This window comes from Embiotoca jacksoni, unplaced genomic scaffold, assembly GCF_022577435.1.
Source record: "Embiotoca jacksoni isolate LCO1_2020_lvr unplaced genomic scaffold, fEmbJac1.0.p SCAF_11, whole genome shotgun sequence".
Classification (NCBI taxonomy): domain Eukaryota; kingdom Metazoa; phylum Chordata; class Actinopteri; family Embiotocidae; genus Embiotoca; species Embiotoca jacksoni.
This window is the reverse complement of record NW_027185241.1, coordinates 14,669,384-14,739,899: the sequence shown is the minus strand read 5'-3', so window position 1 is coordinate 14,739,899 and position 70,516 is coordinate 14,669,384. Positions and strand designations below refer to the sequence as shown.

The window sequence follows — 70,516 nt, the reverse complement described above, 5'->3', positions numbered from 1 at the left end:
AATAGAAAGCCTGCGCTCAGGGCAAAGCTGTCTCTCCATAGGCTGAAGCTGCAGGATGAGTGGTGACATCAGGAGGATTCTGCGATTTGATTGGCTTATACCGAAGCTGTGTTTGTTTCATGAAGATGTGAATTTTGTATCAGATGGATCACAAAATGAATTGAGACTTACTTCTTTTCCATGTGTTCTCCAGTGAGGCAGCACAAAGGGTTAGATTAAGTAGTACAGTTTTATAATGAATGAATAACAGTGACATTATCTTGATAGTTTATTGTGTGGCCACAACTTTATCATTTTATTTTTGTATACAAGTTAATTACAAGAAGTTAAAACATAATTGTATCACTTTTTTTTCTAATTTTGAAAAATAAATTGAAATTTGAACTGTAAAATCTGAATTGTTGTGTGAATGAGCTGAGGTCCACACTCTGCAATTATGACTGCATTGTGTTGACTTTTAAGCATCATTTATTTTGACATCAATAAATGTCTTTGGATTGTTTTATCTCGCTGTCTTGATCAGTCAGACCATAAAGTGCGAACATTTTGTTGTGACTGATGAGCTGTATTTAAGAATTGATGTTGTTTTTACAAGCTTAGTCACAGATTGTCTGAGATCGATGCTCTTGGGGAATAATTCTCTTTATAATCACTTATTCAGAGAATTCACATTTCAGGCATTGTGTCAGCTAACCAGTTGATTATATTGGCTCCTGAATAGATCAATAAAGCACGAGAGAAAATATTTCAGTTGATAGTTTTTTTCTGGTTTTGGATGTCTTTTCAGTTCATTTTTGTGTATTGATGATCACTCAAGATTTCCTCATGTTTAGGTCTGTTTTCCTTCAGTGAATTATTTGCTGGCCATAACAAAATGTCGGAACTGTCAAGATGAGGAAAACTTGCTGTTTTTAGTCGTGCAATTAGTTTGACTATTACATCCACAAAAATGTAGCTCCATGAGTTGTACCATTTAAGGATGAATAACAAAACTTCCCACTCTTTTCCCACACTCCTACTGTTACACTTGACAGAGACGCACAGGATTCCTGAGCAGAGCGACTGAGGCAGACAAAGAACAACCTGAACATACCTGAATAGCTGGGTCTCCGGGGAGGGAGGCATTGAAAGCAAGTGAAGGCGAGCCTTAAGAAAAGACCGACAAAGAGACGTGAGAAAATTAGGTTTAGTGTAAAACAAAAGTGATCGGTGAGTGCAAAGTGTGAGACGAGGAACAAAGACAGGAGCTGAAGGATAAAATACAACACAAAGTCAAATGTGAGAGAAGTAGTTTCATGTATTAGTGGTGAAGATGAGAACGAGAGGAAGCTACAGTTGTTTATTTCCACAACGCTAAAATTATACAATTTTTACCATGTTTCTCCAAAAATACTAGAAAATAGTGTAAAATAAAAATGATTTTATTAATTTATATTCCACTCTACCTGCACAGATTTACATCACCTGACAGATCAAGTAGCAACAGCACTTATAAAGAATCAATTATTTGAACCAAATTTCTATGAAAAGCCTTCGATACAGTGAATCATGACGTCCTTTCGCAGGAGGTAAACTATAGAAATAGTTATGTGGTTAAAACAGATGTTTGTAACGGAACTGTTTATGATGTTAGGTTGTCACTAATAGAGCCGTCAGAGTGTGATGGGCCCTACGGCTCCGTTCTCAGCCTGCTCTCATTCATTCCTCATTCATATAACTCGCTTACTAAAGTGTCTCCAGTCTAATCTGTCCTACAATGTTTGCAGAGGACACATTTGTTCTGCCACACCCTAATTTTAGTCACATTAAACTCACAATGTTCTAAAATGCACAAACTTTGTAAATGTTACAAAGATGAATTTAAGCATTTTAAAAAAAAATTAAAACACTGAAAACTCCGCAAAGATATCAATTTAAATAATGATGTGGCTCAATTCATTGAAATAATAGCTGACAAGATCCAGAGCATCAGAGAATATTTTATGTCAGTGTAAGTAAGTCTATTAATGTACATTAATTAGAAAGTTAACATTTTTCTCTTCATACTCTTTATTATTCTTTAACCGTCTCAACACATTTCATATTGCAGTGTAAATTAAGCAAGTACCTTTTCTAGACTGTTTTCCAAACCTTTCAAAGACTTTGTCAGAATGGAAAGCTGTTCAAATCTTTGTTCACCATCTGCTCCTCTATTTCAGGAAACTCAACTTCTCACAATTTATGATATAAACATATCCCAAATATGCAATTTAATATGCAACAAGTTTTGCTCCAAACAGAGGAACACTTTCAGAAAGACAATGCACCATTTCAGCAGTTTTATTTACTAAAGAACTGCTAGCTCTTTAGTCATTGTTGGCATTATGCTAGTAAAAATATCCTATGGAAATGAAAAGGCCACCAAGGAACCAGACAGAGAGAGATAAGATTTAATGTTATAACGTAGGATCTTTATGCCAGAGAAAACGAGAAAGTACCAAAAGAAATGGATCAGGCAATTGAAATATCAGATTTGTTTGTCCCGGGTTTCTCCTCAGCTGATTTATTCCCCCTTCCCTTCAAACAGCACACTTTCCCTGTAGTTACCCCTTATGTTTCTCCCCGTCACCCCCTTTTCTGCAACTTTAACTCACCCTGCATGCATTTTTTTCTGCCTCTTTCACCCTCTCAGCTGGGGCCTCTGGACTCCAACAAAGCTCTCATTATTGGAACGACACAATGGACTTTACTGTTACCTAACACACACACACACACACACACACACACACACACACACACACACACACACACACACACACACACACACACACACACACACACACACACACACACACACACACACACACTCTGTTTATACACTGTTGCTTGTATGTGTTTGCTGAGAAACGGCATGCATGCTATCGTGCGACAGTGACATTAGTTTGACATTGTGGATTCCAGTGAAAATTGGAGTGTGACTCTTGAGATCTGGGTTGTACCAACTCTGCTCCATGCAGGATATTTCACTGTTAATAGTGTCATAATTGAATGTAAAATAGTGGACTAGTTCCTACTTAGAACCATCATCATAGTCCAGGAACAAATTCACCTACAAAAACCGCATTTTTTTGTGTTCAAAAAGCACCCTTTTAGTGCTGGTAACATCTGTTTTGATGTTAAGCGTTATCCAGTTAATTCACATATAGCCTCTGTCTGCAGCCTTACACTATTTATGTCTGAGTTTTACTAAATAGGACCCAAAGATATCACTTAAACATAGGCTTGTGTGGCACATGTGCATTTGTGCAAACTGACCCTCCAAACCTGGTCAACAGGTCTTGGGTTCAACCCCTGAATTAGAAAACACCTGATGATTTGCAGTACAGAGCTGCCATTCAGAAAAATATTTATACTAGGGGAAAAAAAAAGTGGTCCAGCCTTGCCAGGCAGTGGCAAATAAAGAGGAGCTTGGGGAGGAAAAGGAGGACTATATGTAACAGGAGAAAGGCTACCTCCAACACAGAGAGGTAGGAGCAACGTGTCGGCTACCACACCAACAGGCTACCAGTTCACCGAGAAAACAGTCCTGATGTCCTCCCACGAATACATTCACTACCACGGCCTCCTCCTGCCCCATGCGGCCCACAGCACGGAGAGCTTGGAGTATGCCCAAAACTTCTCCGTGGAAGACACTGATGTGTTTGCGGTGACTTACCCCAAGTCAGGTACCAACTTTCTTTATTTCTTCTCATATCTGCCGTCTCTCTTCAGCTGTTCCACTCTGGTGTGTCCAAGTTTAACTTTTGTTCATCATTTTCAGCTTTTTAATACACAGGCTACAGGAAGTATAGTTTATTGTATGGAAGTTCATTTACAAGGATGTCATTTTGAAGCCTGCTCTGGAGCACCAGATGTTTGGACAATAAACCAGATGTTTTAGAGCACCAAAAACATGCAGAAACAAAAAATGTTAGATCAGCATCATTGCTGCTGAGGGAAGAGGAGTGATGTGCACGTTTTGATACTGTGATGCTTTTATTTTGTGTGGCTTATGTTTATAGATTGGTATCGATAGATTTTACACCTTTACTTTTGAAAGCGAATTGCTTCCAGTTGTCTCTAGTTGCTGTTGTTTCTTTGGCTGCTTTGCTTTTTCATGTAATTAATTCTTTATTGGTCATTTATCATGTTTAAATGGGGGCGGAGACATAAAATGATACAAGATGGATAGGGATGATGAACATGATCTCAAATGTCAAACTGATAAGTGGTCAAACAAAAAGTAAATCCTCCATCATCCCTGGTTTCTCACTCCTTCCACCCAACCAGGACCTTTTGACAATTATATTAAGCATTTTGTTTTATTAATTGCTTGTTTCCAGTGTGAAATATTTTCTGTTTTTGCCTGGTGTATGTTGGCAGTGTTCCATGCTGGTCTTTTGCTTTGTGTGACTTGTGTTTATGGATGCGTATCAACATATTTACATCTTTACTTTTGCAGGCAAAGTGCTTCCACTTGTCTTTTGTTGTTGTTGTTTCTACCACTGTATTTACATGTCAGTTGTGCATCTCTACAGTCTGCTCATGAGTTAACAATGCCTTCCTGAGTGGAAACGGGTTAGACAGTCAGCACAGGCAGCCAAAAATCTCCAACCACTCGGCTAATTATTACTATTATTATTATTATTGTTATTATTATTATTATTATTATTATTATTATTATTATTATTATTAAATGGGATAGTCTTTGGGTTTACTTATTGTGTATTGCTCATTGGAAAAAAACTAAAAAACAGAAACTATGTGTGTCCTTAATGTAAAAGGAAATGGAGGTCATGGATCCCCTCTGTTGGTGTCAAGTGATGGTTTAATGGACTTGGCACAAGTTACAGGTTCTCAGCACTGACCAGGAAGTAGCCTAATTGAAAAGTTATTTTTGTGTAAAAATGGCTGTTGTACAGTCAGTGGGTTTTGCTCCGATGTTATAATGTTGTAATAATCAAATTCATGTGTGAGGTGATTCGGGAAAGTCAAGACTGGGACTCACAAAGATCCAGTATTTTTAGTCTTTAATGAAAGTATATATACTTGTCAACATGTAGGTTCATTAATAACCACAATTTTTTTTAATTTGTATTTATGTTATGACACAATATAAACAACTGTTTATGATAGAAACACTGCTGTTTAACAGTTTAACACACATCAGTGGTGCAGCGCTACTAAAACAACGCATTCTACAATTAATAAGTGGACCTACTTATGGATTTTTGTAAGTTAATGCGTATTGTTGTTGCTGCCAACAGATTTTACAAAAGACAATGGAAACTGTTCAGTCCAACTCTACTTAGATTTGCTGATGTGTTTGGGTGTTTTAAATTGAACACCGGGCAGCCTGCGCAGAGAGCCACTGCGCGCACGCCCCTTGTGTTGCAAGACAAAACCTGTGGGATGTTTCAAGTTATGTCTCGGGGCCATATGATCGCGGGAGTTTACCTTTATTAACAACAAAGAGGGAGGGCGCAAGGAGATGGCCTTTAAAACATCAGAGAAACACGGATAAAACGTCAGTGTGACGCTTTAGGTGCGCTTATTGTTTCGGTGACGATTCTTCCTGATTGAATGCAACAGCTGTGAGCTTCCTCCTGTGTTTTAGCGGTGCTTTTATTTTTATACTCGCACCATAATGTCTTCTGATGATATGTATTTTCTGCATCACGGACTCCTGTTTCCCAGAGAGACTCACTCCTCAGAGAGTTTGAAGTTTGCGCATGAATTCAAGTTTAAGGACGATGACGTGGTGGCTGTTACGTACCCAAAGTCAGGTCAGTGAGTCTGAAAGCTTTACAGAGAAAAGTGATTATTTATGACTTGTACTTTGTGGTTTACAGTTAACTGTGGGGTCTATGGGGCCGAGCACCACCTACAGGGAAACACTTGAGCAGAGCTCACAGGAACGGTAGAGGGAACTTATCACCTTATTGTTTTATGAAAAATATATGCTCATTTTGAGTAACACGTTTAAAAAATTTGGGACAGAGGCAACAAAAGACTGGAAAAGTTGTGTAATGCTGAAAAACCACCTGGTCGAACATCTCAACTAATTAGATTACCTGGTAACAGATCAGTAACATTATTGGGTATAAAGAGTGTCTCAGCAGTGAAGATGGGGAGAAGTTCATCACTGACATACTGCATGGGAAATTAGTACAACAATTTAAGAAGAATGTTCTTTAATGTAAAATTGCTAAGTATTTGGGGATTTCATCATCTACAATACTTAAAAAACTATTCAGAGAATCTGGAGAAATTTCTAAACGCAATGGAGGCAGAGAATCAATATTGGATGGCTGTGATCTTCAAGACCTCAGGCAGAACAGACACAAATCTGTAATGGAAATCAGTGCATGGGCTCAGAGACATTTCTGAAAACCATTGTTTTTTTAACACAGTTCTTCGCTGTGTCCACAAATGCTGGTTAAAACTCTCCCATCCAAAGGAAACATATATGAACATGTTCTTATAACGCCGCAACCTTCCTGAACTCATTTAAGTTGGACTGAGGTGAAGTGGAGAACTGAACCGTTGGTCCACTTGGATCCTTGGGCCCGTGGCCTTGTCAACAGTAGGCACATTGAGTAAGCCAGTCACAATGTACTTTGCTGCATCTGTCTATGCAGTACACTTATATATCACTGGAGCGAGGGGAAAAATTAAACCACCAGAAGTCATCAAGTTGACGTTACTCATAAGCATCTCCTTCCCCTGTCCAACATGAGGTCATGCTCAGCTTCTGCCATCATTCCCCATTCCCTGGAAAAATGATGTTCATTTTGTGCTCATACAGACAGTGAAGACAGGCTGTGACTCTGTGACAGATAAATAGAATTTCAGCCATCATTTATTTTATAATTCAAACCCGTGAGTGCTTTTTCCAGTCTGGCATGTCAAAACATCTTCTGCAAAGGCCTATGGTGTAACTCGAGTCTATTTAAATCTTCTCAGAAGGGTCCTCCCTGTTGAATTAGTTGGGTGTTGGGTGCTCTAATCTTCTTTTACCCCTTTTACTATAAATATACTGCAGAAACTATACACCTGCATATCGAGGAGTTTTCCATTCAAAACTGACCCTCGCACATTGCGTGGTTCTAAGTAAACCTTTAAACTTGGTCTTCATATCGATGGTTTCAGCATCTAAAAAAATTTAATATGAAAACCCTAAAAAACAAGAGTTGTAGAAGAGGTAAAGTTGGTGTCTTGAAGAGCCTGATCTGAGGGAATATTTGTGATGTAATCACTGTCGTTAATCCTGGGTCTCATTAAAAGTGTGTTGCCTTTAAAAACAACATACATGATAAAACATTCAAAATTTTAGAAATGAATAAAATGATCTAAATATGTCATTCTTCATAATAAACTTCACAAAGTTAAACCTCAGTTAAAGTGGGTTTAGAGTAAACCGCAGATGCAGTTTAAACTGTAGCTTCTGGAGACACATGAACAGGGTTTAACTGGAGCTTTGATCCAGACAGGTTTGATGTACCTGTTTATTTTCAGGATGACTTACTGTGTTTGTGTTACCTATTACCTTTTAAATACAGTATATATTTACAGATTTTGCACAGTGGTTATGATGGAGGAAGTACATGGTAAACAGTTACAGTGTCTGAGGTGTGTGTATGTATCATTCTTCAGTCTATCAGACAAACAGATGTGTGACAGAAGCTGTTCTTGAGCCTTCGGGTTCGAGTCGGGAGGCTCTTGTACCTCTTTCCAGAGGGGGGGCAAGGTGAATGAGAAGTCCGAAAGGATATTACGTGCCTTTCTAGACAGCACTTACTGTCCATGTCCAGGATGTATTGGAGCTGGGTATCTTGGGTAGTTCTCACCGCCAGGCCTCTTCCTCGCCTGGTGTCCATGATGAGCTCCTTGGTCTTGGACCAGGGCCAAACTGATATCTGCCCATAAAGCAGGCTGTTGGACCTCTCACTGTTCTCATTGATCAGGGCACCACTGATGTTCAGTCTATGCACAGGGATGATGTTGTAGGTGAGTAGAGAAGAGGCCTCAGGACAAAGTCTTATTGGACCCCAGTGCTTAGTGAAAAGGTGGAGGTGTTGCTGTCTAACCCATTGACTGTATATAAAAGTGGACGTAGCGTCCGGGTCTGGAAAATGAGGCCGATGCGGAAGTGCCTTTAACTGCAATAGCATCAAGTGCCGCTTAGGGTTGGCTCCAAAAAGCCTCCTGCTTCATAGACTCCCTTTCAACTTTTCTCATAAAATTCGAAGTCAATAAAATTTCACCATGAGTTATTTAGGTTTTGTTAGCTATAGTCCCTCCATCTCATTAGTTTTCTGGCACTCCATCTGAGAATAACCCCAACATTAATTAGAAATTAAGCTTCAAAAAGTCATGCTTTGGCCTATTTGATTGACAGGGCTGTGGTGCAGTGAGGTTTCTGCTATCGGTGGGCGGGGTGTAGTGACCTCAGGCTTCCAATCAGATCGAGTCAGATCCCCCTCTCTCTCCCGCCCAGCTCGTCCAAATATGGTCACTTCCGGCTCCAAACCACTCGGAACTAGCGAGATCGCGCTGGCCAAAATCAAAACTCAAGGCTTTATAACGGCCGTTCACAAACCAGTGGGTGAAGTCACTGTTGTTTGCCGCTTGGTCCAACCCAACAGACTGAAGTCTGTAAGTCAAGAAAGTCCAGAATCCAGTTGCAAAAAGAAGTGCTGAAGCCCAGGTAGGATGGGATGACTGTGTTGAATGCAGCTGTGAGATCCACAAACAGCATCCAGACATAGGTGTTGTTCTTGTGCAGGTGTAAAAGGGCCGAATGTGAGGTGGAGGAGACGGTGTCCAGTGTGGGTGAAAGCCTTCAGCTGGGTTATTACCAGTTTCTTCAGGCAATTTGTGATAATGGGGTTAGACACCACGGGTTGAATGTTATTCAGGCTATTTGCAGCAGAATGCTTTGGCATGGTCATGATGGTTGTAGTTTTGAGACGTCCCGTACTTTCATGATGTGAACAGTAAGCAGTCACTTTGCTGCTGAATAAATTACCACAAAACACTGCAAGTCTTATTTGTTTGTGAGAGTCATCGGCGACCAACTATGATACTAATTCCAGATTTGTCAAGGTTATTTTTTTTTTAAATAAATAATTATCAATAATTACATGTAGTTCTACTTACTTTCACCTTTGGTTTATCTTGTATGTTTGCACAGAGCAGAGACTTCAATGTATTTCAATCAGCTCAGAGACAGAAAGCACAAAAACTGAACAAGCTGAACACTGAGAGTTGTTTTCAAGGGACATAACTTCATTAACACAACACCGGGGTACATTGTATGAGGCTGGTGAGTGGGATGTCTACTCAAAATGGAATTTACATACCTCCTGATTTCTACTCAGGATCATGGGACCCTGGGTTGAGAACTATATAGCCTTAGTGTTCAAGAACAAATCCACCCTGCTGTTACAAATTTTTTATAGCAAGGCTTTTTACTGATGCTTCTAGATGGTCATGAGGGCATCAGACTTGAATTTATGGCTCTTAGGGAGACACTTTTTGGATGTGTGTGTGTGTGGTTTCATGGAAGTTTTTCATTTGAGATAAAAAAAATAAATAAATAAAGTTTTCCAATGATCAAGAAATGACTTCTTAAATCAATTGCTGACTGTATTTTCCAGTTAGAAATTTTTCAAATGGTGAGATATGCTTCTGCTCAATGCAGTATCACACCAAAGCGGACAGTGTCACACTTTGTCTTGTATTTAAAGCAAGGTGCTCTAGGTTTAGCCAATAAAAAATATGTTAGTGTAGGTTTAGGACAAATCTACTTGCTCAGACATAGGAAACACTTTTTTAAAAATAATTCTACGTCACTTTCTCAGAGACATGGGTGAAAGTCCTGGATTTAATCCATCTAACTTCCCCCCCAACCTATCCATCCTCTCTCTGACTTTATCACTTTTATTCTTCATCAAACGACTTCTGTCACATGACTTTTTTCGGCCCTGGTCGTACGTGGATGCCATTTTCACATATAGGCGAGGCAAATTGTGACATGGTATCCTCGAGTGGACTGACGGGCGTATTACACAAGTTGGCGTGATACCAGGCTGCCCTGCTATGAAGTTCTTGATTCAACAATATTCAATAACTACTCCTTAACAATGAATATTGCTAAAATGCAACAGTTATTGGAAAGCTATGGTTGTCCGTATATCCATGCTGACACTGCAACCAGGAACTGTGAATATGTCATAATCAGTTATCTCTATTCTGTCTTGGTCTATGCTTCACACCATATCATGTAGCTACATCACTCTCTCGGTGTCTTTTCCTTCCAGCAGATGTGAGCACTTTCCTGCAGCCCTGTGGAATTGTTTGCTTCACTCTTTGTTTCTGCAGGTACAATCTGGATGCAGGAGATCCTCCCACTGGTGCTGAATGGGGGTGATCTGACCCCAGTCCACACCATTCCTAACTGGGACCGGGTGCCTTGGCTGGAGGAGAAGAGACTGATGGAGGTAGTGGATAAATTGGTGTCTCCACGGGCGCTGGTCACACATTTTCCCTTCAACCTCATGCCCCCTTCTTTCTGCACCTCCAAAGCCAAGGTAAATGGGTGAAGACTCTGAGTGATACCTACATGTCTATCTCATCCAATGTTTAATCCAAGCACCCAACATGTTTTTGCCTTTTGTCACTTGCTGTAGGTGATCAATGTCATGAGGAACCCAAAGGACCTCATGGTGTCTTCATACTACTTCCACCAGATGGCCTCCTTCCTTGAGGATCCAGGAACTTTTGATGAGTTCATGGACAAATTTCTGGAGGGCAAAGGTCAGAGGTCACACCACATATAAAGACTTTACTCTGAGAAGTGCAGCCTGTACATTTTCCCAAGTACCGGGCATAAAGAAAAGTAAAATGCAGAAGTTTAGTTTATTACCATGTGAAGAGATTTTGGATGATGTCATGTGAGAGAGAGCAGAGCAGAGGTTGATTGCATACATAAGATGGTCCAATATCTGTGTTGTCTGCAGTGCTGTTTGGAAAATGGACAGACCATGTGAAGAGTTGGAAACACTCAGAGCTGGGAGACAGAATAACATACATCACATATGAGGAAATGGTTCAGGTAAAACACTTCCCAGAGTTTTTGTGTACATCGTATTTCATTGTTTTCACCTGAAGGTCAGAGTTGCTGTTCAAAACATTAAATGTCTTTTTGACCAGTCAGAAATTGATATTAAACCCCCCAGGCTATAAAATGGTGTCACTGTGAGCATGGATTATAGAAATGACATTGAAATATCAATCTGAGAATTTCTAAATGAATGCAAATACCCACAGATTCAAATAAATGAAAAAGAATTGTGTCTCCCAGGACCTGCCTGCAGCGCTCAGGCATATTTCAGATTTCCTTGGTCGTAATCTGAGTGAAGAGGTCATTCAGAAGATAGCGGAGCATTGCTCTTTTAAGACCATGAAGGCCAACAACATGTCTAACTTCAGCCTGGTCCCAAAGGTGTACATGGACAACGACAAGTCTCATTTCTTCAGGAAAGGTGAGGGTCCGTGTGTCCATCATGACACATGCCTGAGTGAAGACGATACTTCAACACAAGGTAGATTTTAATTAATTTGGTTGACATGTTTCAATCTTGGTGTCTGTTTTTGTGTCAGGTATTACCGGGGACTGGAAAAACCACTTCAGCACAGAGCAATTGGCCCGATTCACATCGGTCATTCGCAAAGAGCTGGAGGGGGAGAGCTTCCCTCTGCCGTGGAGCCTGGACTGACCAACAGCTGGAGCAAAGACACAGATAAAGAAAGCTTTGAGAATAAAATCAAGACCGGTACATATCTGTTACTTCAGATTAGGAAATTAGTGCTACAAGGAAGAAAATGATCTGTACTTTTGGTTTTAATGTTAGGCATTAATAGACCAATCATTTTATTGATCTATCATTCATCTACACCAGGATTCAGCAGAACCTGTTCAAGTTCTCAGGACTGACATGCACACACAATAGTTTCGGCATGGGAATGTCTAATGTACAATTTGTGTAGTTTGGATCCCTCAACTATCAGTGAGTTTAATGCACCTTCATGCTGCAGGAGCATTTTTGTTTCTGTCACTTAACATAATTAAAACATGATTTTGTGCAAATTTCTAAGTAATTGCCTTGTAAGTACTTTTTAATTTTTGTCTCTAATAATAAGTGTAATTCTACTGACCATTAATTACTGTGGACAACAAATATGACTTCCTATTTAAAGGGACAAACTAAGTCATTGCATGATTGCAGTTATATACAACATTACAAATTTAAAAAAATTGTTGATTTTTGCAGTGAAAAGAAGTGAATTCATCCACTGCAGTAAACAGAAAATGAGCCTTTCTTTAAATGTTAATGCTCGGTTACAAAATACTGAAAAACGAAACAATAATTGTGAAGCATATATCACAACTTCCTTTTAGTAGCTCGCTAAGTCTTTCTACACTTTAGGAATTTCTACCAACTCTTCCTTCCTGATCACTTCAAGTTTTGAGTTATTTGAGGTTGTCTTGCCTTGTCTTCCAGCGTGCATTTCTTGGGCTAGACTACGTTGCTTTTTGAGGTATGCGTTGGCTCATTCTTCTCTTGTAGAAGCAGCCTCTTTCTTGACTGACTGGAAGACATTTGTATCCAGAATTTGTTGACATTTAGTTGAATTCTGACGGTTATCTGTGCAGTGTTTTCTCTGCCATTGGTTGTAGCGACAGCAGACAACTCTAGCCAGATTTAATCTTTTTATAGCCGTACCCGGCTTCATAGGCATCAGTTACCTTCATTTTCAGATCGTAAGTCAGATGCTTAGAGGAAGCTTTGGTTGTCAAGTGTTACCACAATGTTTAAAGAGTCAAAAAAAAATCTGTCAGCTCTGGAATTGTAACCTGTCCTAAAGACACAGTTAAGGCCTAACATGTTAATGAAGTTTTTAGACTTAACGAGTAGAGCCCAAACGTGTGCAAATGGTACAGTAACTGTTTTTGTTCTGTTTCTTAAATTCGTGCAATAAGTAACACAGAAGAAACTTTTTGCAACAAGTCTACAGTATGTTTGCTGCAGCTTCGGTTACTTCCTGTCACTTCAAAAATCAACAAAATATGCAATTCATCCACTAGTGCCTGGAATTTTTGCATAAAACTAGTAAATGCTTAATTATGACATATGCTAATTAGTGTTTTTTTTTTTTTTTTAAATCATAAAATACAGGTTAATACTTATTTGTGCATGAGTGGGGTCAATTACTACCTCACAAATCAAGAGAAATAATGCTCAACATAAGAACCCTGATGTAATGTCACAACAGCAGCCGTCCTATCATTTGGATTGCATTGAGGGTGTTTTACTGGATTATTATTATGGTGTTTCAACTTTTAATTATTACTGGATTTATCTACATTTTTACTACTTATTGCATGCCTGCTTTGGTCTCAATTAAAATATGTACCAAAGTAAAAATAACAGGTTTTTATTTGTTGTTGTTGCTCTGCCGATTCAGGAAGTAACATTCAGCAAGAAGCACAAACTTGCAGCCGCAACAGAAGCTGATTTACAAAAATGTTGTGGAGATAGAGAGGATACCTTTGAAAGTCAGCCAACATGGTACAGGATATGTGAGGAAGGAAGGTATGTTGAGGGTATGTCGACAGCTGCTGACAGAGTGATGAAATCTTTGTATTGTTCAAGGTAACTGGGATATTGTTTTTAAAAAGACAAATTGCTGTTGGAATTTTTTTTTTAAATAAGACCCATAAATTACATTCTGTTTACCTCCTTTATTTGGGTTGCAGCAAAAACCTGAACGAAATGTATCTTAAAACTGGGCAACAAAAAAAAGGCCCAAACTATCTGCCAATAAGACAAGTCAAATTGTTTTTGTTACCCAATGATCTAAGCTAATGTTCTTACTCGACTCTCAGCTTTCAGCATCTTAAGCAACATTTTCCGACATGCAAATACTGTCTGGTCGAGTCTGAGTGCCTTTGTCACCGCTCCCATACTGACCATGGATGACTGTTCACAGCAGACAAGCTCAGACAAGTCTTTGTGCATGTGCACTACCAACCAGGCATGAAGTCACAAAGAGCAGATCAAAGAAAAGGTCAGGCAAGCTAGAAACAAAAATGTTTTACCTAGTTGATGGAGGAAATCAGAGCTAAAAACGCAATAAACACAACTCAGTGTCATGTTCTTCTTCGTCTGCTTTGTGTGTAAAGAGGCAGATGTTGGTATTTAGCAGGTTTTTCGACACTATACAGACACTTTAAAAAGTGCTTTTACAAACAGTAACAATTCAAAGCAACTGTTAGCCCTAGTCTTTAGCCTCCTCTTTTCACAGTGGCCACAGAGACATAAAGCAGTTGCCTACATGTTTTAGTGTGCTTGCCAAAAAAAAAAAATCAAACCATGGAGACAAACATGTCCAAACAGGTTTCTCCTTCCACTGTGCTGCAGCCAACAACTGAGCCCAGAGGAGAGACTTTTTACTCCTCTGTTGCATTTCACACACACACACACACACACACACACACACACACACACACACACACACACACACACACACACACACACACACACACACACACACACACACACACACACACACACACACACAGGTTGGTAGGATCTGTCTTAAAATGTTTTTAATCAAACCAGTAGATGGCAGCCAACCATCTTCACTGTGTCTGCAGACACAGTTCATTCTTAGTAACCAGTTCAAACAAAATACAAACACAGCCACTCATAAACTGGAGATGCCAAAGACACTGTGGCAGCTCCAAATGTCCAGATTCATAGAAACGCACACAAAAATCATTATAATCCAACTTTATTTACAGTGATCTCAGCACGTTGACAGAAACTGTCTGTTGTTCTGTTTTATTGGCATATTCGAAAACTGTACTTTAAGGCACAGGACATTTTGTCAGTTATCACATTTTGCAGTCATGATACTTTGTTTTCTTTTAGCCTGGAAGGTAATGTAAGAGATGTTAAACCTGTTGATGAGCCAAAAGTAGTAAAAACAAATATTCAGTTGATTTATTGCTGAAAGTCTACCTACGTGTTGAACTGAATATTTTACAAAAGAGGCCTTAGAGTCTTAAAAAAATCTGCAAATTAATAGTATGGAATTTATATAAATGAATAATCCCACTACTGCAGTGGGATTATAACTATAACAGCTCAACAATGCCTCTATTATTTTGGTCTCGACGCATGACAAATTTGAAAAGCCCTCAGAATAATAAGAAACCGGTTTCAAAAGCCATTCTTGTTTCCATTTAGTTAATTCTTCAGCTTTATTTGTTGTAATTATTTTTAAAAGTTTGATGGCATAACAAAATGCATGTTTAATAAAATACCCACAGATTATTATTTTTTTTTTATAAAGTATAGGTACGTTTATAGATAATACCATATCCCACATGTTACTGTAATGATACCATGTATGTACAAGTACTTATGTTACAGAAAAGATTCAAACAAGACTGATTATTCACAAAGCTCTAATTTAAATTTAAGTCTAACTCAAACATATGTGTTTTATTAGAAATGTATTTCTTTTTCCTATATGTGCAAAATATCGATCGGATTCTGATCCCTATATTCGGTACAACAGCTTCTTTAACAACTGTCCTATCCCGGCTGCAAGCTCTTCACTGTCATCTCTACATGCGCACACAGAAAATCCATCACAACAGTCTGCTTTACCCTGACTGAGTAAACCTAAATAATATTGACAAAACATTGTGATTTGTTCATCCATATTTACAACACATAGTGTATAATTACATCTTTACAGTTTCAGGTTCACTTTGTTTTTCTGTTGACATAAAACCTTTAAATGAGTCACAGAGTTTTGGATCAATGAGGACAGAGTTAACTGAAAAACAAAGAAATTCTGAATCTGTAGTGACAAACATGTCGTATCTTATTCATGTGAGACAAGCTGTTCCTCCTGTGGCACTGTATGCAAATAAAAAAGCATCACAGGAAGTTTTGAATCCCGTCACGATCTATTTTAATAATCATAATTTGGACCAAATCGGTAAGGCCACTTGTTGAGCTTGTTTCTCTCTGTTCATTGTTTTTGTCTTTATTAGTTTTATTTTTTTCATAACATTATACATACATAGAATACACTTTGTGTGTGTGTGTGTGTGTGTGTGTGTGTGTGTGTGTGTGTGTGTGTGTGTGTGTGTGTGTGTGTGTGTGTGTGTGTGTGTGTGTGTGTGTGTGTGTGTGTCCCCGTGTCCCCTTTTCCCCTGAGTTCTGACACTACTTCAATTACACGGTGGCCCTTTGAGCCCGGGGGAGGGTTTGGGCGTGTGTGTGTGTGTGTGTGACAGAGTGTGAGTGCGTGAGTGTGTCCCTGAGGTCAGACGATGTGCTGCAGGACACCCACCTCGCTGCCGCCTTGTGCCCACTGGTCCTGCCCTGGGCTGCCCACAGGATGCCAGCCTGCTTTGATGCCGTCATCTCATCAACATCATAGACACACACGCACACACACACGTACGAGATAGCCAATAAGTTCTCAGAAGGCCCTGTAATCTTGTTAAAGTTTGTAACAAACAGTCAGTCAAGTCTTCTTAAGTCTGCTGACTTCCACCGCCCAGAGCAATGCTCACGTTTATCCGATGACGCTTCAGTCAAGACCAACAAAGTGTTTTTGATCAGCTGCAATGTCTTGTCAGACAAAAGGTTATGAAATTTACTCGATGGATATCTGCCACAGGTGTCCCTGAAACTTTTTCTGACTGAGCCTCTTCATTGACCTGCATAAATGGTTTGGAGGAAGTGGCTTTGACATGGATGCAGACGGTTTCCATTTCCAGTAACCACACAGCTTGGATAGGTGTGAATGCTACAAGCTAAGGGTTTTTTCTGGCTCAAGGTTTTGTGGATGTAACATACAATAGCCTACTGATATTTCTGTATCCTCCTCTTGGTTTAAAAGAATAGTTCGACATTTTGCAAATGCACTTGTTCACTTTCTGGTGGCGAGTAAAATAAGAAGATGGATACTGCCCCCATGTCTGTACATCAAGCACAAAGACAGGAAACAAAAGTTATAAAATACCAGCACCTCTAAAAGTCACCAATTACTTCATTATATCTTGTTTAATCTGTGCCAAACATCAAACATGAGGGGGAAAGGTTTGCTGTTTAGTGAACAGTTACATGACGTCTTATTGCAACAATCTTACAAACAGTTTGTGAACTGTTTGACACACAACACCTTGTAAAATGCCACATTGTTGCATTAATACTGCGGTTTTTGTATAGATTAAGCAAAAGAGATATAAGAAATATAGTTTATCAGGGTTTCCTCGTTCTAAATGTAGTGGTGAAAGGATTCTGCTAAAGGTAATATGCGAGCTGCTTCCTCCTCTTTCCAGTCCTTTGTCTAGGCTAAACTAACCGTCTCTGGCAACAGTTTGTTTACTTTCTACACTATCTCAAGAGAGATATTTGTTCTAACCTAACTCTTAACAAGACATGGAATAAATAAATAAATAGCTATTTCCCAAAATATAGACCACTCCATTTTGTTTAATTTTAGAAGCAAATGAATCTGGTTTTCCATTCAGTAGCTACAGACTACACACCACCGTGAAGGCCTGAAAATCAAACCCTAAAACTTGTGAATAGAAACGACTTCGAATTACCTTCATTGAACCTACATTCCCTGAAGCAGACTATTTTATCTGTTATGCTTTCGTATGATTTTCATGGGTAATCTTTCCCTGGTGTCCCTGTGAGATACTTAGAGCCTGCTGCCGGCCCTCCCCAGGGTCATATAACCTACTGTGGACATCAGCGATAACATACAGTGCAACATCTAAACATCCTCGCCTCCCTTTCTGTATGACACAGGAAAGCGATAGACCATCAAAGCTGTATGCCTCCCTCTTGGTATATGTATAGCCAACAGTGTGGCGGTATCGTGAGTCTGTGTTTTCTCCATCTTTTGAAGGAGCAAAGTGACGCACACAGTTGCAGCACTTATCGTGCGATGCTCCAGGGATGGGATTAGTTTACTTTTCATGATTTTTTTTTTTTTTATCACTTAATTGATGATGCTTTTGAGTTTCCCTGTGACGTTTTTTTTTTTAGACTGTACACACTCTCATCTTTCGCTGAATAGAACTGCTTTTCTTTAGTCTAAGTTACGTCTGCAAGCACAGCCAACATATGCATCCTGTCTGGCTACAAACCTTCTCTACTGTATACCCTTCTGTTGACCTCATCCTCCTCATCCTCTTTCGTGTTTTCTACCAAAGCACCAACAATACTGAAACAGAACATCATCCTCAGGACCGATGAATGTGTGCAGAGTGAAATACAGATAGGTAGCACTTGCAGATACGGTGAATAACTTTTTTCTAACGCACACACAGACACACGTACCCTTCAGTCACGCCCCACCCAGGGTGTCTGCACAGTTCCGGGCCGTGGGGCAATTAGCAGTAATGGCAGGAAGCTAGTTAGTGTTATCTGCTGCCACGGCGGCCTCGACTGGCCCTGACAGACCCTGGACGGTCACGTAGAGATACAGACAGTCAGACAGGGAGCCTGGAAAGCAGGACGAGGACGAGGAGGAGGAGGACCCCTCTGAAAGCCCTCAGGCAAATGGCCTTCGAGGACATTGGTATAATTCACTTGTTGTGCTCCATCTTAAATTAGAAATGTGGCTTAAGGAAACCAGATACTACCCCATAGAGTCTGTTGAGAATAATTAACTACATTTTAGAGATTTACACATTTAATAAGATATTAATCACCAATTAAACCAGGACAAATGATTCCTCAGACTTTTGTTTTAGGTATTTTAGATAACAAAAATGTTGTGCCACTGCTTTGTCTACAGCTCGACTCCTGGCTGCAGTTAAGATGCCTCTCTATTGTTTCAGCAGCATGTCTCTCTTCCTGTACGCATGATACGATAGCTGCACATGTCTAGCAGAGGGTGGGTGTCTTTTTTTTTTTTTTTTTCAGGGAGGGGTGGGGGGATGGGGGGCAACAGGGGTGACGGTAGGCGTAGCACTAAAAAAAGCATAAAAGGATGTAAGGCAGGCCCAAAAAAGACTAAAGAAAATAAACAGCAGAAATCCCTGAATGATGTTCAGACACAACAACAGTCACGTAGGTTTTTAGCAGCTCCAGGTCACATCGTCAGACTGGCAGGTGCACATGGATGGCAAATTTTAGGGTTCACTGTGATTTTTCTTATGCATTATTCATATCAACATCCAAAAGGGTTGTTGTCATACAGCTGGTGAAATATAATATAGTATAGCATAATATAGTGATGCTATGGGATTGTACTGAAGCTCTGAGGGTATAAATAACTTCATATTGCATAGTAAATTAAGCTGGTTACCATCCCATTTCATGTTTAAATCATAAATTATTTTATTTTTATAACAGTTAATACTTTAAAAAACACTTAAATATTTGTTTTTTTATATTATATTATTTATGGATATGTGCTTGAACATTGGAAAAAAATGTCCTGTATTCATAGCCTTATAGTCACTTGTATAGCCAATACAGAGAGAAAGAGTAGTTACAATGACCAAACACTCTTTTAATATTACATATGGACATGAATATTGTTTAAAGATTTTCAGGATTTGATTTTTTTTTTTTTTTTATTAAACCCATCCTTTAATACTTATCTGGCAATGTATGTTTTATATATATATATATATATACATATATACTACAAGGCTAGAGATAGCACAAATTGGTTGAGTGAAGTGGATTCCATTATGCATCTGTCTTAATCTGATAGGATGTTCAGTGTGTGAAAGGGGGATGAAGAAAATGGGTTTACCGTACGTGTTTATGAGCGAATCTTGTCTTTTCCCTTCATTATCTCCCCAAAGCAGCAGTTCAACAAAAGAAAAGGCTGCAGTCAACACCAGAGGCCGAGATAAGACGCTGAAAATACCCAAACAAACAACTTGCAGTAATTCTGCATGGAGAGCTGACGTGCCAGTTCCCAACAATGTTGCTGTCTTCACTATGATTGACTTCTTACAATAATCCATGTATAACAACAGTATATGAAACATAATAATGTACAGTATCTGTTTTGATTTCTTTTTACTACAGTAATTTAAATAAGGGTAGCTTTCAAACCAAAAGCTCCACAGTCAGTCACAGTTCAGTTCTCGTGTTGTGTTGTTGTTTGCCTGTTACCATGACTTTGCTGCCCTTTGTGTTGTGTTTTGTTGTTTTGCCAATAAATAGATTTAGGACTCTGCCTTTCCCAAACCCTTCTGTGTTGTCTTCTCCTGCCTGGGTTTAATTTTCTTTTGATTTTCCTTGGTAAAGTTGCTTCTTTCTCGTCTACAGCCTGACTCCTGTGTCGAGCATTTGGTTCCTCTTCTTGTGAAACTGTCCGTGAACCCTGAACTCACATGTTTGGTTATTCTTAAAAACTTTGCTTCTCCTCAGTCTTTTTTTACTGACGCTAAATGAGAGGTTGGATGTGTTTGGAAGAAAACATCCTTAACGGAAATTCTAGTAAAATATCAGCTGCTGGCAAAACGCTTGCAGCCTGTCGCAGTGTTTGGACTTGAATTCATTCACTCGTGATGGCATGCAAAATAAACTATAAGTCAAATAAACAGAGCTCTATTCTGGTGAACTATTGTATTTGTGTTGCTCAGCCGGGCTGCGATCAACAACTTCCCCTTCAGTTCAGCATGTCAGTGAAAACAATAACTGAAGTGCCCCATTGTAACAGAAGTGTGTTTTTATGTCATTTAAAAGTAAATAAACTGACTCGAAATAGAAGACAAGTTTAAGTTAAATCATGTCAGAGCAGAAGTATACCGTAGGTCTAAATTAATCTCAGCCACATGCAAAGAAGCAGGTTGTAGCTTTGTTTGTCTACAAAAAGTAGATGATTAGTCGAGGCACATATTTAACCCTCCTGTTGTCTTTGGGTCTATTTTATTTTCATATTTTTGGGGATCATTGGTAACAAGGAGGCTGTGAGGGTTTCTTTAAAGAATGATGACCAATGATCCCAAAAAATATAAAAAAAATATAGAAATAAAATAGAACTTGGTTGAACACAGCTCCGGGTCATTTTGACCCGAGGACAACACGAGGGTTAAAGATAGTTAGTTCTAGATGAGCCGATTGAACAGCAGCCGACCATCTGTCTTCCTTCTATTGTTGTTGCTGATTGTATTTATAATTTTAGTGACATAACACTGAACTCTGCCAGCTACAGTCTAACTGAATCACACAGAGCGGCTTCAGATGACAGACTTATGTGGGACTGAATGAGTGAAGGAGATTACTTTCTTCACTAAAATTAGCCCATTTCTATAAGAAAGCAGGCCTGAAATACTGACATCCGTAAATCCTGGGATAAAGATCTGACAATGACATTTTAGCAGAAAACAGCTCCATTTTTAAGTTTTTCCCATTTTGTCAAATGACTTACATTCATCAGCAGCAGATGACCACCATTTATTTGACTTGATGTGGAGTGATGTCATTTAAAAAGTGTTTTGCAGTGCTCTGTTCTCACTCTGATACTGCGAGCTGTATTTGAATCACAGCCATACCACGTCAACAGCTCATCTGCAGTTGGATCTGCATCAGTGGGTTCGGATGTTCTCCATGTCCAGATGAAAGATGAGAGACTTAATGGCGACATTCAGGATTGTTTAGACTATGCTGCTGTTTGATGAGGAATGTGGCTTTGGCTGAAAAGTAATCTCTTTCTAATTCTCCCACTCATCGTTCTGTGATCTTGTGGCCCCTGACCAAGGCTGACCAGATACTAGAAAAACAAATGTGGGGCAAAGAGTACGTTTGTGTTGAGCCACATTACCAATGCTTGAGAGGTAGTCTGAAATTTAGATTTGTCTATCCAATTTAGAATAAAAACACAAATTATACATATGCCGGTTAAATGTTTTTAACCTTAACCATGTGATGGACTTAACAAATTTATTTGATTTGATTTTGATCTCGTGGTGCTGCCTTAATACCACACTCTGCTGACCTGTATGATTAGAAGTGCTGCACAGTTTGATAAACACAAGTTATTTTAACCACTGTTTCCTTATCTTGTAGCTGTATTTCTAGATTTTAGAAAAGCGTCTGTACTGCAGTGTGGACTTTGAAAACTAGAGCCAATCAAAATGTGAGACATTGTCTCAATATGTAACCCGGTATCATTGCAAAGCGTAAAATAGACACGCCCATCCACTACAGCAAACCGTGAGATGGCCACGCTTAGGGCTGTCTAGACATGAAGGTTACACGTTTTGTAAGCGTGAAACTTACACGTCACATGACGAAGGATCATGCCAACAAGGTTTCACTTTCACTTTTCTCCACTACAGGAAAATGTGTAACTTCCCTGCCTGGACAGACCAAAGCGTGCCCATGTCACATTTTGCTGTAGTTGATGGGACCTGTTTATTTCCCGCTTTGCCGTGATATCAGGTTGCAACATGTAGGCTGGAAAATAAAATATAAAATAAAAATGTTGTGCAGTGCCACATAAAGCGGGACACCTGGTTACCCTACCCTAGTTCTGTTGTTTAATTGACATGAAATCACAGATGAAACCAGAGAAAACCAAGCAAACAGATATTACAAGGCTACGTCTTTCACCTATCTCTGTCCTCTGTATGTCACAGCAGGTTAGGGAGAGAGGAGCACTGAGCAGGAAATAGAGTCCCTCCCATTATTGACTGAACAAATGTGGGGGTGCACACAAATGTGCTGTACGTGGGGATAACACACTGCAGTGTTTGTTTATTAGTTATTTATATGACAACAATGGCTGGCTTAAACAGGCTCCCATGACCTCGGAGCGTCACTCTTACTTTCCTTTCTGTAAATAAATATAAGCAGGACAAGTATAGCATCACAGTCACTTTGACAATGATAACAATAGACAGAATATAGGTGAAGGGAAATACTCCTTTTGTTAAGAGCCCGGTCTGTCATTATTTTAGTAACAGTGATTATGTTGCATACGTGCGCTTACCGCGGCTCTGTAGGCGAGCAAAAAGCAGAACTTTGCTTACGATGCTGGTAAATAATTGTAGCTGCACTGATACGCCATTGAATTTATATTACTTAATAAACCATAATGCTGGTAGCGTGCTATTATTCATAAAACTCCTAATCAGGTAATTGCAGAATATTAAAATATGTTTTTTCTTTTGCAATATGCTATGTGAACATTCAGTAGGCTATATTTCAGCTGAGGCAATAGGAGTAAGAAAAAGAAGACTACGTGGTTGCATTGTAAAACAATTGTATCACGTCATTAAATGTTTACTTAAGACAGTGTACAATTACTTGCCTCATAAATGTATCTTATTTATCAGATAGCTACCACATTACCAGAGTTAAGGGAATAAAAACAACTATAAATAAATGTGAGTTTAATATTGTCCTTGTCACTGACATTTCAAATTGGTTTTGAAGTGAAAATAAAAACAGCATTTAAATCTATTCTAACCTATAAGTCAGTGTGGTCGCTCTGCTTTTTGCATTATGTCAGCGGTTACACACAAACATGTATACAAAGCATTTTAGTTTCACATAAGGATGACCAGTTAAGCACTGATCATTATCTCTGAGTGCAAGCATGAACTACGTCCTGCATCTTGATACTATACAGTGACTGACAGCATGTATGGGGACAATGACATGATTTCTCCTCATTTTGACTTATTTCCTATTATATATTAATATATATCATATATTTCTGTCTGTGACTTTGTCTTGAAACATTTTCTGTCCTTTTTTATTAAAGTTGTTATAAATGAGAGACGTACCGTGATAAACCCTATGAAAACCCAGAGCCAAGCTTATTGGTGTAGTAAAGCTACTTGAGGACAAGCACGCACACACACACACACACACACACACACACACACACACACACACACACACACACACACACACACACACACACACACACACACACACACACACACACACGCAGGTCTGGATAGTTCAAACAAAGTGGAGAGTGAGGGTGTGTCTTCTCAAGTCACGAGAGTCTATCTCTGTCTCTAATTCCTTCCTGCCTGTCTCGTCCTCATGTCTTCAGCTGTCGTATTGTTGTTTCAGTCAGTCTCTTTGTATGTGTTTGTGTATACATTTTTATGTCATCAGACACAAGGATGCATTATGTAATGTGTTATGTTATTATTATAAACTTATGAATACATTCAATATGTGAGTTCCCCGGCTGAAGTTAACTGCACTTTAATTGATTAATTTACAGTCATCTGTTGAGTTGTGCAATTGTACAACTAGCTGACTTGTGGTAAGTTATATAAAGTTGAGAAAACAAATTCAATAAACCTATGATATTAAGTTGAACTGGCTGTTTAGTTAAGTGGACAATGGTTAAGGACGGACTTACTTTCCTTTTAAAAAATTTTTAGATTAAAGAGTTTGTTCTTTATATAACACGGACAACTTTACTGTCCAGCTGTAGCTGCTGAAGTCATTTTCAACTGAAGTAGCAACTGGATACATTATAAGTCTACAGGCAGATATTGAATTCACTACTAACGTTTGGCTGGGTTACAAATATCTTCACTACTATAAAAACAAACATCGTGATTCAATTCAAGTTTTAAATAATGTCTTTTTAGTCAAACTACAAAAATAGGAGTCTGGAGTTTTAACTTTCCAGCAATGTGGACTCAGAAGTGTATTTATAGTTTTGTTTCTAAGGAACTTAATTTAATGAGTCCAGTGAACTTTCTGCTGTCCATTGAACTCATAATTTTATGTTAAAGCAGCTCAAATTAAACGATATCTTGCTTCTAAGTTATAAAATGGTGTGAAAATTAAAACAGACATTTTAATTTGTATTAACTGGAATTTTAAAAACAACTAACAAACTAAAAAAAAGATGAGTTGATTTGACCAAGATCCTGTTTTATGTTTTACTGTAATTACAATGTATTTTTTGTGTATTTGTTGACAAAATTGAAAACATCAGTACACAATCGTATGCATTTTGTGTGTCAGCTTTGACAAACACACTACGATATTCACACATTATGCCAGTAAAGACCTCATGACTTCATACAGTTAGTGTCCCCTTTTTTCCCCCTGCCCGAAGAATAATTTAGCTCAAATGATCCCCCTTCTACTTCAACAAAAACAAACTCAGCAGTATCAAACACATCACCTCCAACATCGTCAGCCTTCCTTCACCTGACCTCTCACACTTGAGTCTACTGTAACAAGCACTTTGCTTAGCTGTTGACACAGATCAACCCAATTCAAAATCTAATATTGTCCAAAGACAAACAATTTGACTTTCGGGTTAATGTATTTCTTTTCGTCAAATCATTGAAATGGACTGCCTACCTTGGGGCATTTCTGTGTGTATGAGAGTTTATTGTTACTAAGCATGACATAAAGGGCTCTACACCAACAGCTCCGCTAGTTTATAACATTTTGTTCATTTATTGACCACAAACACAAAGAAAGGGACACCAAGCACTCTGTGTTGTAGTGTTGTTTGTCTATATATTTGTGTGTTTGTGTGTTCTGTATCTTCATATAAGAAGGCTGTATTAGGTTAATAAATACAATACAGGCAACATATAGAGTCACTGGCTAATGTTATTAACAAATGAGCGCAGAGTGATATGATGTTAAAATTTGTCTGGAGCTACTTCCTTTTATTTTATTTCCCCACAATATGACATTTGAAAATGGATAACGGACCAAAAATGCCAGATTTTTATCTTTAAAGTCATGTTCACGCCTCTGAACCCAACATGACAGTCAGCTTGTATGTCAAATTTAAAGCTGTAATACTCAGTTTCTTTGGCCACTTGAGGCCTGACAAAATCCTTAACAAGTGGACACCAGCGCTGACACAGCACTTATTTGGAAGTGTGCTCCTTGGCCACCTGACAAAAGTAATGAATCTCATAATATTCACTCACTATTTGGTTTCTCTTGGCTTAAATTATAAATCAGGAGCAGTTATAAAGATTATAATCCTCAAATTGGAAAAAGCATTGTGATAATTAGCATTAGCTAACCAGCTAGCTAATGTTATAGAGTCTCTGGCCTGAGCTGACCCACTGCTAACGGCAACATTGATATTCTCAGTATTCAATGGTTATTCTCAGTTTCATGGGAGCAGCTATCAGCATGTGCCCACCCTCGTTAATGGCCTCATTATGAGCACACTCCGCTCTAATGAGCCATAATAACACCTCCTGATAATCAACCGGATAGGTGGCCCCTTTGGACTCTCCAAGCTTTGATTGGCTGCCTGGACGTTGGTTTGGAGACACCGATAGGCTATCAAGGGGAAGGTGGGAGGGGCAGGCTGGCCGTTGGCCAATAGAAGTGATAGGACCCAAAGGGACAAAACCTCACTGGCAATGGGCACCAACACCATGTAGATGAAAGGGAGGTGACGTAAACTGTGTGTACGTGTGTGTGTGTGTGTTTGGGTGTTTCAGTCATGCAAGGTCATTTAGTTGACCCTTATATCCGAGGCACGTTTCAGTATGAAGCATTGATCTTCATGAATTTGGGTGATGATCGAAATGGACATAAGGAGTTTTGTGATTATACTTGTTTGATTTTTACGGAGATTTTTGTGAGAATGTCCCTGTGATGTTTTTCAGAGCAGATGTTTTGACATATTACAGTATGAAAATCAGAGGTGTATATAATAACATGAATGACTGGATTCCATTTTGCTGCTTCAGTTACATCATCCCGGTATTGCACACAAACAGCCTGTCGCAGCCTTTTTTTCTTTTTTTAGATCACGGATGTTTTTACATTTTGAAACATTCACATTTTTACCCTTTGCGAATCTTTTAGAAGAAGATTTGCTCCAGTCTGTATTGCTCAGTTTGTTCAGGGATCTCATCTGATGCTATGCTATCAAAACATCTGTGTGTGTGTGTGTGTGTGTGTGTGTGTGTGTGTGTGTGTGTGTGTGTGTTACATTGCTGCTGACAACAAGCAATTCAGTGAGTGTAGGGTGTTCACCATCAAAGCCCTGAACTGTGGTCTGATCATGGGTTTATTGAGAGATGACAGATTAGATCAAACTACTGTACGATGTCTGTGTGTGTCCACCTGTGTGCGTTTGTGTTTGAGAAAGAGAATTTCTTGAGAGGAAGATAATTTAAAGGTCGCAAATAAAAGTCATGTCATCATGTCAAATACAGCTGTAACATTATTGAAGGCTGCGTTTCATTTCATTTCTGTGGTTGTTGTTTTTTTCTGAGCAGACATTTGGACACATCACAGTATAAATCACAGATGATGCTAATAACATCAACGTGTGAGAAAGAGCAAGAATGCTAAATACAATTCCCATAAAACAGAGCAACTAAATGGAATTCAGCCAACATTAAAGTTAATATTTAAATCTATACTTGTTTACAGTGACATGTAAAAGGTCTGCTGCGACAAAGGCCTGTGGGACATGCTTGTTCTGTCATTGTGTCATATTGTGACAATTAATAAAGACATTTTACTGTGAAAACACCTCATTCTTACCAAACAAGTTGAAATTATAAATTTGGACTTGTTGCTTTGTACAAAGTTTTACTTTAATTAAAGTCTTTGAATTATATTTTGATTATACTCAACCAACCTTGTGTTTGAATTAGATGATAAAATGTACTTCGCCAACAATTAACACCATCAAACTCTTTTTCTTTGGCAGTGTATTAGCTGTTTTGCAAAGTTAAGAAAATGTTTTCCTTGGGGTAGCATTGAAGGTTGTTGATTTACAGCATCCTACAGGATGTATGTTTTCACCAGTTGTGAATGGTGGCATTGTAGTGATTTTGGCCTACGACACAGTTTGGTGCAGTTTGGTGCATGTGCTTGAGAAGAAATGTGACCCCCTTTTTAAATGGAAGAGGAAAAAAAGATGGAGTGATAAAAAATATCTTTCTCCATCTCATCTTTCCCTGGAGGTCTGCCTCCCCCGGCTTTCATCCGGTAGCCGGGGGGAGAGACAGGGTGCAGGGAGGAGAGAGAGAGAGGGAGAGAGAGAGGAGGAAAAGGAGCGGAGGCAAATAGAAAACACAAAGAGGTAAAAATATAGAAAGATAGAGATAATGGATGGGTCAACTGTGAGTGAACAAAACGAGAGATTTAGGAGAGGAACGAGGTATCATTCAATCAATTACTTCCCATCTCTCTTCATGAATGATCCGCAGTCACTGGTAGGGTTTAAGGAGGGATGCGGCTCTCTCTGTTTCCCTCACCCCTCCTCATTTCCTCTCATTCCATGTGCACTTGTGCCCCTATATAACCTCTGACACAGACACCGTCTCTGTCATAGCTGTGTTAGGTGGATAGGAAGCAACAGATGTCTGTGACTCTGTGTTACTTGTATTTCATTTGTTATATGGCAGATTTTGTTTTAGATAATTTTGTGCATTTTATTAGATAGGCATTAAAGTATTGTGTTCAGTTGGGTTTGTCAGCAGAGTTCTGATTTGAGGTGTGACCGGAGCACAGGTAAAAATGATGAACCAATCAACCCTCGTCCTGAGAGCGGCCTCGCTGCTGCTGCTGCTGGCGTACAGCACAGGTAAGATCTGTGGACATTATCAGTGGTTTTAGCCAGAGATGCAGTGTTTTGATGATATACTTTGATACACACCATTTTTCTGAAAGACTGAGACTGTGAACAAATGTAAGCTGGTCAGTGTAAGCAGGAAATAATTCATGAGATAACTTTTATTGGATTGTTGTTCTTAAGAGTCCGTGTCTGTATAAACAGGAAAAACACAAGTTTTAGCTGGATTTTACCTGTTTTACAGTTAGAAAAAGATAAACTGTTGTCATCATGGTCAAGTCCTTGGACTTAAAAGTGTAATTCTTATTGTTAATTTGTTGCCAATGTTAGCTGGGAAATCTTAAAGAAGAGACAAAGAGTTCATTAAAAAAAGTGAGGATATTAAGTCTCTTGTCTCGTTAATTTTTTTCTGGACATTTTTAAGCAAGGCTTTGTGCATGTGAGTCTAAATATTATCAGACCAGTGCCTTGGACCACTAAACACTTAATAGTAAGCAAAAAAGTTACAATCAGTATAGAACAACATATTTGGTTTGGATCAGTGGACAGGTGATGTCCTCTCAATGTCTTCTGTTTAAGAGGAAAAAGGTGCAAAAGAAAAACACAAATCCTCTCTTGTTCTCTCCTTTAGATGCTAAGATGGAAATTGTTATAAGTAAGCAAGATTTCCGTGTGGGGGAGGAGATCTCACTGTTGTGTAAAGGTGAGTTATTATTTTCCATTTGTTGACTGATGAAACGTGTTTATTTGAATGTAACTATTCATCCATCTATAATCAGCTTAAATGTCTTCTTAATATCTTATAATAAGCCTCCAGATACATTTTCTCTCCTTGTTTTCCTTCTCCTGTCCTCTCCCAGCTGGAGGAGATGGAGATATAACATGGAAAAAAAATGGGGAGGACATAGATGATGACGAACTTGTGAAAAACTTGGATGAGTCGTCCTCTAACGTGTTAATTAAGAAGGCGACGATGCAGGATGCAGGCAGCTACACCTGTCAGTGTGACTTCGAAAGTGGACACAACGACGACGTTCAGACGGTGGTGTTTGTTTATGGTAAGAAACAATTGGCTACACACACATACCTGAGTGACTTTGTTGCTTTATTTAATGGAAAGTAGACATTCTGACCTTTATCCTCTTCTTTCAGAGGGCCCATCATTTGTCAGCACCAGCACCTACCATGAGTTTCTGGAGGGCAAAAATGGGATGGTGCCTTGCCCGGTGACTGGACAGCCAACAGTGGATGTTCACTGGCTCCAAGACAACAAACAAATCTCATCTAATGGTAAGACCAGCACCCAGGATGAGGGGCTTCCCTGCATGATTAAGGGTTATTTTACCATTTAAAAAGTTGTCCACATTTTTTAAACTTGCGAAGGCTTTGTGTGGTATCTACACTCTACTCTGTAATCAACACTAAGTGCAACTATGACAAAGAATCTGAAAAGCTTATGATAGCAGCATATTTCTGACTACATGGTTGATGCCAAGATGGCTGGAGGGCTGACAGGACAGACACTAAACAGCTCAGCTTAGTGCTGATTGCGCTTTAGATTAAAAAAAAAAACTCCCATTGTTATAAACACACTATAATCTTCTGTACCATTTCAGTCATATAATTTAGTTTATTGGACATATTATTTTCACGTATATTTATAAAGTATCAGTTTAATCTAAAAAAAACACCAAATATTTAATTTACATTCAGTGCACTGAATTATAATAAACTAAGTGAGTTATTATCATTCTTAAAGCTGCACGTATGAATATTTTTATGTTAAAAGTAGTTCCAAAAACGATGTGTAATATAAACGGAGCCTATCATAGTGACTGATTATCGTCCGCTTCAAAAGAGAAAATCAATTTAAGTCACAAAAATGTAAACATTTTAGCATGTCTCAGTACTCTGTGACAAATTAAATCCAAACCCTTAATAAAACCTGACATGTCCAAATCTTTACAGTGATTCAAATACAGTGTGTTTGAGTGAACACTTACTTTTTGTCTATAATGAATTGCTGTACACACTGCAGACATAGAATCAGATGTAAATACAGATATGTTTCTGAAGCATACATATGTAATCCAGGATTTTTGGTTTGTTTCTCATAGTTCTGTCGGTGTGGTGAAGTAGAAAATGTTCTTACTTTGTCCAGCCGTTGTAACATCACTCAAAAATGGACATAGCCAAGAAACATGACTTTGTGTTTACCTCTTTTAATCTCTCTGTCTCTATATTTCTCTGCTGCCCTTTCTCACCTCAGGGGGAATGCGTGTGCATCAGATGGCTGACAACACAATCTTCTTTAAAAATGTGACGCGAGAGGACGCTGGGACATACGTGTGTCGTGCCCAGATCGAAGGAAGGCCAGTTCATAAGGAGCAGTCTTTCTCTGTTGTCGTCAATTGTTAGTATCCTTTTTTACTCTAACATTTAAATGGTGTCCAGTGGTTTAAAATATCATTGCTCTGGCATATTTTACTTGAAACAGAACATTTTGTTAATGCAAATCTAAAACTTGTTCCCCTCCTGCAGCTCCTCCTACTGTACGCCTGAGAGAAGAAGTAAAAAAAGTGCTGGCTGGACCTGAAACCAATGTCTCTTTGTTGTGTTTGGTGGACGGTGTACCAAAACCCATCATCAACTGGACCATGTAAGACCTGATTTTTGTTGCCTCATGTTAATAATGTACAAGCTCAATGAAAGCTGAGCTGAAACTGTTCTCTCTCTCTTTAAAAGCAGAGCAAAAGTCAAAACACTAAAAAGCCTGTTTTATTTCAACAAGGTTTTGCGTTGCAATCATTTTTTTCCCCTTTATGTTCAGTTCATATGTTTTTCATAAAAGATCAGGAATGTATTTTTCTTTAATTACAACCTCGCTAGATTTACCATTGTCGCCAAAACTGTCACTTTGTGTTGATATTTAGGCGAGTGCCTCTGACTCTCCTGTTACTAATGTAGTGTAACATGTCGTCTGTGGGGGGAGCAGAGTGCATGTGTCCAAGTTCTCTGTTTTTGTGTGCAAAACAGAGGCAAAGAAATATCCTCATCAGTTTTAGAAGCTGCCTCTCTGCCTCCCTCTTGTGGCCTCTCTCCTATCATAACACCTATCAAACTCCACTGCCTCATATTTTGATTCCTTATAAGTAACAAATGACTTCACATTAACTTGTATTTTGCTTTTTATTTTCTACTCCCAGGCCGGTGACATTTGATGCCTCCCATCATCAGTTCAACTCAGACCGCAGCCAGCTGACTATTCAGTCTGTTGTCAGGGCCGACTACGGAGAGTACATCTGCACCGCCACTAACAAGATAGCTGAGAGCAGTGCCACATTTATGCTTCATGTTTTTGGTTGGTTGCGCCTTTGTAATAATTTGGAAATGCATTTATTTAAGTAATTTTTCATGTCATGCTGATGGATCTGTCTGACTCCAGAGGCCCCCGAGGTGTTTGTGCCAGCAGAGCAGCAGCGTGTGTTGCTGGGTGAACGTGTATCCGTGTCCTGTAACGTGTCTGGTCATCCTCAGCCCGACCTATACTGGCTCAACAAGTACAATGGACGCACACTGGTAAGAGTGTACAAGCATACACACTTACACTGTTACAAAATGTACTGTTTAAAATGAAGATCATCCTCTCTTTGCTATCTATAACTGTGTGATAATCTGTGGTTCAAACAACAGTCATTTACTACTTATAACATTGACTGACAAATTTGGCACTGAATATTCACATTAACAGACATTATTGTGTGTGATTTGTACCGTAATAATGCGGCTCTGTGCATGGAGTCTGGTTTTTATATGTGGACCTCTTTGTGATAAATTGTACTCTATTATGTGATTTGTGTCAGAACTTTCTTCTCTTCCTCTTTGTCAGGATTTAACTTCTGGTCATATCCGTGTGGTGGATGGTGTGTTGGAGATTGATGAGGTAATGCCCTCTGACGGGGGATTGTACTCCTGCATGGCTGTCAGCATTTCTGGAAATGCATCAAGAGACGTCGCAATATACAGTAAGACTTTGCGTCTGTCTTTCAATTGGGAAAAAAGTTAAAGGAAGGAAGTGTAGATTCATTCTTGTAACATCCATTGCCCACCCTTCCTCCCGCCTATAGCCCAGCCCGGTCCACCTCATTACATATCGGTCTCTCCGGGTCCAACCTCAGTCCTCTTCTCACTCAAAACTCTACCTGTCAATGGAGGAACACAAATCACAAGTTTTGTCCTGCAGTGGAGACAAAGTCCAGCAGAACAGTGGAAAGAGACCACAGTCCCAGCTTCAGGTATCATCTGCTCTGCACGAAGCATCAGTCATCATTTATACTTTAATCTGTTTACACCTCAAACTCACATAAATAAACAGTAGCAGTTAATTGTATACATTACCTGATGCTATTTTTTTTGTATGTGTTTGTGTGTTTTTGTAGCTCCACTAGCAATCACGTCCCTCAAGTCGTACACGTTGTACACAGTGCGTTTGGCTGCCCTGAATGCAGTGGGAGTGGGACAGTTCTCAGACACAAACAGCGTTCGCACCCAAGGAATACGTAAGTTCTTAGCACACTAACAACACATCAGCTGTAAATCCCTCAAAACACATACAAAATCCTGAGTTCATGCCTTGTAACATATGTTTATACACCCGTAGGAAGATGTGAATTATTTATTGTACAATGTGTGTGTGTGTGTGTGTGTGTGTGTGTGTGTGTGTGTGTGTGATATTGTGTGTGTACTAAGTAAAGCTCCTCATCTGCTGTCACTATTTTTTTCTTGTTCATTTCTCATGCAATCAACATCATAACATGTTCATGCCATCATCTTCTGCTGCCAATGACACCATGTAATCCACTGTCACCCACTCAAAGGAGGTAAAGTACTCACAATTATTTACTAAACCAAAAAAATGCAATTGATAGTTGTTGTTGTTTTTTGTCACTTCTAAATTTGGTTATAATTCTCTCCTTTCTCTCTGCCACCTGTAGGTGAACCAGACACGCCAGCTTTGTCATCTGATAGCATGAAATTAGACAGAAACTCTTTCGCCATCGCTCTTAAACAGACAGATGATGGTGGGACCCCTGTGCAGCACTTCAATATTCGATACAGACAGGTGAGAGACAGTATGAGTTCGTCTCTGTGAAATCCTTCAATCAATCAATTTCTCAGTGATTGATTCTTTTTGTCTCCTCTGCTCTTCTTAAACAGGACACAGAAGAGCAGTGGAAGGAAATGCAGCTGCCACCTACTGTTGATTCTGTCTCCCTCAAAGACTTGTCTTTTGGCTCTGACTATCAACTGGAAGTCACAGCAATCAATGCTAATGGTTCCTCTATACCCGCCACCTTTAACTTCACAATTGCAGAAAAGTCTGGTATGCAGCCTCCCAATCTCTGCACTATACACTGTCTTTAGCTAGAAAGATTATTTTTATTTATGGTACATTATAGAAGTATATATTAGAATATTTTACTTGCCAGAATATAGATGTTTGAAATACTTTCAGTTTGGTCATTTACAGCCTTTTTCCTCCTTTCTTTCTCTTCTGTTAAAGTGAGCATGACCAAAGGCAGCGTGGTTGGCATCGTCATGGTGATCTTCCTGGTGGTGTTCCTGATGGTAGACGCCACCTGCTGCTACACAAATCGCTGCGGCCTGCTCATGACTATCGCTGTCAAACTCTTTGGAAAAAAGGTTCCAGGCCTCAAAATGCTTGAAGAAGGAGAGGGGTGAGTAGAAGTTTGGATGTTCAGTCTGTGAGAGGTATATTTTATAAATCATATATTTCTGTCAGTCCGTCATCATTGTAATTCAAATATTTGTTATTTGTGTGTGTCGTGGCTGCAGAGAAGTAAAGATGAAGGGTATGTCTACTTCAAGAGGCAGTTTGCAACAGGCTGGGGTTCAGACGCTCAACAAGGAGAGTGATCAGATCACAGAGGTCACCTGCGACAAGGCGCCCCTCACCAAGCATGAGTACGTTCATACATAGATAGTCCATCAAGTGCAGACAAACAAAAATGTTAAGAACAACATTGCTCTATATTTAATTTTTTAGTCCATTTCAATTCTCTACCAATTTATTTCAACACTAACAATAATTTCTTTCCCACAGGAAAACACAACCACATAGAAAACTGCCAGCTGCTGATGCATGAGACAAAAAAAAAACCCTGAAGAAACAGGGAACAAAGTGTAAATAACAAGTGCTAATGTACTGAATAGACAACCAAAGAAGAAGTCAAATAATGACTGTGCCAAACAAGCAAGTGGTCAAACATACTGACACATTGTAGGAGACTGAATGATTTTGCCTGAGTGTGTTGATACTGGGCTCATCCAGACCTCCGTGCTGTTGAAATGAGAGGACAGTGAGGTGGTGTGCAGTCTCTCCTGACATGAAGACTGACAGAGGCTACAGGCAGGAGGTATTTTTGTTGTTTTGTTTGCTCCCATTTAGACTAGTGTGACCAGGTGTCCCACTTTATGTTATCCCACATATTGAGATAATGTCCCACATTTTGTTTGCAAAAGTCAACAGTGCAGGACAGATGCTTTCCAAAAATCTGTCTTTTTTTTCCGAAGTCTACGAAGAAAGGAGGGAGGGCTGTGCTCGATGTCAATCAAACTGCACACATGTGGGTCCAGTGCAGGTTCGTCTGTCACGGTCTGTGCTGCCCTCACTAGCTTCCTTTTAGCTTACTGTGAGTACTTGCATAATGTGGGACTTGTTGCAGTCAAATATATCATATTTTCTTCACATGCTAAAGGCTTAACCTGGATCCTGCAGTCTATTGTGTGTGTTCATTTTCTAAGTTGGTCATACATATACAAATTTTAGACAGCAATGTTAATGTTTCCCACATTGTCCCACACTCTTTGCCCCTCATTCAGTTTGTTGGGATCTGATCATTCTAATGTTGAATAGTTCAAAAGATAAATGTCCTCCTACAGGCTCATCTGAATGTCTGCGTTTTACAGGTTCATATTCTTGTTGTTACTATGTAATTTTCAAATTGCTTTTTTGTAAAAATAAAATAAAAGTCACAACTAATGTTTACCTGCTGCATCTGAATGTCACACAAAGCGTTCTTCAAAGATCTTTTTTATTGTAACTAACGTTTTCTTACCATTGCATTGAGGCAGCTCTGCTAACAGTGTCATTGACAGAACATCATATTTTTTTTATTGTACAAATCCTGATACTGCAGCTTTATGAGCAATTTAAATGGAAATATACCTTCAACTAAACCCAACTAATCCCAATGTAAAAACGTGCTGATATTTATTATTTTTAAGTGACACTATAATCAAATGAGAGATGTTCAGTCTGAGAGGTTTAGAATTGAAAATCATGTTTGATCAAGCTTTGCTGTGAAGCACTTTGTTGTGATGATGTTTGAATGGTCAGAGGCAAACAATGACCACTTAAGGGTCCTGTAATTAAAAGCCACTCTCATTCTGAGAACCTTCTTTAAAGTACCTGTAATAATAGTCATTATTTACACCAAATGAAATGGACTAATGTAAGTTATTTTGTATTTATAGCCATATTCTTATTTACAGGTAACATATATGTTACACATGAAAATATGTATTTAACTCTTGCAGCTTTTTCTGTACTTTGACAAAAACGGTATGCATGTTTGCAGATTACCTGACCAGATCAATGAAGTGATTGTGACAATGTCATATTGTATTTAACACTGTACATGGTTCCACATGTTACATCTTTCATCTTTGTGGTTGATAAACCTTAAACTCTGAAACAGTTTTATGTCTTTTTTGCTCACCAAATGATTTTTTAAATCATATTTTCGCAGCGCCCACGTCACATGCAGTAAAATCAGAATTACTGCAGTCTACTCAGAGAGTTGAAGAAAGATTAACTCCAAGGCAGGATTTCTGATCACATGTACTGTGATAGTGGTTTCACAGTTCATTGAACATCATATCCAAATTTAGTTTCAACAAACAGAACTATAATTCACTGTTCCCTATTTTTGCTGTTTGGAGAGTCAGAAATTTCCTCCCCAACACGAGTGCATTCAAGCATTCAGTGAGCATGACGAACCAGTCAGAGCTTTGCTGCTTGTGTAAGATCTGCAATTTATTTTGATTTTAGCAGAAAAAACTGTTGTAATTATATGTTTTGAAATAAACCACACAGCTGTAATATTGAGATGGTGAAATGGTCTTTTGACCATTGAGCACTTAATAGTATCAGACGTGCTTGTGAGGAAAAAAAGGACACAGTCATCAGACACTATTTTCTTGTTATATTACATATGAAGACTGGCACCCTGTTTCAAGTCCATATCAGCATGTGAAGTGAATGTTGATGGTGCGGCATTTGGATCACAGATTGAGTAAATGATTATTGAAGCCACGCCATCACCTGCACCGTATGTCACACAAGGGGAATCTGTATTGTCAGAAGTCTTCACGTTGCAAAAGTGTTGATTCACACATGGGGGAAGACAATTAAGTAAAGCTCTTTTGCCAATGTATGCTTTGCACTGACATGAGTACCCGGAGGAAGTTGTGTGTTTGGTCTAGAAGGGACGGCTGAGTCAAAGCTGAGTGAAACTCTCAGTAAAGACTCACTGACAGAAGATGTGGCAATGAAGTCACTGAGGGTGCTGATGGCTGCATGATGCATTTTATTATTCAACACCTTTCTTATTCTAGCTTTAAATTCAGTAATAATCTCACTGTATATGTTTTTTTCTCCTGCACCTGATGTTTCCTCCACACAGTCATGGATCCATCCATCCATCCATTATCTATACCCGTTTTATCCAGACCATCACAGCTGACTTTATTGTACTTTTTACACCACTACATTTGTCTGACAGTTTTAATGACCAGACTCTGTCCAGCACGTTAAAGTGTTTCCTGATTTGATTCCTTGTTTATTTTTGTTTTTGTTTTTTGTTTTACATTGAAATATCCAATGGGGCTGATTTTATGCTTAATTCCTTTTTACTACTATTAAATAAGTTGTGTTTAATTTCGCAAAAAGAGTGAATTCCTTTCAGACTGGTGAACTAAACAGCCGATTACAGCATACATATAGTCTGTCCAAATTATCTGTGCTCTGCTCAACATCTGCATTTGAAATGTTTAATGGACTAATCTTGTTTAAAGTAATCGAAACATGTAACTTCTTTTCTCCAAAGTAATAGCTCGACCAGGAACAGTTTTGTACTTTGTTCTTTGTATGATCAACATTACGATTACAGTGTTTAATACCCTTTCTGTCCAGTAAAAAAAAACCCACATATATCGTTGCTCTGCACAGAGCAGGCCTATATTGTATTTTGTGATCATACATGCAATCATTACTATCTCTGTCAGAAAATATGTTGAATGATCCTTTTTTTTTTTTCCAGAGTAAAGAGATATGCATTTGATTGTGGAGTTGTGTCCAGTGGGACAGTTTCTAAAGCGCAGACGTGGTGGCAGATCTATGTGTCTCAGATCTGTACACTGGCCACGCCCCCTCGCCTGATACGTTCCTGCTGACTGGAAGCACATGACCAGGCGTGTTTACACCTGCAGCCTCCGACACTCACTCATCTCGACCCTGAACTGTGCCACTGACGGGGAAGGCTGGTGTTTAAACCGAGACGAGGCTCATCTTCGCGGTGAGAGCTTCTTGTTTGGTGCCCGGTGGTCGGTGAGTTATCCGTCTCGCCTCGTTTCTCCTCCATGAGGAGACTCGCGGCTCCTTCCGTAGCAGCAGCAGCTGCTAACTTAGCACGCTGACGTGTGTCAGCTGGTTAGCTCGCTGCTGCAGCATCACCACCCAACCGGGTTAAAGCTGAATATTAAACTATGAAACGAGTTACAAAACGCTTGACTCTCACTGCTTTGTGCAGCATCGTTGACATCAGAAGTGACTGACCGAGTTAATCTTTTGACGGCGGTGTTAACGAACAGGTGACTCGAACAGGTAGGAAGCTGGTGTGACGTGTCATCTGCGCATGTCTGAACAGACTGAGAGCTTTAAGTAAGTCATAGCATCAGTGAGGTCCTGATGTTTGCCTGTGTGACCATCAGCTCGTCAACCGGAGGATCTCTGTGTCTGAATGAGAAGATGTCAAGTTGATGGCTTCGTTGTACATGTTGTCTAATCTGTTTGTTTTGTGACATCACGTGTAAATACCAACATAAACCTCTGCTTCACGATACGAACATGGCAGTCTGAACAATTTTGACTTGGTGCCAATTTATTTTACATTCATATTAATGTTATGTCCATGTTTGATACTCTGTTCCTCGACCCCAGACAACCTCTGCTCGTCCGTCCCCTTGGAGGAAAGACCCATCCTTGGTCACTGGGTCCTGGAGGCCAGCCGTCTCACAGTCCACCATGGACAAGACAGATGTAGAGCGTGAGTATTGTCTCGTCTCGTCTCGTCTCGTCCAAGCCATGCAGATTTCTCTCTTCTTTTTACATCTTTAAATTCCCTGCTCAGATGTGTCTCTGTCATGCTGTGTTTTCGATCCAGAGGTGACCCTGGCTCTACTAGATGCAGCCAACGACAAAGACTCGGACGTCCAGGACCAAGTCAGAAAGTCTATGTTGACTCTGGGAAAGCAGCAGCCAGACCGAGTGCTGGCCATGTGTCAGGACTACCTGCTGAAACATCCCAAGGTAAACCCCAGATTTCACCTCCGTTACAGTGTCAGCCACAAGTCAGGGCTGCCTATTAAAATAGTGATAACCTGTAACTGCTGGACATTACCAAACAGAAAGTAAATAGTACAGGCACATGTTGCCACTTAAACACCTCACAGTTACATACATGCTCAGCTTCAGTGACTGCTCTTACTGTACACTCAGACTGAAAGCTAAATGGGGAGTCCCCTAATAATCCTCCATTATAATCAACTTCCTTTCTGAAATACTGTCCTTTTCGGATATAGTCACGGTAAGCAGATTTGTAGCTGACACTATAAGTCGTGCAGTGGTTAGCATGGTCGCCTCACAGTAAAAATGTTCCGGGTTCGAATCCGGGCCTCTCTGTGTGGAGTTTGCAGGTTCTCCATGTGCCCGTGTGGGTTCTCTCCGGGTACTCCGGCTTCCTCCCACCGTCCAAAAAACATGCACTCAGGTTAATTGGTGGTTCTTCGAATTGCCCTTATGTGTGAATGAGAGCGTGAATGGTCATTCTTATAAGATGTGGTGCTGTTAAAGATTCGTCTTGACAAATGTTAACAATAGTCTGCTGCTCATCTGTTAAACCTGGTCACACTGAAAGGAGCCTTGCAGAGCCCCGAGCATGTGATCTGCCTGTCTGTTATATGAAGACTCTCCTTCTTGAGGTTCACACTTGTACAAAATGTAAACACTGCAATCAGTAGCCAGATGACAAATGGTAGTAAAGCAAAGTGAATAATTATAAAATAATATGGCAAATATTTCTGTGATTCACAGATTATTGGTCTTTAAAATGTCCATCCATCACAATTTCCAAAACCTTATCATATTGCTTGTTTTGTTGATTCAATTCTCAAACTATTGATTTTACAATGATTTAAGACAGAAACGTAGTAAATCCTCTTTGCTGAAATGTCTTGTGGTTTTTTACATGTTTAATCATGAAATTAGCCAAATAGTTTCCAGTTATTATTCTGTCAGTTAACTAATTCATTTAAGCCTTGTGAGTTGTTGTAATTAATTAAATAAAAACAATCACAAATGTAGTTTGAGGTTTAAATATAAAATAACGCTTAAATTCGGTTCCTTGTCTTCGTTGTTTGTTTTTGTTTTTTTGTTTGTTTTTGATGCATACTTTGTACCAAGATATTTCACCACAGAGCTCTGAGTCACTTGTGTCTGTACATGATGATGATGCAGCAGCATATCACACTGTCACAGTCATTGATCATGTGATTGTCAGACGTTGGCATCATTGCACTGAGGATGTGTCTTGGGAAACATCAGTGACATTGCACACAGGAAGTCCTTTTTTACTGATATTGTGTCAAATGTTCTGTATCATGTCTTTTCGCACAGCTGAAAACTAATTCCTTAATAATAAACAGGATTCATCACTTTATGCTGAAGATGAATAAATAAATATTGTGCCATTTTAATTTGTATTCCATTTTGCTTCGCTGTTGGGTTTTAGGCATCATCTTGTTATTCCGCCTTCACTTTTCATTTCTTGTTGTCTTTATATTTGTATCTTCCTCCTGTAGTTGGTGGTGAGCCACAGAGTTGTGATTCTTCAGACTATTGAGCTGATTGTCGGCTGCAGGATCGAGGTGATCAGTCCTCCCAGAATAAAGAGTATCATATCCCTGGCTTCGGATGAGATGACCCGATCAAAGGTAAACTATGTCGCTTTAATCATCAGTTTTTGTTCAGAAGGCAGACATTACATGATTTAATTTTGGATAAGGTGACAAAGTTCATGTAACCTGTGTCTTAAAGCTTACAAAGTCTCTTCATCACATAATTTTTACTGGTGTTTTGTCTTCTTGGTTGACGCAGGACGTCGTCCCTGACTGGCAGCAGGCAGCCAGCAACATCCTGGTTGCTGTCGGTAACAAGCACATCAATGACATCATGGAGGAGATCCTCAGCAAGTTCCAGCCAGGGGTCCTGCCTCACTTCTTTGTGGTCCAAACTCTGGCCAACCTCTCTGATTCAAATGGTAAGCAATTATTTTACAAACAAAAAGAGAATAAAGTGCTTTGTCATGAGGAAGACCACATTCTGCACAGACCAAGAAGTTGGATCTTTGGCACACAAGACGGGTAATCCGAGATCGTTGAGAAGAACATGAACCTGTTAAACAGCGTTTGTGGGCCGAAGCACAACTCCAGAATATGTTTTGTGGTTTGTGTCTGATCAGAGCTCTTTTTTCCCCTCGCTAAGGAGCCCAGTTTTGGCATCAGCTAGAACTTTAAGAACTTCTGTGTATTTCAAATTGATTAGTCATGCAAGCCCTCAATTATAGTTTTCTGTGGTCTTTTGTTTATGTAACCCTTTGTGCTCAGTGTGCCAGTTCTCAAAGTAGCCCAACTGTACTCACATAGTCCCAAATCTATTCTTAAACCACTACGAGGGAATAAACGGCTTTAGCAGGCATGAACTAATACATGTCAATTTCAGACAATGATATCTCCACTGACAGTGTCAGTTAGCAAGTGTACCAAGCTAAACTTCTATATCTCTAAATATCTGTTCCTCCCTTGAAAGTTTGGCTGATGTCATTAATCCTAAATTTAAACTTGAGTCTCTGTTTCATGCTGCGAGTGTTTAAGGTTTGTTCAAACCTTTCTGCTACAACAGAATGACACTTTAAAGAAATGCAAGGAGCTGATGAATAATTAGTTTTAGATGACAAAATAAATCCCTTGAATCATCCTGATCTGTGCTGCCCGTCTCTGAGTAACTGTCCTTTAAGGCCAGCGCTAACATTTGTATTTATTTTGATACAGGCTGTGATTTTAAGATGTTCTTTGGTAATCAATTAATTGTAATTTTGCAGTGTGCAAAAATAGGAATCACCAGAGGTCAAAAATGTTTTCCTCTATACTTGTGTTTTGTACCTTCTCGCTACAAAAACATTAGCACTGATGTTTAAAGTCTTAAAAAAGAGAACAGTGCGTGTCTTCCTGCCTTACAGAGGAAGTTATAAGTAAAAACGTGACATTAATTCTGTTGTCTTCTCGCTGGTCTCTAGTTTATGGCATGGTCCCCTTCCTGAATGCTATTCTGGGCACCATGTTGCCCATGCTGAGCATGGCCAAACAGGACAACATGAAGTGGGTCTTTTCCTCTGGTAAGAACCTCCCAAGTATATCTACCCCCCTCAATAAATAATATGTAGATGGTCATAGCGTGTTTGTGTTTTATAATTTGAGGGATATTTGTAAATTAGTATTTGTAAATGTTGCCATTTTCTAATTTTGAACAAACAAAAGTTGCGACTTTAAAATCACATTTCCTCTTCCTCTTTTTTTCTTCTCCCGTGTTTATCATCACATGTTGTTTCCTCCGTTTCCCTCCGTTTGCTTTCTCTTCCTCCAGCTCTGTGTCATTTCAGCGACAGCATCTTGGAGTACTTGGCCAACCTGGACAAGGCTCCCGATCCCACCGTCAGAAAAGACACTTTCTCCAGTGAAATCTACGCTGCGTTTGACATCCTCTTCAGTAACTGGGTACAAAGCAGGGAGCCCAAGGTAAGCTCACTGCACAGGTGTCTCAAGATGTTTTGAGATACAGGGGACTCTACTGTACCCACAGTTGGCATTAAGTCATGTGTTCAGGCAGCAGTGAAGGAAGATGAGTAAGAAAGGAAGCTGAGGTCATCCATTTAAAGCTTGACATTATGAGTTTTAGACACGAAGAAGAAGAATCTAAAAGGCATACTGTGTTTAAAAAAAGCACTTCATAATAACATAACTGAAAAATCACACTGCAAATATAACAGTGTAATACATGAATCTTTCTGGGCACTAAGAATGGCCAGAAAATCCCTAAGGCAGTATTTTTATTACAGTTTCTTTTCCTAAGACTTTATCTGGTTTTCAGCTCTAAATGGGAAATTTGTGATTCTCATCTTGAAGAGAAATATGGCGGTCAGTGAAAATACCCTCTGAGAACACTTCTGGTGGTGATGTGTTTCTAGTTTCTCAATTGATCAAATAAACCACCAGCCTACTGTTCTGCTAGAGCCTGTGAAAATAGATTTCTATGGGATCAAAAGGGCTTAGTGACCACTGAAGTAACTGCTTGTGTTTGTATTCAGTCTATGTAAAACAGGATTTAACAATCAAACCTCTGTGCCTTCGTGCTGCATTGCAGAAGGCAGGGAACTCATTACAGCTAATTATGGTTCACTGGGACGACATTCACTATAAGGAGTTTCAATGACGTTAACTCACAACGATACTCTCACTGTGAATGAACAGTTAAGTTAATCACTTATAATCTCCTTTCTTCATGTCAGGAGTGAAGTATAGACCTGTGAAGACACATCCAAGTTGATTTGCAGTTATTTAAATATCTTTACTTCATCTCATATAACATATTTGTATTGCCAGTTGTTCCCCTTTTTATTTCCTCCCTGCCTACACACACCTAGTTAACGCTACAAGCTACTGAATCTGCATCACCTGATCTCTGTCATGTCTGTCGCCTGTGTTTCTAACTCTGTGGGCTCCAGTTGAGGCTGACAGTGGCGGAGGCATTGGGCTCTATGTGCCATCTGATGGCCAGTGATAAACTGGAGGAGCAGATTCCCAAACTCATTCCTGTCATACTGTCCCTGTACAAGAAGAACAACGAGCACTACATCATTAGCAAGGTGGGTACAGGGTGCAGCATCAGTGCAGTGGACTGTTTAGTATGGATTTTGTCATTCGTGTGAACAAACAGGAGAACATCACTCTGTTCATCTCTGAACTGTGTCCTGTAATAGGGATTAATCTCTTGTTTGTGTCAGCAAACATTTGCCTCAGCAGTGTTTTTAAACTGGTTTCCACTTGTAACATTTGTAACATCTAATACTTGCAACATCACACACTTCAAACTTAATCTGAGTTTGAGCATTTTATGTCTTTACCCTGTCTAGAGTCTTTGCCAAGTCCTCGATGCTTCTGTCAACATGGGCAGCAGGGTGCTGGAGACACAACTGGAAAGTCTTCTCTTTGCTCTGCATCAGCAGGTACGCTTTGCGCACATCAAGAAATAGATTTTGCTGCTGTAAACTGGAGTGAACCAGGTGATTGATACATGACTCAGACTCCTAAAAAGGTGTAGAATACAGTAAACGCTTGCCTGCCGAAAAGAGGAGGTAGTTATTAAAATTTGTTTGGATTATACAGTAAACAGTACAGTAGTCTGGAGCATTTTTTTTCCAAATCACATCTTTTTATTGTAGTATATTGGTTTTATTGTGAAAACAGCATGATTAAGATGTCACAGATTGTTGAAGAAGGATGAATTTGATAGTTTTCGGTTGTTTCCAGGTCAGAACATTGAAACCACAAGTCGGTGGTTAAATAGTGGACTCGATGATTCCTTTTGGACCAATTGCCTAATATTGTTTTATTTTTTTTGTTTCAAATGACAGTGAGAGTCACTGTAGTCAGATGTTTTCATAACCCAGTGACTCAGCGGATACTTGGCCCGATGCCTTGAATGTTGCAATATTGATATGTGTATGACCTGTGTGGATCGCAGAGTTTCCTGCTGAGGACACAGAGTGCTTCAGCAGAATGTTATAGCCCCTGTTACAGCAGATACGATTATCTTTCCTGTCATAATCCTGCACAGCATCCTATGAATGAAATGTAAACATTGCTTTATAAACATGTTTTCCAAATTCAAATGGAGGCTTTGAAAAATGTGGTCCTTTACAATTCCTCGGTTCTTATTTCCAGTTTCAGAAATGTACACAAAGTAGGAAACTGGTTGGACTTGAAACTTCTCACATGTGACCGTTGTGCTTTAAAATGACTTATGTGTGATTAGCTCCTCCATTGGACAGACAATAGAAAAATGTGTTACAGTGAGCCAGTTTAGGCAAATGAATGAACATGTTCCACAGTTTGATTGACAAGATTTTCCCATGTAACTTGAATGAAATGTAATGTTTCCTTTGTCTGTCCCAGGTTTCTGCCCCTGTTGATTACAGTAACCCTCCTACTGTCAAGAACCACAATGAAGTCCTGCGCTGCTTCAGTTTGCTCGGTACTGACTGTCTGACTGCTCATACAACGTTAAACTGTGCTAATTTCTTTAACAGTAATATAAGAGGGTCTTTTTATGACCAAGGTTAGTGTGACAGTTGAATGTTGTCCAACAGCTCCAGGCTTTTCTATCTGTTCTAGTTCTATGGGGTCACAAGAGCCATAATGAAATCATGCATTAGTGCACTGGTTTCCACCACAAGATAATCATATTAACTGTGACAGTTGGTCGACTTCTCTCTCCCTCTCTGTTGTCTTGTTTGTCTTGACTGTGTTTTGTCCTTGTTTTCTTTTTCCCTGTGACAATTTTTATGCATTTCAAATTATAATTTCTCTTTCTACTTCCTCTCCTCTCCCTCCAGCTAACTCTTTCCCAGACCGGCTGGTTATGTTTGTCCTTCAGAAGTTGGAGAACAGTAATGAGCGAAGCAGGATGGGCTCCCTGGCTGTGCTTCGGCACCTTATCAACTCCACCAGTGAGGAAATACAATAACACACCCAAGCATGGCACACACAACTCCTGATTTACCCCCATCCACACGTATCTGCTGCTCAACACACATCAGTGATTGATCAGATATTTTAAGAGAAGTAACTGAAAGAAAATCTCTGTCTGTGCACACTAATGCTGGCCCTATACTCCTCATTTATTTGTTTTATTGTGCTGTGTTGTGTTTTTAAGTCTGTTCCTGAATGTGTGTGTGTTTGTTACAGCTTCTACAATGGAGACCAAAAAGCTGCTGATTCTAGCCAGCATCAGACAGCCAATGGCCGACCACAGCAACAAGGTGTGAACACAGAGACTTTTGTCAAAGCTTCTATGTGGAGATTTTGCTGTTTCATAAATAGGTTTTTCTCTTTTTTTTTTTTCCCCCTCAAGATATTAATTGATCAGATAATCATATCACTGATGGGACTCACTCTGTGTCTCGCTGTGTATTTCTGTATCCCAGGTGAAGAAGCGTGTGGTCCAGGTGATCAGTGCAATGGCTCATCACGGCTACCTGGAGTTAGAAGGAGGAGAGTTACTGGTTAGATTCATAGTTCAGCACTGTGCTTTACCTGACACATACCAGGTATGACTGCTTTTGTGATCATATTGAAATTTACATTTTTGAAGTTGTTTAGAGTTACACTTGAACAATTAATGAATGTATCTTCTTGTACGGTAGCTTGTGTGATTATGTGTGTAGGTTGCACTGGAAAGTAACGGTAAAAGCAAAATTATTTTTTATTTTCTGTTAATAAAAAGCAGAACAGGCATGTAACAACAAGCAGTGAGTCAACATATACAACTGCACACTTTCATACAGTACAAATAAACTCCAATACTGCACATACATAAAGACAGTGGAAAGTATGGAGTTAAAAAAAATGCAACTCTTAGGTTCAGTGAAGCTGCTGAGACGACAGACGTTTCATTTCTGTGGAATCTAAATCATTCTAACTCCCCGGATTAAAGAAGCCGCAGACAGAGTTTACAAATCAAGATGCTGTTTGTTCAGATTTCAACATTTTTGCACTGCAGATGGACTGCTGAACCAATGGAAAGTGAAATATGTATTTCAAACTGTGCATTGGCCTGTTTGTCTGCAGCGAGGCCAGAGGCCCACAGATCCAGAGGAGGTGACTAACGAGGCACTGAGGACGATGTGTGACAACACTCTTCATCTCCTGACCACCACTGTGGGACGACTAGCTGATGTACGTGAAGTGTCTGTCTGTGTGTTTCAAGAGTTGAGGATCATTGTGTGTGTAAAATGTCTGAACATGACTGAGACACTGAACACATGTCACTTGTTATTTGAAGGTGCTGTGGCCCAAGCTGCTGTACTATCTGACCCCTTCACAGTTCAACAACGCCACCACTCCTCTCTGTAAGAGTCTGATAGTTCTGGGCAACAAGAAGAAAACCAACCAGGAGCCCAGCTTCAAAATAGACTTCACACAGGAAGGTAAGTGGAGTAGTTATAGACCAGGTTCACCGATGTGAAGTGGGAAAATAATCTGCTTTATGTGGTTCATGTTGAAATGGGAGGTGAAAATATTGAAAAGATAGCATAATAAATACATTTTCTAGCTATACAATCTGCTAAATGTTTCTTATTTCTCTCCTCTAGTCAATCTGCCGTCTCCTCAAACACTAATGATCAGACTGTTGGTAAGTGAATCCACACACTGTTAAAACATGGTGACTTAATGTGGAGACAAACATGAGTCATTGTGATAAATGCATTTCCTTTTGCATCTACAGTGTACAATAAAAGCTCATACGCAGACTTATCCCTGGGCGGGCAACAGATTTTAATTATATGTAATAAATAAATTGTGTTTTTATGCAAATAATCCTCAAATGTTCCCTCAAATAAATCATAATCTGTGACCATTATTATAATAATATGAGTTTAATAAATATTTGTGTGTCCAGTGAAAAGCAGGGAAAAGAGTAACATAATAATGCAGCTCTAATCATCCAGATTTGTTTCTCTTTTGCTAAACAAATAAAATAGTAATTTATATCATGCTAAATAAGAATTCATGTAATTTGCATTATTAACGAGTGCTGTCTGCCTGTGTCTTGGTTTGTGTTTTGATTTGTAACGGTGTGTTTTAGGTGAATGCAGCTTTCCCATTCAACAGTAGAGGTCATGGAGCTCCATCTCTCTCTCTCCTCCATATCCTCAGCCCCAACATCCACCCCAAAACAGAGGTGGTCTGGGAGAAGGAGATACCTCCTCTGCTTTCAGTGTTAGAGGGTACGGAAATATGAGCACATAAAGTTTTTTTGTATTTATCAATATTCAGTCACAGCTTATGACGCAGTCTGACTGTGTTGTTGTTGTTAACAGAGTCAATGGCAGAGAGTCTGGATAAGAAGCAGTGGGATGAGAAGCTGCTGAAGGTATGCTTTCATATATGTGAATATCATTTTATTCATATTATAATGTGTTCATATTTTACATTTCAAAAAACGCAGTCCAGAATGACAAATATGATGATTTCCATGATGATTCTTATGTTAAATGATAATCAGAACTATTATTAGGCTGTTTATACAGATTTAGACTATAAATTATGCATAATTTCATACAGGGAGATTATGCTGTCTGCTTTGTTTTTGTTTTGATCTGGAAATATTTAAATCTGACTTGATTGAGTAAATTGTCATTTTTAAATTGTCCTCAGCTCTTGTCTAAAACTTTGGTAACGATTGATGACGACAAGTGGGTGTGTCAGCTGGCAGCTGAGGCAACAAGATACCTCTCCACATATAACAACTACTTGGAGGAGAAGGTAAGTGCTTTATTATCAGTAACAGATTTGTTTGACCAACAAACTGAGAGTTCAAGAGGCCCCACAGCAAACCAAATTTTGAGTTCCTTGCAAGTCATATTTATAATTAAAAACAAGAGCTGACAGTGGCTCTTCAAGGTCTCTTTAAACGGAGCCATGCCTCCATAGAGGGTGTATATATGCAGGTGAATAGTTAACTGGAGCCCCACCAATGGGTGAAGTGTACAGGTGAAGACTTTTAGCTGTTTAGTTAATAACAGTAAGCAAAAACCGTTTAGAAAAATCAAGTGGTTATAATTTTTGAATTACATTACATTTCATTTAGCTGACGCTTTTATCCAAAGCGACTTACAACACACCGATGGTACACCATCGGGAGCAATTTTAGGGTTCAGAGTCTTGCTCAAGGACACTTAGGCATGTGGACAGGAGGAGCTGGGGGTCAAACCACCGACCTTCCGATTAGTGTGCAACCCACTCTACCGACTGAGCCACAGCCTCCCCATGAATCATACAAATAGTATTTTATTACACCCAGACAGTATTTTGCAACCCAACAAAGTGAAACAATGACAAAGAACATTAATGGGTAAACAGTGCTTGGAACAGTGTAGATATGACAGGTTGTAATTTCCCTTTCTTCTCTGTCTTTAGAGCTTCCTGTATCGGGTTATAGGAGTGACGCTCCAACAGTGTTTCAATAAGGAGGTGGTTAAAAAACAATTGCAGGAAATCCTCCTCATAGCACGACACAATGACGCAGTCGAAAGAGAGGTACCAGAAACACCGATGTCACATGACAGTTTCTCTCACAGAAAACCTTTTGTTGAATTTATATTGTTTTCTGTCATCTGTACCTATCAGGGAGTTGCAATGGGCATCGGTCTGTGTGCCAACAGCCACTTAGAGGGAACCCTAGCGAAGCTGGATGAGTTTGGCAAATCAGACGCCTTCAAGAAGTCACCAAGCATCTTCAACCTGCTTAAAGTACGAACAACTGCTATTGAATACATCACAAAGGAAAATAGTATTAAATGTTAATGCAAACAGCCTCAGTCTCTCTTCTCCCGTGTTGCTCCAGGAACGTAATGATGTTGAGGTGGAGAAGGTGAAAAGCACTTTGATCCTGTGCTACGGTCAGGTGGCTCTGAACGCTCCTCCAGAGAAGATCCTGAACCGCATTGATCAAGACATCCTTCGCTGCATCAGTAAACACTTCAATACCAAGGTAATGTAAACACTAAGGAACAAAGTAACCGCTGACTTTGTTGTTCAAGGAGCGGTTTGGGCTGAGGATTTTCATACTGCGATGATGGTACTAATGAGAGACAAGGGACACACCCTCTAGTTTAGTTCATACAAGAAGTGATGATGATGATGATGATGAGATGCCTTTTTGTTAAGTCAGGAGCACATCAGATATAACTTAATGTTGCAGGTGTCAGGACTGGTTTTGTATGTGAGCTCATGATTTTATCACCTCTTTTTCATCCAGGTTCTGGGGATTAAAGTAGAGACAAAGGTATCGTCACCGGAGTGCAGGGCTTCTGAGTTTGTGTTGGTTTTCTCTTTGATGGTTAACATTTTCTGTTTCCTCGGTTTCATCGAGCTCACATTGCTTACTGAACTTTCCCTTCTGTTCTGCGAACTTTCAGTGATGTCGTCACTAAAATCTAAAGTCAAGAAAATGCAACTTGAGAACAATAAAGGCATAACTTTTTCTTTAAGCTCAAATCAGCTGTGTCCATGTGAAGTTTCAGATTTTACTGCCCTTTAAAGGCTCGCATGACATTTTTATCATTCAAATTAATCCACTGAGGTGCTGGAGCGCTTGTTGATTTTAAAAGTGCAGTTTTATGACTTTTGTTTTCAAACTAATCCAGTTATTACCTACCAGACAAAATTAGGTCATAATTAAAGTTACTTAAAGTTGTTTTGTCGTGCAGAAATTGATCAGTTGGGAACAATAGTAAGTAGAAAACATGGACCACAACTCATATTGCAAGTGGGCGATAGCTGTGCTCATTGTAATAAAGGAATTTTCAATTAATTGTAGCTTTAAAGTTATCGAAAATATATATCAAATACTTGCATCATGTAGGCAACAGTTATAAAGTTGTCTGATTTTTACTGAATCCAAATATAATGCAAATAATTTTTTGTATGTCTTTTTATGAGCTAGTGATAAAGCAGGTGATAAAAAAAACAGCAGGTCCTCGAAATAGCTTACTTTCCTCTGAAAGCTTTTTATTAAACAATCACATATTTTTTCTCTTTATAAGCAGATTTTACAACAGTAATTACCACTTTTTTTGTGTAACACAAATAGTTTGCCAAAAATACTGTATGCTGCCTCAGACTGTGTTTACATGGGTGTATTTTATCTCACTCTTAAGTACAGATGAAGGAGAATAATAATCTCCATGACCTTCTCTCTAGATTCTACTCATTCTTTGGTGGATTGTTGTTGAACTGCTCACAACGACTCACCCTTCATGCGAACGGGCTTTTGTGATTTCTTGCTTGAGTCTAACAACTGTCTGTGTCTCTCGGCTTGAAGCTCGTGTGTGTCTTTGTAGACCAGAGCCTGCAGATGGTTTGATGTTGTACCGATCTCCTCTAATCACTACTCTGATTTCAAACTTCTCTCCATCCGCAGGTATGGAGGATCAATCTACAATATCAATATTGGATTGATTAAATTCTTTGGTGGACTGATTGATTTCTAATTTGCTGGATTGATTTCGTTTTGCTTTTTGCTTCAACTATTCATAGAGTTGCATCTAAAGGGGGCTGCAGGGCACCTTGTTCTTTGTATTCATGATTTTTTTTGGAAAATGTCTCTTGACCTGAATCGTTTGGTACGTCTCATCATCTTTGTGTGTCTTTTGTCTCTCTTTGTCCACCTGCATGTTTTTTTTCCTTCGTCCAGGACCTGACTATGAAGCTAAGTTTGATCCAGAGTGTTGGGCTCATAGCCAAAGCCATCAGCGAGTGTGTGAAGAAACAAGGATATGTCTTCTCTCGCAAGCAGGAGCTCATTACTGTCATGCTGGTCAGTCGTATGAAGACAGATTTATTGAGGTGTAACCAGAAACCGTTACTACAGTTGTTTTCTGACCTCTCTCGTGCTGTTATTTCTACCCTGGTCAGGATTTCATCAAGTCGGAGCCAGCCGATGCATTGAGGACCCCAGTACGCCATCTTGTGATGAGCACCTGTGCGAACCTTATGTATCCTTCACTTTAGTACAACAGCTGAACTTTGCAGTGAAATAACAGTCAACATGTTGTTTTGATATGTACATAAAGCCTCACTTTGAAGTCAGTGTTTGGTGTTAGTTTGATATTCATCTATTCATTGTAAGATCATGGGTATTGATATTTGACATTTGATAACCACAAATTGCAACTTAAAGACTCACAGCAGAAGATAAATAAAAGCTAAAACATGGTTGATATAAAATGAATGATCATTGATTGTGTTTATCAAATCTGTGATTCTGTCATCTTGCAGTGGTTTTTCTTTGACCTTGAGTGCTTCAGTCCGCTGGACCCGCCGCTGAGTGAGAATGAGGGCTTTGACTTGCTCAAGGTGTGTGTGAACAGTGTGTTTTCTCTGCCACCTGAAACACACACTCCAGAGAAAACTAAAGAGGAGGAGATACTCGACCCCAAGCAGAGAAAGGTGAAGTAAAGCAGATGGACACACACACACACACACACACACACACTCACTCACTCACTCACTCACTCACTCACACTAAACAGTGCTGCTTCTCACATCTGTGGTAAATAAGTTGGTTCCATGGCAACCTGTGTGAGACAGTTTTTAATTGACATCTTCTGTTGAATGTGTGCAGGCGTTGTACAAGAACACGTTGGCTGCTCTGCAGGAGCTGCTGAAGAGTGTACTGGCCAAGGATCCCACTCCTGATGGCTTGCAGAGTGTCTTTAAGGTAACGCCTGGTCTTTTAGCATGAGCAGCTCCTGTCTTCATCTTTGTCATTTCTAATGGGTTGAAGCATCATGCTCATGTTTTCAACGTGTCTATTTGAATATTTTTGACATAAATGGAATCAGCTGATTAGACATTATTGTGCTACTAAAGATACTTTTTACTACTTTGATGGAACCTTCTTGGTCAAACTTCTTGATAAATTGTTCAGCTGTCTACTTAGATTTAATGATGAATTTTGTGCATTGCCATACATAGACCATCAGTAACGTGCCTGCCTGTATGAGTCAGTGTCTCTGTGTTGTCTGATATGATCTGTATGTATATGTATGTCTTGTGCAGCACATTGAATCATGGCTGAGCTCTGGACAGGACCATGATAGAGAGAGAGCCGTCACAGCCACTGCTCACATCCTGGCTTTCTATCTGGATAACCTGACCGTCAAGGTACCCACACACATTAATGTGGACCTTAATGAACACTACAAATCTGCAGTCACACATGGATGTACCATAATAACTCTTTATGGAATCAGTCACTAGCTATGAATCCAATTGAATTATTTATTTTCTCTTTACACTTCAAGTTGATTTATGCACAGCACACAGTGTTTAGTTTTAGAAACTATTATCTGACGCTGACCTGACGTAAATTATACGTTCATTTATAAAAGCCAGTGCAGGTGCCTAAATTATGACGGAACTAATATCCTTCAGTTTTTATTGATGAGACTAACATTTTCCTTTTTTTGTGTTTCTGTGCATCTCTGTCCAGAACATGGTGTCTTTCCACAACCTGGGAGCTCTGCTCGGTCGACTGTCTCCACGCTGTTCAGATCCTAACGCAGTTGTACGCGCTGCTGCTATCGACAGTATATACACACTGCTTTATATGCAGCTGCGATACGAAGGTACACACACGTAGGGTTCTGACATTTTACAATTTTTTTATTTATTTATATTTTTTGGGGAGAAAGCATGCATTGATGGTAAACACATGGTAAACAGGAGGCCCTGTAGCTTGTCTGTCATAGAGATAAGGGGGCAGAGAGCAGCGGTTGGCTAGTCAGAGGTCAATCAACAATTATTTGTTATTGTACAGCATATTTTCAATCATTTAAATAAGTATTTATATCATAACCTACAGTGTTCATATCCAACTCAAACTTTCTGTACACTTTGATGAGCTGATTATATGTTTTCCTTTTTTCCTGGCTCCTAGGTTTTGCTTTGGATTATAAGGATGAAGCTGTCGACGGTCTGCTGCCCTTAAAAGATCAACTAGAAAACCCTGACCACTCAATTCTCTACAAGACCTGCTCACACCTCACCAAGGTACACATTGTACCACTCAGCAAGGCTTAAAACCTGTTTGAAAATTGAATTTTATTATTAAATGTGTTTTAATACTTTTGTTTATTTTCCATTGTAGCTTATTGTCTCTTAGTGTGTCATTCAACAACAAACTGTTTCTGCTATTCTCTGTTGTTGTGCATGTTTTCTGCTTAACTCCATCCACCATCGTGTAGTCATGCTGTTGGCTTTTTTTAATGGTTGTCAAAGTAATTTCAGTAACAACCCATACAATACAACAGTGTGTAACTGCATCTTTCCCTGTGTGTGTCAGGTGATGAGTAAGCGTCTGCCTCAGCAGCAGCTGACCACGTTGGTGTTCATGTTGTTTGAAGGGCTGGTCGACAGTCAGACAAACTGCTGCAGAGCTTCATCTGTCATCCTAAATACTCTGCTCAAGAACAGAGGAGGTGGACTACAAGATCTGGTAACACGCGCACACACACACACACACACACACACACACACACACACACACACACACAGCCCTTTGCTGCATCTGCTACGGTCTTCAAATATAAATGATAAATTATCTAAATATAAAATATTGACACACAGCTGTTCTGGATTATCAACACAGTGCCTGTTTGTTTCTATGTGTGTGTGTGTGTGTGTGTGTGTGTGTGTGTGTCTGTCTGTCTGTGTGTCTGTCTGTGTCTGTCTGTGTGTCTGTCTGTGTGTCTGTGTGTCATAGGTCCCAGAGATGCTGGAGGTGCTACATATGCGTCTGCAGAGTATCACAGAGGAGCAGGTAAGAACAGATATGACTATAAAATATTTTTATATGATATACTTTTATTACTCATATAATATTTATAATCATCATTTATTATTCATGAGATTTCTTATTGTTTTGTTTTTATTATGTTCAGAAGAACAAAGACATGCAGAGTGGAATAACCCTTTTGAGGCTTATTCTGCAATAATGAGAACTTTACTGCTCAGGTTTATCTTGTTTTCTTTTCTTTTTTCTTTTTTTTTTTTTACAGGTATCTAACTATTTCTGTTTATCTGATATCTATACAGACTCATAATGAAGTCACACTGAAGGAACTGTTTCATTGTGCTGTTGTTTAGGTGAGAGTGGCAGTGGGACAGACGGTACTGATCCTGGCGTCTCAGCATCTACAGACTGTTATCAATACACTAGTTAACCAACCACTTCCTTATGACAGGTATGTATAGATAAACTACTTCACCTCAGCTCGGCCACAATTATTTCATCAAAAAGTCATTTTGATTGCCTTATTTATCAGATTGTCATTTCTACTTTTTGACTTTATAAAAGAAAGAATTGCTCTCATTTTATTGTTACCTAAAGTTTTTGGGAAACCTTTGTTGGAAGATACGTAAACCTGATTTATTTCTTTGTGCAGTTGGACCAGTGAGATGTGGATGGCTTTGGGAGCTGACCCCATTGTAGCCAGTCAGATCATCGAGATGGTGATGGAGAAACTTGTCATCATGGCACCCTACGTAGAAAAGGAGTCAATGATGAGGGGAGGGACAACGAAGGTGGCCGCCAATCAGCCACTGGCTGTAAGTGACCAACAGTCATGTCAGCACTTACACTGATATCCAGACACAAATACTTTTACACACACACACACACACACACACACACACACACACACACACACACCCTCCCTGAGCGAAGTAAGACAGTAATACCATAAAAAACAATGGAACAGTAACAGGTGTACATAAAGGGCGACGTTTGTTATAATGTGAAATTTAATAGATTTACCGTTGATAATAATTACATTTCTACACTCGCACACAATGATTGGAAAATGATTCTCAGGTGTCCACGTGTTTGTGTGTCTCTGCTTTCAGATGACATGTGGTCTCAAAGAGCTGCTCTTAAACGGCCAGAGTCATGAACCAGCAGTCAGTCGCTTTCCTCAGCTCTTCTCCTGTCTCACTCTCAGACTGGCAGCAAGTATTGGAGTCGTAGCACCAAAGGACAACAACTCTAAACACACAGCCTCCATCCATGTAGCAGGGTACATATCTTTTTATATCTCATGAAATAAATGTTGGTCCTCTTAAAGTTCAGATTTTGCGTGTGTGTTGGCTAATGGTTTGGTTTTATCCTCTTTCTGTTTCAGAGTAGCAGCTGAGGCGCTGCGAATTTTGATAGCACGAGTCCAGTTAGATGACGTGATGAAAAGACTGGATGAGGATAATGCCTGGGGTGCAATACAGGAACCCAGTAAACACATTACAGGAGTTACACTACTAGCAAGGTACAAACTGTAGACGATGTAACCATAGATGTAAAAGTGGATGTAGCTTCTGGGGAAATGAGGCTAATGCGGGCATACCTTAAACTGCAATACTACCGAGTGCCACTAGGGGTTGGCTCCATAGACTCCCATTCAACTTCTATCATGAAAAACAATACGATGTACTCATTTAAAGGTTTTAAACTTTTGTGTTCGATGCTCATTTATCTGGACTCTCGAATGTTTAAATCTCTTTGAGAAAAGTATGTGTTAGGATCTTCATTTTAAACAGTGTTGAGAATTTATATCTAAAAGTAAATGTATCCCATATTATCATTATTTTTGTAAATGTGGGTGTGTTTGTTCTGTAGGGCGATGGCTAAGCATGCCGGTCCCCGGTTGCCTGCGATCGTGGAGTGTCTGTGTCCGTCCCTGAACAACATCTACGAATGTCAGAGAATCACCGTCACTGCTTTCTTCTCTGAGGTGACACATACGGTGTTATTGAGCTCAGTCATATAACTTGAACTTCCATGTTAGATATAAATTACTAACGACTTTTTTCAATGTCACTCACTTCCATTTAGCTTATATAGTGTATGAAAACTATGTACCTTCAATAAATGATTAAGATTATAAAAGGTACTCGGCAGCTTCATTGACCAGCAGTTAGGGACCATGAATAACATGAAGTTTGTTTTTGTATCTCTCTCATTTGAATGCAGCTGTTGAACCATCATGTGGTGACGGAGCTGATGTTGATAGATGTGTTAATGAACAACATGATGGAGAGGATTTCGGATCCCTGCAGCACCGTGCGCATGTTGGCTGTGCGAGGGCTGGGCAACATAGCCGTGGGATCCCCTGAAAAGGTACACGCACGTATTCCTTTAGGTGCTTCTATATGTACGCTAGCTTGTAGATCACTCACAGCTTTCTCCTTCCTGCTTCTCCCACCAGGTGAATAAATATGCAAAGGAGCTGCTGGCAGCCATGAGTTCAGGGATGGAGGAGAAGGATGATCCAGGTGAGTGAACAGCAAAGGGAAAGCTACAGTGTAATGTTCAATCTGGCTCAACTGATTTACTGCAGTGATTTTTTTTTTAAAGCTTGCAAGCTAAAGGTTTGGAGTCTTATTTTCACTCCCTACATGTTCAGCCGTCCTCGTTTTGTTGTCATTGGTAGAAATGCTGCTCATTTAAAATGTCTGGTCTCTTCTGCAGGTAAGCTGATTACCCTCGAGGCCATGTCTGGTCTGTCTAAAGTCCTCCTCCACCTGGACAAGAAGAATGTCCACTTACTGGTGGTCTACATTTTCATGAAGATTAAACCATTCTTGGAAAGTGTGAGTTTCGTCCTGATCTTTTATGATCTTGTATGATGATGTTTACCATATGATAACTCTCATAAGTTTCCAGGTTTGTGTATTTTATGTTTATAGTGCTGGAGTTGTTTAGTCAGAATCAGAAACCAGAAATACTTTATTATTCTCCACATGTAAATCGTAAGGCCACACTCCCTCACGTCTGCACCAGAATAGAAAAGAAAAGAAGAATTTAAAAACAAGATGATAAATACACAATGAATAGCAAAATATAATAAATACAATAGTTGAAATACCCCGGAGTGCAAAGTCTGTTCAAATGTGCAAATCCTTAAAAACCCTAAAAACTAAAACTTGATATAAGGCCGTTGTTTTGGCTCATAGTGTGCAGCGAGTGATGATTGGAGCCTTGATACAGAATGTACAAATGTGTTTTTTTAATCATTCAGGTCAGAGGTCAGGTAGTGTCTGTAGTTCTGATCAGTCTTATGAGAAAGAGATGTTTTCTTACATTCAAACACATCCAGCACTAACAGTATCTTCTGCTTCAACCAGGAGAATGACGATATCCGCTGTGCTTCCATCTATCTAATGGGGCACCTCTCCAAGTTTGGGTCTGGAGAGCAGGTGTTCAAAGACCAGATCCACAATGTTCTGGTCAGCCTGCTGTTACACCTGGTTGACCCGAACACACAGGTGGTCAAGGTAAAACACCTTTTTTTTCTTATTGTAGCTGTAAAGAGGGAAAACTACTCCATTGTTCCATGCAAATATGGATTTTGTTCTTGCGTTGGTGCAGGCGTGTAAGTATGCGATGCGAGTGTGTGCTCCTGTGGTGGGATCGGAGCAGATCACAGCCATGTTTCAGAACCACCTCCTTGAGGAAAAGAGCTTGCACTATGGAGAGTTCATCAACAACCTCACTAAGTACCTGGTGAGTTGCAGGCATATTTAAGCCTGGCTGAAGGAGGAGAGGAGGAGGTGTCTTCTTTTAAAAGGTTTCTGTCTGAGGTCACTTTGATTTGGTTTCCGGTCAGTTTTGTGTTGCTATAAAAAGAACCAAAGCTACTTGGAAAAGTTCAAACTTCCTTGCAAAGTTAGAATAGAGGATATTGTTGCGCTGCATCCAGTGACAGATGTTCTTATTTGATGCTCTGCATGTTTTGTGGCTTGTAGATTCAGGACTTTCCCGGCATGCTGAACTTTTACCACATTTCAGTCATTCAGTTCTTCAAGAGCAACTGGTCTGAGGTCAGAGCCGGAGCGGCCATGTTTATAGGTACTGCAGCACCCTCTAAACTCACCACATTTTATTGTTGTTATTATTATTATTATTATTATTATTATTATTAACATTTAAACAAAGTTTAAAATGAAAAAAGATATTTTTTTGTATCCAAAATGAGTGATATTAATGTTCTGATTAATCACTGATCTTACAACAAACCACCATGTATCCTGATGACGACATGCTGGTCACCGATTACAAATGTGATCCTACGTGATGATGATGGTGTGTCTGTCGTCAGGGTTTCTGCTGGGGAATCTTCAAGAGGAGCATCTCTCCCACCTCAACATGGGCACTGTCACCAAAGGTGGGGCAAAGATCTCCCTTCATTTCCTTCAAACATAAATATATATATATATAATTCTGTTTGTTCACCTGTTGTAACTGTGTGTTGTGTGTTCGTTCACAGGTTTAGTGATGCTGCTCCAAGATCCAGATCCTGTGGTGAGAGTGAAGGCCGCCGAGGCCATGGGACGTTTCCACTGACACACACTGAGCAAAAGTCAGAGTTTCCTTTTGTCATCAGTTCAGGATTAAGAAAATATTCAATTTAAAGTAAAAAAAACAAAACTGAAACAACATATGATTTCAGTTTACAAAAATATCCTGCACATGTGCAGCCCTTATCCAAATAACTGCAACATTCATAGGAACCAAAACTGGAACAAATCTGAAGCCAAACAGTCCCATTTATATATGTGATGAATACATTTAATTCTTAACTCTATTATAGTGACCAAGGACTGTGTTGCTCTTCACAGGTTGTCTGTAGAGTTCAGCATCCTGTCAGCGTGACAATACCAGAGATCAGTGAGGGGATTTTTTTTTTTTAGGATAAATATAGTTTCTTCAAATATTATATGTGCAAATGAGCAACGGTTTCCTGTGAGTCTGGCTGGTAGCTAAAGGGTGTCTGGAGTCGTACCAGCGTTTCATGATAATGTCGGTTTTAGAGTCACACAATCTCTGTTGGAGGTAGTTGCAGTGCAATGGGATCGGTTTTAGACTTCTGTCAGCTCTGAGCTCATCTCTGCCCTCCACGAAGACCCAGTGAAATGTTTTTAGATTTCTGGCTCCATGTGGAAGACTTGGCATGAAGTCTATAATATAAATAAATGCAGAAGAACTGCAGTAGATGCCAGACTTAAAGTTAAGGTCTGAAGGATGTAAGGAAAACAGGATGCTTGTAGTTTCATTACTGTATCTAGTAGTCCAGATCATTAAGCTGTTAAATCAACCAGCAATAACCAGACGGTAACTAGTTTTACTTTTATAACCAGCAGGACTTTATAACTAACAGTCCTGCTGTAGCTAACACGTGAACTGGCTTGTTCAGAACAGAATAAAGACGTCTTGGTTTTTTAATTCCTCTGACACCGCCGTTAATAAACCATAATGATGCTGTTTATATATCACTGCCACATGTACAGCGAGTTATCCACAATGGACTCTTCCTGGTGACCACTCTCTGTTGTTCATTCAGTTTCACATCACATGCCACAACAGTTTTTAAACTTCCTCTGACCAACATTAATATCCACACGAACATTTCCAAAGCTTATTTGTTAGTCCTCATAGAAACACCAGCCAAATAACAACCACGCATAATGCTGAGAGGGAGGAGCATTAATTAGCGTTTCTGTTCTTCGTCAGGTTAGCAGGCTGAACTCGACACCAATTAATGATTCTAAACTAGCCAGTTCCAGCCAATCAAAGCATTACGTCCCAGTGTTGCTAGGTAGAACCGTCCAGTGTATAAAACCAGTGCCAAACGTCCATCGATATCACATATTATAGTAGCACTATAGAGAGCTGTTCCTGATATTCACTCTCTCACTCTGAATGCACTTAATGTTGTTTCATTGTACGATTAAATGATCGCGTTTGTGTGGCTTTAGGGTTCTATTGTGGCTTCGCAGGCCACTTTTGATGATGTAAATATGTGTGTGAGCGATGAATTATGTAAGCATGTAATGTCAATATTTATGTATCCAAATTAATCCGCTCAGAGACCAAAAAGGAGGCATTGAAAGACATTTATTGTGTGTCCCCATTTGAATTGATTTGGTGACCAAAATGTTCAACACAGAATCAGGTGAATATTGAAATATACCTCCAATATTTCTGTTGCACTTTGAAGCTCTACCATGAAGACCCTGATCTGAGACCTGGCAGCCTAACACCTGCTAATGTCCTATAAAAGTTGGGAGTCACAAGTCTTATGTTGTTTTTTCATATTTGCACATGGATATCTGAGAAAAAAAAGATGGTTTCAGTTCTTATTTTTCAAGTATAAGAACAAATCTAATGTTTCTCCTCGATGTGAAAAGTTTTTTGTGAGGAAAAACAACAACTGCAATACTCACATTGATACATGAATTCATCAATCAAACATGGCAGGCTGCTCCTGGATCTGTATTAGTTGTCTTATTGTTCTACAAACAGGTACTCATGGCTTCTAGCACTTTCTAACATTATAACTTGCTTTGGGTGAAAGGTTCATGCTAATTACTTGTTTGTTTCCGTTCTCTGTTTTGAAAGCCGCTATAGACTTTATATCACTGATATGATTTTTCGTGACAATTTTTTTTTTTAGTTTTTAATATGTTGAAAGTTGTAAATGTACAGTATGTGTCAATGTGTAAGTCTCATGGAGGTATGGCTATTTCAAACCTTTAAATGTGTGAATGTGTTACTGGAACAGAAGAGAATGTGATGATGCAATCAGCTTATTTAAAAGGAAGAAATAAACATCCATCAAACAATAACTGGTAGCTTTTGATCATTTTATGTCTGTCAGATATTTACTAAACTATTCATACTCTTGTTGTAAATACTCACTTTGTCTTTTAAATGACGCAGTGTTGACGTTTATGTTGTATATTATTACGTAGTTTAATTTCTTGCTCTAGAGACTCCACCCTGCTCTCCACCTGTCTGCATCCCTGGATTTTTTTTTTTTTTTAAACTATCTCCTTTGCCTCTGTGTTCGCTCAGCACACGTATGTCTCCCTCAGATTGGACATTTGGAGGTGTACTTTCCCATGTGTCCACACGGGCGCAGTAAGAGCCAAAACATCTGATGACACACCGACAGAAATCATTAGTATTTCAGTACATACGTCTTTAATTTCATGTCACAGTAATCTTGTGTTCACTTCATGGACAGTCTGTCTTCATTGCATCAACACAATAGATTAGACAGAAGTTAATTCAAATGCAACTGTGTAATAATGAGTCGAACAATGCCGGCAGACTAATTGCAACATACGTCACTGCTGTTCTCATATTCATTGAGTCGTCTGTCTGCTCGTTCATTGTGCTCTGTACTCGCTGTAAATGTGCAGTGTGCGTCATGCTTTCCTAGTTTGTCCCTTGTGTTGTGTGTCTGTCATCTAAAACTGGACCAGTGAGTCGTTGCACTGTGGAGATTCAGCTGATCGGTTTGTTTGTTTGTTTGTGTACTATAACAGCAGCAGGACCTGAAGCTCTTGATCTGTTGCATTAGAGCTGAGTTACAGACAGACAGTAAACAGACAGTGTTGTGTTTGTTAGACGGGTCGATAGCGTCATGTTAACAAACACCATACTCTTGAGATTTAAATAAGATTTGGTCGTTTGTGTGCGACTTGGAGAAAGAGAGGAACTTGTCACCTTGATTTGTTTGCCGTTTCCTTTTTCCAGATATAACTGTTTGAAAAGTTTTTTTGTTTTTGTATGACTCTCTGCTCTTTGGCTTTTTGTGTATGCGCAGTACATTTGTGTTACAGTTAGTGTGTCTCTTTAATGAGAGAACAGCTGATCTACTTTACACAGACACTTAAAGGATGAAGGAACAAACTTTTAAACAATCTCAACAGGAACAGCTGCCGAAGTGAAAAAATATCAGTGTGTTAAATGTGTGCAGTATGTACGTGTGTGAAGGCAACTGAGTTTAATTCACCAGTCAGCATTTTATTGTCTCCCAGCTGAACCGCCAGATGGATGAAGAGCAGCCTCAGATCCTCACTTTAAACAATAACAGCCAACAGAAACCATTTCATTTCCTCGTGTTATTTTCATCAAAAATTCATATACAGGTACATTGATATTGCTTTATATCAGTTTTACAGACAAATTTTTACATCAAATCATGATCTAGACAAGCTCTATTTCCAAACTAGAAGCTTGAATTTTTTAGCTCTTATTTACAACTGGGAGTATTCAGCTTCACTTTCAGCAGCGTGGCAGAAACTTATTCACTTTTGCTTCTTGTTAACATTTATTTCAATTCTATTTATTATTTAATTCAATTTATCTGGAGACATTCTGTAAAATCATATAATAACATCTACTAAAGTCTTCATAGCATAGCTGAAGTCCACTATAGAGCACTCGGGACTAACACAGGTGCTTTAATTTACCCTTAGTCGGGAAATTAGATGTTTCAGAAAAACTTTTCCCGACAGGTTTTACAGTGTACTCTGTTCAGGAAGCTAATCCATCAAAAGACTGATTTCTGGGCAAAATATAGACGTGAATGATGATGTCTTGGCTTTCATGTGATGAAGGACGCCCTGGTGAATTACACCAAATGCTCAGGAAAAGGCAGACACCCGGTGTTGCACTGCTCCAGCACTGAATAACACTCCTCGGTCCAGGACTCAGGCAGCAGCATGAAATGCTGCGGATCAGCCCACCAAAATGCCCTCCAAACACAGAAACATCATTATCCCAAAAATATTTTTTTGCTGATGTCAAAGGGAAGCTGAGCTTTATTTAGACTTTTATTGAATTTGACAGTTGTTAGAAAGATATTATTTATTAGAGATTTAACCAGTGTGCATACATACTGTACATAATCGTCTTATAAAATCTGACCTGTAATATCTACAGCACTTGTAATCCTGATCTTAATGTGTCTGCCACTGAAGTCCATTATGCAATAATCAGGAGACTCCCAAGTATCTCATACAGACAACACCTCGTGCTTTCCAAAACATTTTTTGTGCTTTTCACACTGCACAGTTTGAGCCCAGGGTTACCTCCAGCAGGACGCACTGAAGCTGCCCTAACCCTTCTCATCCTGTTCAGACATGTGGTGACCGACTCTATACTGTGACTAAATGAAACGATTTTTAATGTTGTGTCGTACTGTTTTCTTTAATTCCAGATGATGTGATATGAAAAGACTTTTTTTTTTTTTTTATAGTGCACTTGATTGAAGATGAAGTGAATTGAGGTTGTGGGCTGTAGTTGGCTGAATGCTCGGTCTGATAAAATGACCCAGATACATTTTGAGTTGTCAGTGAAATGAGAAATTTAACACTAATTTAAATTACATAAATCTAAATCAAGAAGAGTACTTTTTTTTTTAATTTTTTTTTTTTTAATTTTTTTTTTTAAGGAACGGATATTTGCAAATTCCGTGGTTTATACTCAGTGCTTTCACCTTTGAAATGTTGATAGTGTATTACACTTATAGCCATTTTAATAACACAACAGTGCTGTGTTGTACCAGGCTTATCGCTAGTGAAAACTCAATTTACTTTTTTACCGTCACAAATTCCATGAAAAAAATCAAATCCAACAATTAATTGATCTACTAACAAGTATTTACCATTTAAAGCATGTTAGCTTTATTTGTGTCATACAGTATCATTACACTGGGTAACATGCCCCTTCGTCACAGCTGTAGTTTATTTTGAACCCACCTGCCACCCCAAAAACTCACTAAAGTAAACCTGTATTTTTCCAACACTAAAAATAGTCCGAAACAATTGCAACAGTTCCCTGTTGTGTGATTAATGTTTGAGAAAAACTACAGAGCCCAGCTGTTTTAGGAAGTTACAGAACCTTTTTCAATTAATTTGTGGCCCATTTTTGATTATTTCTATCCTTAACCCCAACTATAGGGGCCAACAAGTCCTCCAACCCAGAGGACTACACAGGTCGTTTGTTCCCTTAAGCACGACCCATTGGAGTGTTTCCAGAAATTGCAACCCTGGTTAACTTTAGGCACAAAAACTACTTGGTCAGGTTTGGGAAAGATAATGGTTTGGGTTAAAATGGTAAGTTACTGCGTCCTTAAAGTTAACAACAAACTGTTTCCACCTATCAAGAATAAACTCACATTATATAGTTGTCATCTGAACCTCGTTACCTCACCGGCTCACGTGAGTGTTGACTTTTCTTTGGCATTTTTTCCTTGGTACCGACCATGTTATGCAATGCCATGTTAAGAAGTTGTGGGCATTTCATATAAGGCCAGAGGTCATTTGATGACGAGACACCGCAGTGTCTTTATTTCTAAGAACACTAGAGGTCGCTTTACCTTCAAAACATAACTGTGGGTCGTAATAAACTGCGTGCGCAGACGATCTGTGGGTTCGGACAGTCTCGGCAGGTTGGGGAAAAAAGAAGGTAGAGAGACGTTGTTGGTTTCGGTTATAAGATTTCTTGACAGTAACAAAAATACGGAAAATTGTCTGCCTTATTATTTGTGAGGAACGGGTGTAAAAGTGGTCTTATGTTCAGCCTGTTGCAGGATATGTGCTTTGAGAAATGACTCTACTCTCTGTGTATATGATGCTGGATTAATTGTAGGATGTGGTAAAGTCAGCCCTGGGTTACAGGAAGTGCAGTGTGAAAAGGGCTTAGCATTTCTGTGGGCTTTTATTCAGGCTAGTGGGCGATGTAACTCAGGGTTGGATGAAAACTAGCCATGCCTCTAGGAGGAGTATTCATACTCCTCTGCACTACGTCGTCCAAAGTCCATCCAGCCGAGGTAATCTCTGTCCTTTATCCTGTGGCCGGGGGACAGACCACTGGCTCTGCTGGTGAGGGAGGATCTGGTGTGGTAGGGAGAGCCTAGACGAGATAGAAAAACACTCAGTGTATTTCATAACACCAGCTGGACACAATTCTCCTACCTTTTGCAACTGTATAATAACAATATAGCTTCTAAATGAGACTGTTAAAGTAACTCATGCTGACTTGTTTTGTTTCTATTTCCGTCTTTGTGTGTTCTGCAAGACCGGTGAGCTCAGCAGGTCTCCCAGTCACACAGTGTTGACTTGAAGGAGGAATAAAGATGCACAGTGACAGAGGGAGAGGCCAGGAGGTACGGACACGAGTGAACGGGGAAAAGATGGAGGAGGCAGGCTGGTAGAGAAAATCAGGGGAAACGAACATGATAGAGACCGAGAGAGGCAACCAGGAGGAGGCATGGAAAGATGGAGACAATCGAGGATGCCAGAGGGGATGTGGGAAATGCCAGATGGTGGGACTCGAGCACAGCGTGAATGACGGCAGACTGCAGAGGGATGGGTGTCGGGACGAGAGAAATAACAAGGCCCGGAGCAAAATAAGACCAGAGGAATGATCTGCGTGTCATGAGATGAGATGACTACAGGGAAAGAGACTCACTCCAATTACTCTATCTGTCCATCTCTGCTCTCCATCCTGCGTCAGTAGTCATTCGTCTGACCACTCACCTTTCCGAGAGATGAGTCTGGCCAGTAGCTGGCTCAGGCTGTTTGGAGTGTCTGCATCCTCCTGGGGTTGGTTGTAGTTGGAAAGCTGCCCTGAGTGGGGCGCTGGAGCAGAGCGGACCTGGCGTGTGTGGTTGGGTGAGGGGGGAGGCAGTCTGTCTGTCACAAGAGCCTTACTCTCAGCTCTCTGTGGCAGGAGCACATGAAGAAAACTTTACCACAACTTAAGTACAATTTTTTATTTAACATATCAAATCAAAAAAATGTTCTGTGTAAAAATCAACATTTATAGGTCCTAAATGCGCTTCAATAAGGTGAGTATGAGCAGGGTTGGGGTATAGCCCTCATTCAGTCTGGTATCGACTGTAGCGTACACTATACACCTGTATGTTTCTGTCATTGAACCAAATTAAATTGACTACCTTGACACATTGTTTTGCTGACAGATGGAACATCCATTGGTAGGTAGTAGGTACTGCCCTCCTTCACTGTGTGTGTGTGTGGGGGGGGGGGGGGAGGGGAGGGGGGGTGGGTTCTCACCATGGACTGTGAAGGCAGACTCAGGGAACCACTGGACAAGGCAGCCAGGATAACACACACACAGATACCTACATTCATGACTGGACGGAGAAAAAAAAAGTGGACAAAATATAACAAATCCAATATATTTAATGAGGTCATTTTTCTGTTGGATGTCTTTAGCTCTACTGTTTCTCCTCTGCCCTCTGTTCTCTCTAGCTGCCTCCCTTCGGCTTGTTGAGGGAGAAAAAAAATCACAGGTAATGTTGGTTTTGCAGAAAGCAGCAATAAATAATTATACAGTCAGTGAAGCACTGCGATGGAGGACAAGATTAACCTTTCATGGTTCTGCTGGAATATATGGAAAACATTATTATGTCACACAGTTCCTCGCTGTGCGACAGAGTAACGGTACGATTTAATGTTTAACACACACACTTGGTGGTGTGAATGTACACTGTCAGCATTATCAGGATCCCGAAGGAAACACCAATTATCTCTGAATCTTAATTTGGATCTACAGTGAAGACATAGGAGTCAATACTAACAATCTCACAAAAACGCTTGAAGCATATTTGTAATAATGTGAATTTATTGCAAAATGAAGTAATGAGGAGCTGAAATTTTTAATCTGTTGCCTCAAAAATGTACCCAACATCGATCTGTTGAGACCATTATTTATTGAGTAGACATGTTCTCAAGGGAAAAACTACAATAAAGCAGGTGTGTAATTACATTTGTCAGACTGATTTGCTGATTTTCTAACACTGTGTTTGTCTTGGAGCCTGACAAAGCAGCTTATTACTTGTGATGAATGATGCTTTATATCAGAGTGTTCTTCCTGAGGAAAATATTCGATAAAACCAACAACGCCAGCCGCTCGGAGGTTTTCAATCTCCAATCATTCAAAAGCCCCGCTGTCTCAGTCTGAGGGTTAGCTTTCTGTGGACCAGTCTTCTCTCTTAGTGGCAGCATGTGATCACCGTTACTTTAGGTCTTTTCTCATTTGATCCCTCTGTTTCTCCTTTACCGAGTCAAGGAATGGTCATTTTATAGCAGTTCTTCTCTCAACAGTCTGGATAATACAGCTGCTGTGTTTCAAAGTTTCTTCCAGTTATGTTAACTGGACATTATCATTATCAATGCTCCTTAATAAAGTGGACGTCCAGTAGAGAATGGTGAAATGAAACAGCTCTGTGGTTTTCACTCAAGTTATATCTAAAATATATCTAAACAGTCTATTTAAATGATTTGGTTTAAAATGACACAGTGGTGGTGTAAATAGTCATTCTCTTGATGCTAATATAATTCCTGTTAGCAGCTGGTCATTGTCTATCATTCATAATTCAATGGGCTGCTAATGATGTGGTACTGTAATGTGTGTGAAAGCCCTTCTCTCCTCCTCCTCTCATTTTTCATTATGAATATTAAATATTGTCATCAACATTCCAGTTTTGTCTCAGACATCAATATTATTTTTTTCCTTAAAGCTGCAACCTATTGAACAAAAACTGTAAAAGATGGTGAGAATTTTTTTTTTCCTCCTCTTAACTTTTCACATAAAACATGTAGTTTCTGTATTTGTACCACACAAAGATTACGGGGAAAAAAGCCAGGAAAACTCACGCAAGCAATTAGTCTTAACCAAAACTATTTTCTTGGAAGAATTTGTGATTAAAATGTAATTGTCCACATTTGGTAGAAAACTGCAATTTAGTAAACATATAAACTGCAAAGGCTTTTTTTTTTTTTTTTTTTTTTTTTTTAATTCTTACCTGCAGCTGTTGGCGTAGACCAGGAGAGGATGAGCTGAAGATGTTGCACTTTGCTCCAGTGTTGAGGCTGTGGGTGAGTGAGAGAAGGGAAACCATATTTTATACTGAAGGAGAGGAAGGGGGTGGGGCCTGGGCTGATGGGAGGAGCCTGTTGCTGAAGCATAAACTGACAGCACTGACGCCAATGAAGACGCAAACATGCACACATACTGAAAACGCACAAATGAATTAACACACACACACACACACACACACACACACACACACACACACACACACACACACTCAACTGTGTATGACTCAGGACGAAGATGGCAGCTTTAATTGTGTCGCCTCCTTCTCGCTCACCTGTGTGAGAAACGACGACATTGTTCAGGTATGACAGTTTTATAAAGAAAATAAATATCACTGGGGTTTTCTTCTCTTCACACCACCAGTGAACCCTGACTGACTTCTGACAAAATGAGTCTGTAAAACTGAGAAATACGAGATTTTACAGACAATATGGGCCTTTTTTTTTTTTTTTTTTTTTTTTTTTTTTTTTTTCCGCTCCAAGGCCTGTTGAGCGATTTGTCCATTTAATCACTAATTCAATCAATGAAAAAGATTGTGAGTATTTAACGTCAGGAAGACCTATGATCCTTTCTTTTTTTAGCAACAATTTTAATAACTTCCGACAGCCTTCATTAGAGATTAATGGAGCTCTGTCCTGGCAAAACCAGTAATTTCCAAAACAGCCATTGATAAGTTAAAAAAAAAATCCTTTGTGATTATCCATTTCAGCAAATCCAATGAGTCTTTAAATTGTTTAAATTTCCCTCACCCTTCCCTTCCAAGTGTGCAAGAGAATCTATGGTGGTTGTAAAAGTCCCTCTCCAGAGCCAGTGTTTAGTTTGACCCTTCTGGGCTTCTGTAGAAACAGTGTGGTGCAACATGGTGCACTTTGTAGATGAGGGTCCATAACCCATGTAAACATGAAGGGCTCATTCTAATACAGCTAAAAGACAATGATTGTTTCAGGTGATTTTACACGAATGAAAACGTAATTATGAATCTGATATTATATTTGTGCCAAAAGATTCTCTTAAATCCTACACAGTGGTTCTTCAGGGCTTTAATTTACAGAATTCAATGGTTTTAATTCACAGAAGATTTAGAAATGCTCCTGAACATCATTCAACAGTTGTGATGTCGTTAACAGCCTGAAAAGAAATACCAGCGTGTAATATAAGCTCCAAGGGCAACGTTAACGACCGAGAAAGTTTTGAACAAACATTCAGGTTGTTTTTTTTATGTCTGTTTAGAAAAAAGAAATCTGTGGAAGTCTGAAGGAAAAAGAAAAAGAAAAAGAAACAGCAGGCTGAATGAAACCGAGACATTTTATGGAACCACACACTGGAATAATAACATGAATGCAGTTTTAAAAGGTTAATTAATGCTGTGAGGACAAACTTTAGCTTTTAACACATCAATGAATCAATACTTGAATGCTTTAAAAACATTTTGAAACATACAACTAAACTACCTTCACTTGCCTTCACTAGTGATTTCTTTGCAGGGTTTCTTTGAATCATTAAAAATGTCTTCATTTGTTCAGCTATGCTGAGGTCACAGGATGGCTTTGAAGCTTTTCTGATAAATATTTTCACTTTTCATCTCTGTGTAGTTCAGGACCTGAAACTTTAACTTCCCTGCCGATATTGTCGACTTAAATGAATAACGTTTTTTTTTTTTTTTTTTTTTTTAAATGGAGGTCTATTTCGTCACAAAATGTTGTTGCATGTCTGTGAGGTCTGCAGAGCTGCACCACTAGACTTACTTGTACTGTACACAACAGTAAGTGAGTAATGCACAAATCATGTGCAATAGGCTACTGCATATGGACTAAACATTGTAATGTAAGTCTTTGAATTAGTTTTCCTTCA

The 70,516-nt window shown here is 39.4% G+C and overlaps 5 protein-coding genes across 11 annotated transcripts in view; 4 read left to right on the top strand and 1 right to left on the bottom strand.

The window, feature by feature from the left end:
* The window catches only part of tmem147 (transmembrane protein 147), a 5,402-nt gene extending 4,657 nt beyond the window's left edge, over positions 1-745 (top strand). For all 3 annotated transcript variants that reach the window (XM_069143294.1, XM_069143293.1, XM_069143295.1), the window contains one exon: positions 1-745. This exon is cut by the window's left edge and continues 327 nt beyond it. The gene's annotated coding sequence lies outside the window, so the exon portion shown is untranslated.
* Positions 746-3,492: 2,747 nt separating this feature from the next.
* On the top strand, positions 3,493-13,508 carry sult2st3 (sulfotransferase family 2, cytosolic sulfotransferase 3). 3 transcript variants are annotated; one of them, XM_069143292.1, is made up of 7 exons: positions 3,646-3,704; positions 5,716-5,804; positions 10,405-10,613; positions 10,713-10,839; positions 11,043-11,137; positions 11,387-11,567; positions 11,686-13,508. In XM_069143292.1, exons 3-7 carry the CDS (start codon positions 10,416-10,418, stop codon positions 11,799-11,801), a joined length of 717 nt encoding a protein of 238 aa, XP_068999393.1. In that variant the 5' UTR covers positions 3,646-3,704; positions 5,716-5,804; positions 10,405-10,415; the 3' UTR covers positions 11,802-13,508. The 3 variants fall into 3 exon arrangements, with proteins under 3 accessions (XP_068999392.1, XP_068999393.1, XP_068999391.1); XM_069143291.1 differs by lacking the exon at positions 5,716-5,804 and having other exon boundaries at positions 3,493-3,704; XM_069143290.1 differs by lacking the exon at positions 3,646-3,704 and having other exon boundaries at positions 5,508-5,804.
* A 14,919-nt stretch (positions 13,509-28,427) lies between these two features.
* ncam3 (neural cell adhesion molecule 3) lies at positions 28,428-36,431 on the top strand. Its single transcript, XM_069143289.1, has 16 exons — positions 28,428-28,665; positions 29,285-29,356; positions 29,514-29,711; positions 29,806-29,943; positions 30,923-31,066; positions 31,195-31,312; positions 31,860-32,014; positions 32,099-32,232; positions 32,543-32,678; positions 32,781-32,948; positions 33,093-33,212; positions 33,648-33,775; positions 33,871-34,036; positions 34,217-34,391; positions 34,510-34,638; positions 34,778-36,431. Exons 1-16 carry the CDS (start codon positions 28,599-28,601, stop codon positions 34,818-34,820), a joined length of 2,091 nt encoding a protein of 696 aa, XP_068999390.1. The 5' UTR covers positions 28,428-28,598; the 3' UTR covers positions 34,821-36,431.
* A 1,774-nt stretch (positions 36,432-38,205) lies between these two features.
* Positions 38,206-61,593, top strand: mroh1 (maestro heat-like repeat family member 1). Of its 3 annotated transcripts, none has more exons than XM_069143286.1 (45): positions 38,206-38,312; positions 38,957-39,062; positions 39,180-39,325; positions 40,876-41,007; positions 41,171-41,333; positions 42,369-42,467; positions 42,716-42,867; positions 43,854-43,994; positions 44,262-44,354; positions 45,304-45,382; positions 45,744-45,857; positions 46,096-46,169; positions 46,335-46,457; positions 46,978-47,085; positions 47,192-47,336; positions 47,502-47,542; positions 47,996-48,137; positions 48,231-48,283; positions 48,568-48,675; positions 49,330-49,449; positions 49,540-49,662; positions 49,757-49,903; positions 50,171-50,197; positions 51,608-51,730; positions 51,829-51,908; positions 52,221-52,362; positions 52,538-52,633; positions 52,975-53,079; positions 53,408-53,543; positions 53,855-53,967; positions 54,260-54,412; positions 54,680-54,736; positions 55,063-55,160; positions 55,362-55,524; positions 55,822-55,991; positions 56,097-56,234; positions 56,585-56,699; positions 56,939-57,085; positions 57,174-57,240; positions 57,437-57,558; positions 58,093-58,242; positions 58,337-58,471; positions 58,714-58,816; positions 59,067-59,132; positions 59,235-61,593. In XM_069143286.1, exons 2-45 carry the CDS (start codon positions 39,041-39,043, stop codon positions 59,309-59,311), a joined length of 4,908 nt encoding a protein of 1,635 aa, XP_068999387.1. In that variant the 5' UTR covers positions 38,206-38,312; positions 38,957-39,040; the 3' UTR covers positions 59,312-61,593. The 3 variants fall into 3 exon arrangements, with proteins under 3 accessions (XP_068999387.1, XP_068999386.1, XP_068999388.1); XM_069143285.1 differs by having other exon boundaries at positions 38,206-38,344; XM_069143287.1 differs by lacking the exon at positions 50,171-50,197 and having other exon boundaries at positions 38,206-38,344.
* Positions 61,594-62,732: 1,139 nt separating this feature from the next.
* Positions 62,733-68,648, bottom strand: ccka (cholecystokinin a). The gene is made up of 4 exons (XM_069143284.1): positions 68,592-68,648; positions 66,838-66,917; positions 66,301-66,484; positions 62,733-65,674 (listed from the first exon to the last, which is right to left on the bottom strand). Exons 2-4 carry the CDS (start codon positions 66,913-66,915, stop codon positions 65,535-65,537), a joined length of 402 nt encoding a protein of 133 aa, XP_068999385.1. The 5' UTR covers positions 66,916-66,917; positions 68,592-68,648; the 3' UTR covers positions 62,733-65,534.
* Positions 68,649-70,516: the final 1,868 nt, after the last annotated feature.

Bases quoted from the DNA above. Each gene is read 5' to 3' on its own strand.
- mroh1 (XM_069143286.1), top strand. From the start codon at position 39,041: ATGGACAAGACAGATGTAGAGC. The intron at 44,355-45,303 runs GTACGCTTTGCG...TGTCTGTCCCAG, and splicing joins TCTTTGCTCTGCATCAGCAG to GTTTCTGCCCCTGTTGATTA. The intron at 47,543-47,995 runs GTAAGTGAATCC...GGTGTGTTTTAG, and splicing joins CACTAATGATCAGACTGTTG to GTGAATGCAGCTTTCCCATT.
- ccka (XM_069143284.1), bottom strand. From the start codon at position 66,915: ATGAATGTAGGTATCTGTGTGTGTGTTATCCTGGCTGCCTTGTCCAGT. The intron at 66,485-66,837 runs GTGAGAACCCAC...CTCCTGCCACAG, and splicing joins GTCTGCCTTCACAGTCCATG to AGAGCTGAGAGTAAGGCTCT. The intron at 65,675-66,300 runs GTGAGTGGTCAG...TATCTCGTCTAG, and splicing joins CAGACTCATCTCTCGGAAAG to GCTCTCCCTACCACACCAGA.
- ncam3 (XM_069143289.1), top strand. From the start codon at position 28,599: ATGATGAACCAATCAACCCTCGTCCTGAGAGCGGCCTCGCTGCTGCTG. The intron at 29,712-29,805 runs GTAAGAAACAAT...CTCTTCTTTCAG, and splicing joins GACGGTGGTGTTTGTTTATG to AGGGCCCATCATTTGTCAGC. The intron at 32,015-32,098 runs GTTGGTTGCGCC...GTCTGACTCCAG, and splicing joins ATTTATGCTTCATGTTTTTG to AGGCCCCCGAGGTGTTTGTG.
- sult2st3 (XM_069143290.1), top strand. From the start codon at position 5,666: ATGTCTTCTGATGATATGTATTTTCTGCATCACGGACTCCTGTTTCCC. The intron at 5,805-10,404 runs GTCAGTGAGTCT...TTGTTTCTGCAG, and splicing joins TGTTACGTACCCAAAGTCAG to GTACAATCTGGATGCAGGAG. The intron at 10,614-10,712 runs GTAAATGGGTGA...CACTTGCTGTAG, and splicing joins TCTGCACCTCCAAAGCCAAG to GTGATCAATGTCATGAGGAA.